Consider the following 72089-nt stretch of genomic DNA (forward strand, 5'->3'; position numbering starts at 1 on the left):
TCACTCCGCCCAGCCCCGCCCCCAAACTCCGCGTAGTGTTTTTCCGGATTTTGTGTCTTAACGCGATATGCCCAGCTGCTTCGCGTAGCGGTGTACAGCAGACGCGGACACGAGTGCAGCAAGACGCTCTGCTGCTTCGCTCTCTTTCGCTTGAAGTAAGTAGAGATTCTTAGAGTCTCGTTTCCCTAGGTTGCCTTTGGCAAACACACGGAGTTACTGACGTGCTCCCACGATTATTTTCAGGTTCGTTTCGTGATTACACGGAGCCGGTATAAGTACCACACTACCGTCTAGGTCCCCAGTCTGCCGGACCAGTTTAAGGTATGGAGATACGTGACTGTTGAGTCCACCTTTCAGACAATCGCATCGCGGTCATGTCTTAACTAAATGTACCGGTTTATTTCACAGTTCATTGAACCCAGCATAATATAACGCCTTATTGAGACTAATGCGAATCCTTTGGCTGTAGCCAAACGTGCCCAGCAGGTCAACTGTTTCAAACAGGCAGCCCACACCCTTGATCTTTCAAGAGTGCGCCCTGTTCCATTTTAACACAGGTAAATTGCGTCTAGTTGGTCTTGTACCATAATATGCAATCAGTCTCCATGATAAACTTCTCATTTATGATTAAATGTCCATCTGTAGCCTGTATCTTTATACGTACTGTTCATGGGTCCTCAATTTCTAGTGGACACCATTTGTTTTTTGGCTAATGTGCCCCTGATGTTTTGCACCAATTAATTTCACAAGCGTGTCTATGAATTAATTACATATTCAGCTTTTCTGATCCCCTAGTCCAGAGGTCCACTGACCCGGACTCCATGGCTTCCATTTTGTTTTTAACTAATGCCACCTTTGGTGCACAGTACTAAGACTGTTTTGGTTATTATCAACTGATACTACATTACCTGACATGGGTTTAATTTTTTAAATAGGACGGCCCCCCTCGTCCCTTTCCCCACTACCACGGTCCTGATGAAGACCCCGGCAAAGGAATAAATTGATCCTAGAAATAGGGGTCGAAACGTCGACGCCTCTTTACCACGGGACATCCGGCACTTTTCCAGTACCCGATTGATTTGTACACGTGACCGTTGAATGGCCCACTTTTTTGTTAAACCTGTCCAATACTTGCCTTAATTGATGTAGGCCGTTTTGGTTTTGTGAAATATTTTGCGAATCCTTGTTGATTGTGTATTCACACTGTATGTCTAAATCTATGTACTATCCTTACAATCTTTCACATACCCTTTGAGCACACCCCTCCTTCCCCTTCCCCCCTTGGGGCCCTTTTCAAATTCTCAATTTCCCGTTTCTATTTATAAGTGATTATAAATTTCGTTCTGAATTGTTTCATGTGTGGTTGTTGAATAAATGACAACATCCATGATTTTTGAGTAATATCTCAGTTCTTTTGAATATCTCTTTACTGTCTGTGTCGAAATAATTCCCCTCCCACGGGGACCCCTCTATACATTTACTTATTGACGCCCAGGTCCCCGTGACTGCTTGGGTCCTACCCCCCCTTTATAATGTCAGTGAGGAATAAGGCTGCGGGTTCCACCGAGACGAGTAGATCAAAGATTTCTCCTAATGATCTACAGTTTAAGCTGATCAGCGTCCGAGTCTGAGGCAGGTCTGTAGCTGTAGGTTTAGGGCGTGATGGAGGAAAGTCAGATGAGGCTATGTTGGTTACGGAGGGGAAGGATGTAAGGGGGAAAAAGCAAACTGGGCAGGTTAAAGGAACACAGTGATGATTCATAGTAGTACAGTGTACACTGTGATGGCCTGAGGCTAAGGAGAGCCTCCCTAGAATAAGTATGAGGTAGACCAGAGAGTGTAAAACCAGTGGTTGTAGCCCCTAGTCCCGGCCCGTCGCGCACGGGCGCAGACGGGCTTGCCTTAGGCGCGCCTTTGGCGCGCAAACGGCGCGCCCGCTGCGCTCGTCTGCTGCGCTTCCTGAAATTACACATTTATATATGTGACGGAGGATGGTTAGGGGGGGCGTGTTAGCATGATGTATCTATATACCCTCTTTGCTTGACATACATATAACATAATTCATATATGCTTCAGCTGGTAGGAAAAGACTTGTTCGTTTCTCTTATTTCTAGCACTAATAGGGTAGGCCAAGTACCATACAGACGCCATCTTCCTTTACTCGATTCAGAATCGAGCTGCGATCACGTGACACTCTCCAGTAGATGTCAAGCCCCAGTTCATTTGAGTTACTGAGAACAGCTGAATGTAAACTGTTTTCCCTATGTCCTGGGATTCAAGGTCACATCTGGCTTTGGGTGCAATAAGCACATTCCTGGAGGTGCCATGCCTACACTCCTGGGCACCAGGACGAAAGGGAGTCACCCCTCCTGACCTTCCCAGTAATAAATACTAAAGCTTTGAACTAATCATGTGTGCCATATATGGTCCTTCCTCGGGGCCCGAGGGCCAACTGGTGTTTTTCCTTTTACAGTGATTTTGTGTGTTGAACTAACAGTATATAGCCTTTGGTTTAAATGTAAGCCAGCAGTCTTCTCTGCACACAAGATGGGTGAGGGTTGGAGAGGCTCCTCTATAGAGTATTTTGCTTAAATAGACGATTGAACCTTCTTCACTGCCAATTGACTGGTTATTTGGTAATGGTAATTATTAGCCCCAATTACCATTACCAAATAACCAGTCAGTTGGTAGGTATAGCCTGTTATGGTTTGTTTATGGTACATCACAACAGGACCTGTCTGAGCCATTCTGGCCTCTGCTAGAGTGAGATCCTGATCCCCAAGAGGTGCTGCTCTAGCTACTGGAACATTGGCTGGCCTCAGAGTGAACACTCTGCAAAATTAGGAGAACGCCAGAAGTTTGGCCCAATTCTAGTTGTGAAGAGGCCCATTTGCACGAGGCACTGCCACCTGCGAATGCGAAGCTCCGTTGAACTCGACTCTTCACGCTACAACAACTGGCAATGCGAGACCAGCATTTCAATAGCAACAACAGCCCATGGTGCCTACTAATGCAAAGCTCCAGCATTGGCCACCTGTGACACCCAATCAGATCTTTACACTACACCCAAAACTGTCCGCAACATCAGGCCTGCTCTTCATACTACAGTAACGATCATGCCACTCTCCTGGCTCCTCGAAGCCTCCTCCACCACAAACAATCCTCTTCATGGTGAACTTTGAGAAGATAAATTTTGCAGTGAGACAAACCGATTCTCTGTGTCCGGCCCATGTTAGATCGCAATTGGCTGAACTTGTGACTTTCCCTTGGTCAAGCACAAGATGCTTTTAGGTGCTAAACTTAACAAAAATGTTGAAATTCAATTTCTCTGGTTCTACTGATTGAATATTTGAGATTTTGGTCTCATGCTATTGATCTAAATTGGTTTGGCATTTTTCTTGTGTTGTCTTTTCACTTTAACACTGTTTCTGTACTCATTGCCTCTAAGTTAAGTGTGACTACTTTCGTGCCAAACTACCAGAGGGTTAGGATCAGGTTAATTTAGTGACTTTTGGGGTTCACTCTGATAAGGATTGTGGTTGTGGCCTGAGTGGTACTTCCACCCCACTGAACCACTAACCAATAACCTGATTCTTACATTTCACTTCAACAATTTATTTTCAGTCGAATTATTGTCACTATTACTTTAATCATATTGGGGTTATGCAGGCAAACAACATTATGCCTTCCAAATGTGCATAGTAATTGTATGTCTATAACTTGGTGCTGGCCAAGTCAGCAGACATGCAATAACGTCGTAAAGAGGTTTCCACACAAACTGCAGTCAGTTTACCTGTTAAATATTCCACCTCACCCCTCCTATTGTTTAGCACTGAGATCTATCCGTTTCAGTTTAAAAGCTAATATACACTCTGTAGCAAAAATTAACCAATTCCATCTGTGTCTTTTCATTTGCTAATTTACTCTTCCAAACCTCTGCAGGTTGATATGACATATATTTACACGACCTGCAAACCAAGTAGTATTTACATTTGTTTGTAAAGAGCTCAGCACCAGAAAAGACTTCATGACGTTAGTGGTGACTTTTAATATGAATTGAAGAATAATAAACACATTCTTGAATAAAAAGCCCTGATTTCCAAAGCTTTTTTAAATATAAATAGTATGAGAATCCTTGCATTTTGACACGCAAGTGCTTTAAGAAATTGCATCTTAAACTTGGGCTCATCATGCCATCCAGATGAACAATTTGTTTGTCTTGCTGCTACAGCAGTCAAATCAACCCAGAAAACAGACTCACCTCCAAATATCAGATGTCCCCCCTACACAGTAGACTGTGCATAATTTTGTTAAGAAATCCCACCCCAAAATACTGTTCATGAACACGACATCCCTATAAAATTGGCATGTCTCCCCTCCTTCACTCCTGGATGGCTATCCGGGAAGTGATTTTTAGATACACACGGTGGCTGAAAAGAAAGATAGAACATTATGTGATCATGTACTCATGATGCCACTCAACACAATTTAATTAGTACTCACAATATGACCCTGACAACTGAACTGCTATATCAGTCTCTATCAGGAGATATAGCCAGCAGCAACTCTTTGATATTAGGAAAGGTGAGTGCAAGGTCTTTAATTGCTGGAAGGGGGGGGGACAAAGGCCTGAAACATATGAATGCCAGGATTGCGTTTTTTGTTTTACTCTATTAACCTGCGCTTTGGACAGGGACTCTAATAGAACACACGTGGGGAACGAGGCCTCTCTAAAATATAAGAAAGACCAGGGGCCTTATTTATGAAGGCCTTGCGCCACCGGTGCGTGTCTTTTTCCCATTTTAAAAGTCACGTAAAAGTGGCGCAAGACCTTCATAAATAAGGCCCCAGTTTCTCAGGCAATTTTCCCAATATAAAGCAAGTACAAACTGCGGTCCATTTAGTAAGCCGGAGACAATAGTGCAAACACACACCTTGTCCTGTTTGCTATTAAACACGCGATCATTAGTAAAACATAAATATCATTTTGAATGCTTCTGCAACGAGATAAACCTGATATTGTATTCTTGACAGAGACTTGGACAGATGCAGGCTCAGACCCTGATTGGAACGGGGTCCTTCCCCCGGGTTACGCAGGACAGGTCAGAGGGCGGACGGGGGGCATTGCCTTGATCTACCGAGACCACCTTAAACTGCAGTATGAGGCCTCGACACTGCTCCCGGCAGGGGCGATACAGTTCTCATTTAAATTAAATGACTGGTCCGCGTTTCAAGGCCTTCTTGTATACCGGCCCCCTGGGACTAGTACTGCTTTCTCACAAGCCCTTCTGAATGTCTTAGAAACATGTTTAGATGCGGATTCTTTCACTATTTTGGGGGATTTGAACTATCATCTTGAGAGCAATCAAGACACTACCAGACTCGTGGATAATTTGGCAGCATATGGGTTTTCCCAATTGGTGTCGGAACCCAAGCACCTGGCAGGCCATACATTAGATGGGATCTTTACAAACGAGCTAGAACTTGCCATAACTAAGACACTTCCACTACCCTGGACTGATCACAGGGCCATATAATTTGAGATAACGAAAGTAATGCCCTACACTTGCTATTAAAGAGAAGGTCCGGAAATGGAATCGAATACAAGGGGGGAATTTGGAAAAGGCTCTGAAAGCAGGATCACCTAGACTAGCTGATGGCAATAACATAGCAGCCGAACAGTTTGATAATTGGATCAGAACTGCAGTAATGATATTGCCCCCAAAATAAATAAAACGATCAAAAGAGCCTCAGCAACCTCTCCTTGGTATAGGCCTGAACTAAAGGCTATAAAAATGACCTGTAGAAGAAGTGAACGGATCTGGAAGACTGATTCCAGCTCTAAGCATAAGTCAGCTAATAATGCAAATTCAGAAAAATACTAGCAGGCAATTATTGAAGCTAAGCGAGCATACTTTACTGCTGAAATTGAGAATTTTCCTCATTCCTCCAAGGAACTTTTTAAAAACTGTTTTACATTAGTCAAGCTACAGCATACAGCTCAGTTTAGACCAGATCAAGCTTTCTGCAGCGAAATGGCTAACTTTTTTCAGAGCAAAGTGCAATTAATATATAATGATCTTTTAAATGTGCCCATGGATACTTCGGTCAGCAACACTACAACCATAGAAGCAAGTGCAGGACACTGTAGGCTCTAGCGTTTCAGGGCACTCACTCACAATGAGGTTCAAAATCTCATGCTATCAACAAAATCGGGCTCCTCAAACGATCCTTGCCCTTCAGCCATATTTCAATTATCCCCCAAGACTATTATTACGCATCATCCTGAACCTAATTTTCGAAACCGGGAAATATACCAACGCTTGGAAAAAGGCCTGTATAAGGCCAATCATTAAGGAACCAGCCCTTGATCCTTTAGAGTCCAAATACTAACGGCCAACTTCCAGGCTGCTAATAACTGCAAAAATACTGGAAAAAGTCATAAATAAGAAGCTGATCCAATATCTGGAAGAAAATACCCTCCCGGACCCGACACAGCATGGTTTCAGGCCTTGTCATTCGATGGAGACAGCCCTAATACAAGCCACTGGGGGGATTCGGAAGATAGTGGATGGAGGGGGTAGAGCGGTCCTCGTCCTCCTAGATCTCTCGGCTGCATTTGATACCGTGAACCACACAGTACTGGGACAGCGGCTGAGAGATGTGGGAATAGAGGGTACCGCTCTGACCCTCCTCTCCTCCTTCCTAGAAAATAGGGAGAAGAACATCCACTGGGAGAATTTACAGTCGGAGGTCTTTCAGCCCCCATGTGGCGTCCCGCAGGGATCTTCCTTGTCACCAACCCTTTTAAACATATATGTGGCCCCACTGGTTAATCTTATTAGGAAAAAAAGGCTTTTCCCTGATCCTGTATGCTGATGACTCTCAGCTTATGATATCAATATCCAAACAACCAGAATTAGTGGCTTATAGCTTTCATGCATGTCTGGGAGACATCATGATCTGGACGAGCTAAAATTTCTTGAAAAAAAACCAGGACAAAACTGAGGTCCTGGAGTTTGGAAAGGGACTTTCCCTATGGAATAACAGCTGGTGGCCAATGGAGGCGGGAGTGTGTCCCTGCCTGGTTACCAAGGTTAGGAACCAGGGCATGATGTTCGATCACCAACTCAATCTCTCGTCCCAAGTCAATCAGTTAACCTCCTCCTGTTTTTTTCTTCTGAAAACCATGAGGAAATCTTCCCTTTCACTGCGCATGAACTTCAAAAGACCATTGTAGTGGCATTATTTCTTTCCAAACTAAACTACTGCAACACGCTCTGTGTGGGAATTGATAACGCTTAAATGTGGAAGTTGCAATCCTTGCAAAATACGGCAGCAAGATTGCTCATTAATATCCCCAAGGGTCGCCACACCTCGGATGCCATTAGAGGGTTACACTGGCCCAGCAAAGAGCCAATTTTAAGTCTCTTTGCCTGGTACACAAAGCGCTCCATAGAGGTATTTTTCAGGGGAGATTCAAAAGCTGTTTTCCAGGTATTCCCCTCCTAGAACACTTAGAATATCTATGCAGGGGTTCATTTGTATCCCGAAGATTTGTAAGGCAAGATGTGGGGCCGCACCCTGTCATACAGTGCAGCCGAGATCTGGAATCACTTGCCCTCCACACTGGGCCTTCAACCAAATCTTCTGATTTTCAGGAAGGAGCTGAAAACCAGTTTTTTTCCCACAATCTAAGGTCTTCCTTTGTTGCTCTCAGCTCCATGTATCACAGTCAGCGCCAAGACGCCGTGGCATTCGTGCGCTTAATAATAATAAGTAACAACTCAACTCAACTCAACTCTTGATCCTATTGCCACTCACTCACTTGTGACACCACCTATTTACTCATCGGAGTTTGTATCATACATCATTCAATTACTTACATCAAAACTCAGCAGCGTCATTCACCCACATACTCACATCAGCACTATAAATGTCAACTCTTACGCCATAGCTTACCCACTGTCCACATTTTACATTCACCCAGTCATCCATGTGGAGCTTTGTTCAGCACCCTACCCTGTGAGTCCCCCAACAGCATTTTTACATCACCACTTACACTTAAGACGGGCATAAGTGTCATTTGTTCTTTGACGGCTTGCTATGCAGTGTGGGGCCTTAACGTGCACGGTGTATGGTGTCTGGGAGCTAACTCTACTGGTAGGTTCATAGCTTTGTTGAAGATTGATTTGCCGTATGACTTCACCAATGATCAGTGGCATGACGCACAATGAAGGAGTCCCTTTCAGAATGTGAAGAGGGCCCCCTTAGTCTCCATTTCTCGCAGATATTCATTGGGCTGGGACTGAATGGGGGTCTCCTGAAGGGATTGGGGGCCCCCTATGGTTGGGGGGCCCCTATGCACTGGCTGTAGGGGCTTCCATTACACCTCTGCCAATAATCACACCAAGAGAGAAAGCTCTGCTATCTGGGAGAAACACTGTTACCTTATTTCCTAAACAGAATCCCCTCTCTGTGGTTCCAGATTGCAAGCCTGAGTTACAGCATACCCTTTTGTCCGAAAGTGCGCCATGTTTGTACATCCACTGGTGTCACACAACATAGCTCGTTTGGAATACAGATCATATTTACCTAATTTAGCCCAAACATATAGTTTGGCCAATCCTTGGTTTCCACAGTGTTTGATATACAAATATATTTGATACTGAGATATATGTGTTATGACTTCCTACCATAGTTTTTTTTATAGTTCATGTATTTTTTCACAAGTTGCATTCATTTGAAATAAAGTGTCCATAAAAGGTCTATTGTACGACTGCACAAACATGTGAATAAAAAAGGTCTGCAGTTGGTCCATAGTTCAATTTTATCTCATTTGAGAATGACCTATGATGCTGTACCACAGCATCCGACAACCTGCAGTGCAGACTGAAAGCATCTTTTAATACCTCACAAATCGTAACAGGCCTCACCTCCGTGCCTGAACCTTTCCATATCCATCTTGTTTCTCATCAGCACCAGAGGGATTTCTCAGGTCCGCTGGCCTCGATAGATGAACTCCTTAAATTTCACTGTTTCCTGAAAAGATTGTCGGGCTGTGATGGGTCAGAAGATAATGAAGGCCTCTCCACCTCTCGTATATTGGTCCCTCCTGGCAGTGAATTCTGCCTGCGGCGCAAACGCAAGCTACAGAACAATTTAGAAGACAAAATGATACAACCATAAACCAATGCTTTTTTTTGCTGACTCCATTTTGTGTGCAATAAATTGTTTTTATGGCTCACAATGCTGCTTAACGAAAACTAGGTAAGCTGTCATATGTGCTGAATAATATCCAAAAAGTGGAAGCAGACACAAATAAAGATACGATGAAAGAAACCCCCCCACAACGATGTAAAGGATGCAGACAAAACAATTTGTTTCTGTACAGTATGATAATGACATTGCTTACTTCCTGGGACACAGCAGTCAGAGGTTAATACTTAATCATGTTGCTGCTTGGTACAGCTTGACAATGTTGCAAACTGCATCATTTTACATTGCTAGTTTTACAATTGCACAGGGACATGTCACTGGATCAGCCAGATTGATTTTCGAACTGTAACCTCAGTTCTGTGCTTGGAAATGTTGAGATAGATTCATATGCCATTATGATGACACTCCAGCCTAAAAGGCAAAAGTACATTCAGTTTACACCTACAAGAAGAGCTGCAATTTCATAAAATCTATTTTTTATTGAAAAGCATTAAAAAAGTATGAATAATTTTAGAAATTGCATTACAGTATTTTTTGCCATGTTTTTGTTTGTTGATTTGCATCATAGATTTATTTACATACTGAAAGTGACGTATAACTTTCAACATTGCTGCATGCAAGCAACATTTTTAAACTGGATTACACAGTGATTTACCAGCATTTTGGGTTGCATAGCTGTCAGTGATTTTGCAGACTGTTCCGCAAAACAGCTTGATGGGGATCCATGACATAACATTATTAAAAACAATATTGACTCACAACAATATCTCCATCCAATAATTAATTAGAAAAACACAAACAATGATGACAAAAATATCGCAGTAACACATATTTATTTTAAACAATATTGGAAACACTCATATCATAAATAAAAGTATAGTAGCATTTACATAATTATATACAATAACACAAATAGCAAAACACACAACATTGACTACAATAATATTGGTAAATATTGGCAGAAAAATAATAAATTAACATACAAACTTGTATTTAAATAATCACGCTACCGCACAGCTCACTAAAGCACTGAGATACTCCAATTTGGGCAGAACATAATGGGACACACAACCAAGGTATCTTCTAGATTGATGAAGTAGGTTGATACACAAACATTGACCACCTAAATAAGACACAATAATGTGAAGGGACTGTCAAAGATATTTCTTTTACAATCCATACAATATTTGTTAGTTATATTTAGAAAATCAACATGACAGCATCTGAATGCAGTGGTCTAGGCTTGTTTTTTTTGTTTAGTAATTTTTAATGTTGAATACAAAAAGATAAAACACAAAGATTGTGAACAGTCAAGTTCAATGTCAATATTGGATAATACCTATTAAAATCAAACAATAAGAATATTTTTCAAATTGAGATAATAGCAGTAAAAGACAATAAATATAGAACAAGTATATTTTATTTAAGGAGAAACTAAAGGAAGAAAAAAAGTTAATTAAGATATAGGTGAGTATGAACAGAAATATGTAGTAAAAGGGAGCCAGAATAGATCGTATTTGTTTTTCTGAGATAATGAGATGATAGAAATAGCAGCTATTCTATGTTAATCAAAAATCAAATTCTACCTTGTTAAAATAGACAATTTAGAAGTGTGTTTCCAATAAAAAGTGTCACTTTAAATGTATTAGCAATAAGGAGATCAAGCAACAAAGGTTTAGGAGAGAAACAGTAAAATTCTGAAGAAGTAGTTCCAAGAAAAACATTTTGAATATTAAATTGAAAAAGTTTTAGTCATTTTGACTCAACTATTTCCCAAAAGGTAAACACATTAGGACAATAGTATAGCAAATTAATTAAAGTTCCTGTGGAAGAAGAACAAGAACAACATAGTGAGTAGGAGTTGGGGGAAAATTTTGAAACACATTTAAGAGAAAGGTGTTTGAGGAGTACATAATACAACATCTGAAGGAAAATGAGTGATTGTTAAATAGAATTGAAAGGAAGATGATATTAAAATCTATTACTATAAAAACGAACTTAGTAACTTATACGTTGCTTGCAATTGGAAATAAGAATTGACAGAATTACATAGTACAAGCTGGTGAATAAAATGTAAATGTAAATATGGGTGTACTTGTAAAGCACACTGCTACTCCATCGGAGTGTCTTGGCGCTGAAGACCGCTGGGGAACCCTTCCTGGTTTGTCCAAGTTGAAATCAGGCATCCCCGGTGTCTGTGGGGGGCCGTTGTAGAGATGAGGCAAGCTTAATGCCCAGAGTTGCCGAGTGTGTTCGCTGGTTAGAGTAGGCACCGAGGCGAGAATTATCCAGTCCGTTGACCCTGGTCCACGACTCTGCCGCGTCAGGAATTGAACCCTGGTCCCAGGCCGTTCTCCGCTTACGGGTCTGCTGCCTCTAACCAGTGAGCCACACCACTCCACAAACATAATACCCTTCTCTTTCCATGTTTATAGTAGAATGATTTGCACTGAAATTTGATGAATTTGTTATACTAAATAGAGGAAGCAAGAAAACAGTGATGCAAATCAAAATCTGAAGAAAATATTGTATTTAGCAGTTTTTTAAAGTATTTTAGATTAGGATTGGTTGATATGAAAGTACCATTAGACATATAAATCACATCATCCAATGAAAAATCCTTCAAAACTAGATGTTGAAACATAATCCATTGAGGTTTAGGAATATCAGAAAAATCCTGAGTTAAGGCAAAGGGATAGAGCCTAAAATCAGGGTATCGTACACCACTCTCTTTCTTAGGACATTTGAGTTTAGCTAAAGCGATCCGGGAATTTGTATTGTTCCAAATATATTTGGTGCAAAAAGAATTAATTTGAGGGAAATAGTAAAAAGGTATCTTAAAAGCCAACATAGACAATGTATAAAGGACATGTGGTAGAATCAGTAGTAGCAGTAGTAATACTTTATTCAATAAAAATTTATCATAAAAGTAAACACAATTTCTTCATAAAAATAATAAAATACATATATCCAAAATGCAGCCAATAAATACAATAAAAAGCCGATATATACAATAATCAAGGGTCATAAAGTGCTGTGGCAATAAAAACTGATACAACTAGTCTCCTTAATCTACGATTTTCTACTTCGGTTTGCTCTGTAACAACTTTGAACGGACTGCCAGGCCTTCCCCACATACTTTGCAACCCCACAAATGATCATCAAGGATGTTGTGTCTGTTGTCAGGATGCGTAAGGCCACCCTATACTGGCTAACTCCCAGTTCTCTACATACTGGTTTTAACCATCTTTTCCAAACGCCCCTGTAAGCACTACAGGCAAACAAAAAGTGCGCTAAGGACTCATTAGGGCTTGCACAACCTGGACAGGACGCTTGATGGGACAAATAATTTTTCCAGCTCTTAGTAAATTCATTCAAAGGAAGTGTTCCATACCTCAGCTTTAAAAAAAGGGTTCTATCGCTGGGTATTTTGATAAAATCTAAGAAAGGTTCAAGCTTCCTGACAGGTTTGTCCTCTAAAAATTTGTCAGTTAAAGATCCCCACTTGATGTCTTTAAGTTCCTCAGCCTGCACACACTCCCAGTAAATGTTCTTAACCATATGTTTGGGTGGGGGGGACTAGGATAACCACAATTCACTCAAACCCAAGTTTATGACCAACTATCTCAACTTGTTCAGCCATACGATCTTCTTTGAGCTGTTCAAATTGATAAGTTCGTCAAACACTGCTGCATAGTTTGCCAATTCTGGTGTCCTTCTCAAGCGTACCCAGTATAATAATGGGTGAAGGCGAACTATGTCTTTTATTGAGCGTTTGCCCAAATCGTGGTAAAGAGGCTTTAGGGGGGTTGAAAGTGGAAGTCCAACAAGGCCTCTCAGGAACTTGTTCTCGGCTTTAACTAGCTCCGCAGTATTGTCGAAACCCTACAATTCCGACCCATAAACTGCGGAAGCCAGTGCCTTCCCGTCATAGACCGCTAAAGCTGGGGCTATTGGTCTACTAATAGAGGCCCGATGATCTCTTAAAATGGCTCCCGACACTTTTTTGTGATTAAGAAGCATTTTAGTCACGTGGGAGTCCCATTTCATTCTACTGTTGACCCTTCCTCCCAAGTAGTCATATGCATTCACCACCTCTAACAAGGACACATTGAGGGTGATACTAATCCTCCTAGATTTTTTTGCTAATGACAGTGCCATCAATTTTGTTTTGGTAGTGTTGATGATTATACCTCGTTCTTCACAGAACAGGCTAAACCTATCCAGCAATTTCTATAGACCAGAGGGGGTTTTAGACATCAGGAGGGTATCATCTGCAAAAAAGAGGGTCGGTGTTTTCTCACCCGCCAGGGCGGGAGCATCCGCTGGGTCCTCTCTCAAATGGTCTGCCACCCCATTTACAAAGAGAGAGAACAAAGTCGGAGCCATCACACAACCCTGGCGGACCCCCCTATTCACTGGAACCCTCCTTGTCAGTTGACCCTGGTTCCCCCATCTGATTCTGGCATAATTACCCTCATGTAGTCTTTTTATAAGCTCAAGGAGATATCGTGGGATGCCCATGTCTTGTAGCACCTGCCAAAGCTTGGCGCGGGGCACAAGATCGAAGGCGGTTTTCAAGTCTATAAAGGCCAGATACAAGCTACCTTTCACGATGGATACAGATTTCCAGTGTACTGCAAAGAATCTGAAAACCTGGTCCATCGTGCCCACCTTCTGTCTGAAACCCACCTGTAAATGCATCAGGATATTTCCCTCCTCCAACCAAGACCCTATTCTAGAGATGATAACCCTCCCAACTACCTTCTGTACCACGTCGATTAAACTAATCGGTCTGTAGTTGGCAGGGTCCTCTCTTGCACCTTTCTTATATATTGTCACTACTTCTGCTCCCTTCCACGTTCAGGGACTGAATGGCCCTGAACCAGCAAGTTCATCAGGAGAGCAATGAAGTTAGCTCACCGCGTAGGGTCATGTAGGAGTAAATCACGCGGCAGACCATCCAGGCCTGTGGCCTTTCCAGGGGCTATTTTTTTAATAGCCAATTGAACCTCTTGGGGAGTGAAGGACTCTACTGGTTCAAGGTTCTCATGATCTAATTCTATTTCTAAATGGACACCTTATGTTTGTTCCAGATCAACCTCATCGCAGTATAAACTTGAAAAATGGGAGTACCTTTGCTGCTCAGTTATATGATTTGGGACAGGGTCTGCTCCTCTTCCATTAAGTTTATTTATCAGTTCCCAAAATAGGGTTGAATCTATTGAATAAGCCGCCATTTTGAGCTCCTGCCAGTGTTCTTCTTCCCAATCCTGCTTAGCTGATTCTAAGGTTTTGTTGTACTCCTTTCTGGCCGCCCTTATGGCTACCGGATCTTTTTTACGGAGGGCTACGGAGATGGCCTCTCTTTTTTTTCTACATACAGCCGTTTACCATATACTGCCACTTTTAACTACTTTGCTTTTGTGCACTCTATGATCCTTAGACATAAAATAAGAACCCACATTTACTATAACATTCTCATAAAATTCGCTCAATTGGAATCCCTGCTCCCTATCCTGGGAAAGGTTGGACAATGAGAGTTCCATACACTTTAATTCTAATAAATCTCCAATGCTAGTTAGGACATTCTCCTGGCAAGCCACCTTATGCCATTTTAATCTGCGGTTGGAGTTAGAAGGAACAATTTCTTTTATAATTAATAGTGGTACATTAGATGTCCTCCTATTGCATTCTCATCTAATTTCCATGCAGAGGGGATTATGATCACTATCCTGTGTTTGTTTAACCTCCATGTCAACTACATTCCCCCATAATCGTGTATCAAGTAGATTGTAGTCAATGCGCGAGGGACCACTAAGTCTAATAAAAGTCAGGGCCCCATTTGGGCCAGAGATCGTCCTACCATTCAATGCTCGGAGTAGTCATGGGCGAATTTTGCGGATCTCGCGTTCGCGGATTTGCGAACTCGCAATCCGCAAAATCCGCGAATTCTCGCGAATTTGCAGATTTTTTTTTTTATGTTCGCACGGGTTTCTGCAAGTTCGCGAGGGTTTTGTACAATTTCGCAAATTGCGAAATTGTACAAAACGCGTGCGAACTTGCAGCAACCCGTGCGAACACGAAGAGAAAGAAGCTCCTGGTCACAGGAACAGCACGGGGATTGCGCTCATGAAAGTCAAGGATGCAAAGGCCTCTACCCAGCATCACAGCTGATTTTCCACGGTAGATTTGGGAAGAGGCCCACCTGTCTAGCCTCGAAGACGCTCATGATTGTTTTTGGGCTAATGAATGAGTCACTGAATTTGAGCATTAACTAGTTCGAGCGACCATGATTTGCGGATTTTGTGGTGGGGGGGGTGCTTCCATGCGAGTTCACATGCCTCTTGTATGTATAAAAGGTCAGAGAAAGATCGGTTCAGCAGATGAAGAAAAAGAAGCTCCTGGTCACAGGAACAGCACGGGTATTGCGCTCGTGAAAGTCAAGGATGCAAAGGCCTCTATCCAGCATCACAGCTGATTTTCCACGGTACATTTGGGAAGAGGCACATGATTGTTTTTGGGCTAATGAATGAGTCACTGAATTTGAGCATTAACTAGTTCGAGCGACCATGTGTGTGTTACTATGCAATCGCCCTGAAGGGCGCAGGGGTCCCTTGAGTGACCTGTAAGGCTGTGCTGCCCTGTAACTATTTTACAATGGCGCCAGCAAGCTACCAGCGCCGTTGTAAAATAGTTACAAAGTTAGCTTGCACAGGAAGCACCTGCTTCGTTTTATCTAGTCTTTCCTGTGCAAGCTAACTTTGTAACTATTTTACAACGGCGCTGGCAGCTTGCTGGCGCCATTGTAAAATAGTTAAATGAGTGTGGGTTCAACTTTTGAACCCGTTACCTTCGCGGATTTTTTTTTGCGGATTTTGAAGGAAATCCTCAAAATTCACGGATTGCGGATTTCCCGAAAATCCGCAAAATCCGCGAGCGTAACGGATTTCACGCTCATGCTTAGCTCGGAGGTTATATTCCAATGTTAAGGCATTGATCTGTATCGCCCTAGCTGACCATTTCCTGATTGGCCTCAGACTCAGTGAAGGGATGAGCTGTCTTATATCTTCTTCATTACTTCCCAAGTGGTCTTCCTCACTTAAGGGTTCATACGTACAGTTCAAGTCTCCTCCCACAATGATATTAGACCGCGGAGGAATACCTACTAGGGCTCTTTCTAATAGTGTTATTGTAGATGAAATTTGACCTCCTGGGGTTCCTCTAGCATATACTTTAAACAGCTCCACTCTATTGCTATTTAAAGGACCTTTAAAGGATAAGTGTAAAATATTCTCAGAAGCTGAATTGTGAACAGTAATGTCCCAATTCAAGGCCACCTTAACCCATATGTGGAGCCCCACCGATGGGCGACCCTTTCCTGTATTTGTTGCAGGGATGAAGTAGGTGGAATACCCCGACTTATACAGGGGGGTCATGCTCAAGGTCTCCTGGAACATGCAAACCTCGTAATTGTTGATGAAGTCATTCCATTCTGGGATTACCAGTTTCTTTTGGAGGCCTGCTATGTTCCAGGAGAGAAATCGAATCGCCCCTGGATTTCCTTCCCCCACCTTATGTAAATTCCGAGTCTCCAGGCTCGACATTTCCCTACCACAGGGACTGGACTGGAAGTTGTGCTTGATATGCGAGGCAAAAATAGTGTTAGATGCTACTACCGAGTGGGTCCTGCAATTATCCTTAGATAGTCAGTCTATTCTGTTTAGATCGGAATCATCCTTATCCCCAACTGTGGACCAAAGGGACAAGCGTCTAATCTGCATATTGGAGTGCTTAGGAGGGGATGTCCGATACTCTAAAGCTACTAAGTTCTCTGCTAATGTTACGTTGCATAGTTGGACTTCGATGCAATCTGTGTGGGAGCTATACAGGGACAATCTCCTAAAGTTAATCATGTCCTCCCTGATAATAGATCTGCACCCCCTCAAATGACGGAGCCAGTGAATTGCTTTATTGCGAATAGATTCACTTGTTTCATGGCCGGAGTTCCTATTGAGTTTTGGAACCCCTGTCATGTAAACTATTGCAGTGGGGTTTCTGGGGGGCTAAGCCTTTTGGTAAATTACTCGTGGGGTCAGCCCCGAGCTTTTCATTTTTACCCACCTGAATGCCATTAGCAACTAATTTACTCGCTTAGTGAACCTTATTTCCAGATGCTATTCCCCGTGATTTCATAATTTCAGCATAAGAACTAGGGGTATGCTGGCCAGTGGAATGATCCCTACCCAATCTTTGATCCGAGAGTCCTTTCTTTACAAACCTCCCTTCTGTCGCTGATTGAGGAGTAGGGGTTCCCTTAAATTTGATGGAGTTACTTCTATGGCAGGTGTTAGAATTTAGGGAGCTTTAGCCCTGTGGGCATCTCCTTTCTGAACTAACTCTTTCAGCATTTTTTTTTATGTAAGTCAGTTCCCTCTCCACATTTTCCAATTTCTTGAGGAGTGCCCTGTTGGAATGTGGACAGCTCAAACACCCCCCAAGGTTTTCACCATATGGCTCTGAATCTCTAGTGACCCTAGTAGTAACTTGTGCTATAACATCAGTTGGGTCCCCTGATTCTCCTTCTAAGACAGCGAATCTATTCAAACAGTTGATATCTATCTCACTTTAATTCTCCTCCGACACCCCCTATTTTATAGATTCAGGGATCTTGCTAGATGGATTAGACCCATTTGGAGCCTCTGTGGAGTCTGCCTTGGAGGGACCCTCTAGGGGATTATGGACTTCACAAATTGGAGCAATATATGGGTTTTTTTTGGTGAAAATAGCAGGAATTATTTTTCCTCGGTGTTGTTTTAAGACCTCAGAGAGTGAATCAAAGTTTTCCACCCGCAAGTTACTAGAATTCCCTGCTAAAACCTCCACACATTCACCAACAATAATTTCAATTCTTGTCAAAATACAGTTAGTGGCTGCATGTTAAGCTTTTTTTGCTTTTTTCCCCTTTTTTGGGTGTGACAATTGTACTCCCCCCTCCATAGACTTTCTTTTTCCCATTATCAATAAGCCAAGATGAAGCAGACACTCCTGGTCAATTTTAAACGCAGGGGGAACTCTTCAAACTCAGATCAACACAGAAAAACAGTTAAACACGCCTTTAGTTATTAGAAATACCCCTTCCTAACCCCACAGTACCTCTCGTCCCTATTGTCCTTGTAATAGGGTCCTTAAAGTCCAGATATTCGGGGGGTAGCCCTGCCCTGCCTCTTCCGGTTGCTGACGGGCGCGCGTCCCGAGCTGCGGGAGGGCTGGGCCGGATTTCAATGCCTCCGGCGCCCACCTGATGACATTAGCAGCGCGCCTCACGCAGCCCCCTGGGGGATGTAGTCACGTAGGCTGCGGGCGCGGAAATGCAGGGTCCGAGACAAAGAACCGGGCAGGCAAGCAGCTAGGTCTGTTCCAAAAAGCCGTTCCCCTCACGGCGGTGAAGGAGGCCACAGGTAGGCGGCAACACTGGTGGCAAGTGTGTCCCACGCTGCGGGAGGGCCGGGCCGGATTTCAATGCCTCCGGAACCCTCCTGATGACGTTAGCAGCGCGCCTCATGCAGCCCCCTGGGGGATGTAGTCACGGAGGCTGCGGGCACGGAAATGCAGGGTCCGAGACAAAGAACCGGGCAGGCAAGCAGCTATGTCTGTTCCCAAAAGCCGTTCCCCTCACGGCGGTGAAGGAGGCCACAGGTAGGCGGCAACACTGGTGGCAAGCGCGTCATATAAAATCATCGTGGTAGAATCATCTTAATGGTATCCAGTCTGCCCCACCACAATAAATGGAGAGGAGAACATGATGAAAGTAATTTCTGCAATTTGAGTTTCAAAACATCACAGGTATAATTGATTGTGTTCCAAATAGTAGAAGAGACCCAGATACCAGGATGTTTTATTATGGCAGGGCACCAAGTAAAATCAGTATTCGCTAACCTATATTGATGACATGAAGAATTTAATGGAGATAATTCAGTTTTAGAAAAATTCTATTTATAACCAGAAACACTAGAGTATAATTGAAGCTCATGCAAAAAAGGAGTTGTGGAGGAAAAGGGATTGAACATGTAAACCAAAATGTCATCCACATAAGCAGACAGTTTGATTTCAGGGAAATTAAATTAAAAACCTTTTATAAGGTTATTGCAACAAATGCGTTCAAGAAATGGTTATAAACAGAGAAAACATAGTAAAGGCTATAGAGGACAGCCTTAACGCGTACCTCTGTGTATATGAAAAAAGGGGAAAAGCGACCATTAACAAAAACACTGGCATGGGGAGAAAGTTATAATAAAGAAAATAAAGTTAGGTCCAAAACCACACCATTTAAGAGTAGTAAACATAAATTGCCAATTAATAGGATTGAAAGTCTTTTCAGCATCGAGGGATAGTGCTGCTAAGGCAGAAGGATATTTTTTACTATATGTGATAATATTTGAGAACATTCTAGCATTATCAGCAGGCTATCGGCCATTAGCAAAACTAGACTGATCAGTTTTGACCAATAAGGGAACAATAGACTTAAGATGAGATGCTAGATTCTTAGCAAATATTTTACAATCACAATTAATTAATGAGATAGGACGATAGTTTTTACAAATGGCATGATCTTTAACAGGTTTGGAATAAGGACAAACAAGGATTCTAGAAAGTTAACCAGTAGCCTTGTAATCTAATCCAAAAGAATTAAAGAGTTCAAGGAGTTTAGTGAGAAAAAGCAGAGAAATATGTGATTGAGAAGCCATCACGTCCCGGAGCCTTGTTTTTTCTTAAGGATTTGATGGTATCTGTTTTTTCCTGTAGAGTTATACTGGCTTCTAACATGTTAAACTTATCAGGTAGAGGAGGAGGACTAGGGAGGGCATGACAAAAGTATGAATATTATGATCTAAAGGGTTCTGTCATCTGAGTAAAGACATTGATAATATTCTTGAAAAATGGTAGAGATATCTGTATCGGAGGACGCAAGTTTGGTGGTAAACTCATTTCGAATTGGGCCAATATTTTACGTTCAGATATAATTTTCCGTCACTGTGATATTTAGATTTTTTAAGGAGAATGTTACAAGCATCAACAGTGAAGTCCTTCTTCTTTGTTAACTTATGTTAAGTAACATAAGTTAACAAAGAAGAAGGACTTCGTCATCGCGTCACCGTTACGAGTGAGGAACACTTCGTAGAGAGACCGAATTACTTTGTAGAGAAGACTGAATCTCTTCCTGCTTCTCCACTACCCCAAACGGGAAAAACACACGCTATTAACAGCGCATCACTGCCTGCAGGTCAACTCAATCAGCTTTATCGTCATCACTACGACAGAAATAACTGCCACCACTGGACATAAAGCTAGATACATCTGGTACACCCGAAAATCCAACATTTTGAATAGAACCCCTGACTAAGGGGCATTTTGCCCCGAAATGCATTGGGTGATTTAATTTCGATTCAAAAAGATTTTGTCATGTATGTTATATATGTTGCATTATCATCAAGATTCATGTCATGTTATGTGAAATGAAAACAATTTGAGAATTGCATTATTGATTTTTTTGAAAAACATGATTAAAATGGTATAAGAGGAATACTGCTCTCTTTGTAGTTGCATGTTAGAGTCCCGGCAGCCACCTGGGGCTGGCCACTTTCAATGTTATCATATCAATGCTAGCAGGCATTAATCTAACATAGCACACATACCAAACCAGCCAGAATTATCTTTAAAAAACAGAGTGCGATCTCCACACACATCCATCGATTCACAAGCATCAACAGTACCAAGTTTATTAAGAGCAGAGTTGACTTTAATCAACTCATGTAAGGTAGAGGCGGACGGACACAAGATCACCTGGAAGGACCGCGTCAACCAGACAGGTGGAGGCATCGCCATCGTACACAAGAACACCATCCGCATCTCAACTCACTCTGACGAAACCTTCACCACTGCCGAACACCTGCACTTCCAGATATACACTGACCCCAAGACCACCCTCCGCGGCACCCTCATCTACAGACCACCGGGACCACGCACACAATTCAGCGAAGACATCGCAGACTTCATCAGCCTGCACGCCTTTCCCTCCGTCGACTACATCCTCCTAGGAGACCTCAACTTTCACCTGGAGAACAACAATGACAGAAACACCACCGCCCTGCTGGACAACCTCGCCAACCTCGGACTCAAGCAACTGGTGAACACCTCCACCCACTATGCTGGCCACGCGCTCGACCCAGTCTTCTCATCCAGCAAGCACATCTCCTTCAGCCACGCCACCGGACTCCACTGGATCGACCACAGCTGGGTCCACTTCAGCTTCTGCAAAACTACGACCCACCACCACCCGCAACAGGTCCCCCGCCGATGCTGGAACAAGATCAACGCCGAGCAGCTCTCCGCCTCCCTCAGCCAGAACACTCCCACCAGCACAACGGACCCCAACGAAGCAGCCAGCAACCTCACCAAGTGGCTGACCGCCTGCGCCGATGACCTCCCACCACTTAAGAACCCTCCCAACAGACACAGCAGCAAGAAAACCCCCTGGTTCACCGACGAACTCAAGGAATCTAAGAAGAACTGCCGCACCCTCGAGAAAGCCTGGCGGCTCGACCACACCACAGACAACAGGACCGCCCTCAAGCACGCCATCCGCAAACACCATCAGCTGATCCGTGCCACCAAGAAGACGGCACTCAAAGAATGACTGGACAACAACACCCACGATAGCAAGGAACTCTTCAGCATCGTCAAAGAGTTCTCCAACCCCAGCGCCGGAAACAACGACATTACTCCCTCGCAAGACCTCTGCAACTCTCTCGCCTCGTTCTTCCACTCCAAGATCGCCGATATACACAACAGCTTCGACGCACAGACCACGCACCCTACCACCGAACCAACGCCCGCCACCACCACCCTCTGCAACTGGACCCAGATCAGCACCAAAGACACCACCCGCACGATGAACTCCATCCACTCCGGATCACCAACCGACCCGTGCCCACACCACGTCTTCAACAAAGCCAATGCCTCCATCGCACCCCATCTCTGAGACACCATCAACTCCTCCTTCCACACGGCCACCTTCCCGGAGAGCTGGAAGCACGCCGAGCTGACCGCCCTCCAGAAGAAACCAACGGCGGACCCACCGACCTCAAGAACTACTGTCCCATCTCGCTCCTTCCTTTTCCGTCCAAAGTCATCGAGAAGATAGTCAACAAACAGCTGGCCGCCTTCCTCGAGACGAACGGATCCCTCGACCCCTCGCAGTCCGGGTTTCGGGCCAATCACAGCACCAAGTCCGCCTTGATCGCGGCCACCGACGACATCAGAACCCTGATCGACAACGGGGAAACAGCGGCCCTCATCCTCCTGGACCTCTCTGCGGTATTCGACACCGTCTGCCACCGAACTCTAGTGAAGCGCCTCAGCAACATCAGAATTCGAGAAAAAGCGCTGGAATGGATCATCTCGTTCCTCACCGGAAGAACCCAGAGAGTCCGCCTCCCTCCGTTCAGATCCGAGGCTACCGAAGTCATCTGCGGCGTACCACAATGATCTTCACTGAGCCCAACCCTCTTTAACGTCTACATGAGCCCCCTCGCAGCCATCGCACGCCAGCACAACCTCAACATCATCTCCTACGCCGACGACACCCAGCTCATCCTCTCCCTCACCAGAGACCCCACCACCGCCAGATCCAACCTACACGAAGGGATGAAAAACGTCGCCGACTGGATGAGGAACAGCCGCCTTAAACTGAACTCGGACAAGACGGAAGTCCTCAGCCTGGGATCATCACGCTCCACCTGGGACGACTCCTGGTGGCCCCGGCCCTGGGCACCGCTCCCAAACCGACGGACCACGCACGCAACCTGGGCTTCATCCTGGACTCCTCCCTGTCAATGACCAGACAAGTCAACGCCGTCTCATCCTCGTGATTCAACACCCTGCGCATGCTCTGCAAGATCTTCAGATGGATCCCCACGGAAACCAGGAAGACCGTCACTCAGGCTCTCGTCACCAGCTGACTTGACTAGGGGAACACCCTTTACGCTGGAACCACAGCGAAACTTCAAAAAAGACTCCAACGCATCCAGAACGCCTCCGCCCGACTCATCGTCGACAATCCCCCGACACAGCCACATCACCGGACACCTGACAGACCTGCACTGGCTCCCCGTCAGCAAGAGAATCACGTTCAGACTCCTCACCCACGCACACAAGGCTCTCGACGACCTGGGCCCCAAGTACCTCAATGACCGAATGACCTTCTACACGCCCACCCGCCAGCTGCGATCGACCGGCCACGCACTCGCCAACGTACCACGCATCCGCAGAGCCCCCGCCGGAGGAAGATCCTTCTCCTACATGGCAGCCAAGACGTGGAACTCCCTCCCCACCCACCTCCGGCGAACCCAAGACCATCTCGCCTCCGGGAAGCAGCTCAAGACCTGGCTGTTCGAGCAATAATTGTCCCCTACCCCAGCGCCTTGAGACCCTCCCGGGTGAGTAGTGCGCTATACAAATGTCGGGATTGATTGATTGATTGATAGAGGTGGATTTAGAAGAAAAATAGGTATGCTCTATTGTTTTGAGTTATTTTAATATTGCAACATATTTGGCAAAAGCTTGTTTTTTCTGTTTAGCTGAATAGACTATGGTAAAGGCACGGAAAGATGCCTTAAAAGCATCCCATGTGTTCGGTATAGAAGTGTCTAAAGGGTTGTTAATGTTAAAAAATTAATTAATAAAGGTAGTAGTCTATGAAAGAAATGGATTATCAGATAGAAAGAAATTATTACATTTCCAAGGACCAGCTTTGGAATTATTTAGAGATAAATCAAAGGAAGAGAAACCGGGCAATGGTCGAAGATAAAAATAGAACCAGTCTCTGAGGATTGGATGGAAGGTAATAGGGATTTAGTTACCAATTGTAGAACAAATGTGATGCACATTGGAGAAAAATGTAAATTCAGAAGTTTCAGGGTTACATGTTTTCCAAACATCAAACAATGGACGAGTGGCAATGGCATATTGAAATGCTTTATGGCATTTGTAAGGATAACATTTGCATTTAGACTTCCTATCAGTGAAGGGATCTAGCCATTGATTGAGATCACCTGCAACAATGATGCTAGGAGTATTAATAGATGTTAGTTATTTTTTTATTGTTCCGGAAATCTGGATCAGGCTTGATGGGACCACAAATATTAAATAAAGAAATGTGTCCATCATTATAACATTGAGTTGACATAGTTTGTACATGTAATGATTTATGAAACAGAAAAGCAACACCTCCTTCATGATTATTAGCAGGGGAATATATTATTTGGCGAACCCATTGCCGTTTAAATAAGCAATTCAACCTCATTACAATGAGTTTCCTGCAAAAAAGAAAAAAGTGAAGCAAATCTAGACAAATGTGAAAGGACCATCTGACTTTTAACAAGATGACATAGAACACGAACACACCATGAGACCATGCCAAACATATGGGGGAGTGGATGGAAGGACACAGGAACACAGGTGACAAGCCGCAAAGACTCTGGGGGAAGCAAAAAAATACCAGTGATTAATAATTATATACCATGTACACAATTGAAATATAGACAAAAATGACACAACAGTGCTTACCAATCATAAGGAATAAAGTGAAGAAAGAAAGATGAAACCGAAGGAATGAGAAAGTAATATAAAGAGAAAGAGATACAGCAAGGAGAAAAATTCAGATCTACAAGGAAAAACAGAGGAAATGAGCATTGGATGTATCAGCATCTAGAGCAAGACGAGCAGCAGGGAGATAAACATGAAAAAAAGAAGAGAATACCGCCATGTATAAAAGTTTTAGAGTGAGAAAGAGGGAAATAAAAGATATGCAAAAGTACAGAATTAGTTAGGAGCACTCCAAATATACAGGAAGGAGCCGAAGAAAGAAAAACTGCTCCGCGCTCGAAGCGTAGCTCAGGGAAATGCTGCCATCTTGCTTGGAGGGTGAACCACGCCCCGTCTATGCTTGTCAATGTCACCTTTATCTGCAACCTACATCCATGTTTGTCTACTTGCATGGAAGGATTGGATTCAATGTTGAAACATTTCATCCACTCTTACTTGTTTTTGTCTGTTGTTGCTAGATAAAATTGAAATGCAATCCTTACATTATGCCTGTTTGTGTTAGGTATTAACTGTGAGGGTGACAAAGGGGAATTCATGTGAAAGGGTGCAGTCATTTTTTTGCTAAAGAGGCAATTGAGAATGTCCTGATTCTTTGTGAATATCTACCGGTATGCACATAGGGAAATAGACAAAGTTCCTGGGGTTATTTTAGAAGATGCGACCTTTGTAGTTAGATATAGGATTGTTTGATAGGACGAACTTAGAAAAACAGTATCATGGAGGGTCTTCTCACAGGCAACAGGTCCTGATGTCTTACTCTAATCAGGCATATACCATGGTAATTGAAGATGAGTTCAATCCAGTTCAGTACAGTTTCTTGGTTGCTTTGTAGTGTAGAGTATTCTCCTTAGATTACAACTACAACAGCATTAAATCAGACCTCCTGCTGCACATGAGGGCAGCAGCATAGTGCCTTTCCTCTTTGTTGGTGTGCAGAGAATGTTTAATTGAATTGTTTAGCTGTGCAAAGGCATCAGTTCATATGTCAAGGTTTTGGCACTATGTCTCAGGTAATTTGGCCTCTCCATTACTTAGTAACAGAGGGGCATATTACCAAGGGCCAATATCGCCGCATTAGCAGGACTTTTTCCCGCTTATGCGGCGATAATTTCATCGCCCTATTACCAAGCTGTCGCTAACACCAGTTAGAGACAGCTTGTGGGTGATAGCGGGCATTTAGGGGCCCACTTTGCATGTCAGCGATAATGACATACAAAGTGGGCATGCCAAGATGTTAGCGACTGAAAACAGTTGCTAACATCGCTATCTCCGATTGCCAACTTTTGGAAATATTTGCGCTAAGCGCGAATATCTCCAAAAGCTAACGCCTGCCCTGAGCAGTTCTTAGCCATGTTATCCAATGGCAGGTGGATAACAGGGCTAAGAGCATTAGCTCGGTAATGCATGAATATCGCTGACTTTTCAGCAATATTCATGCATTTCGGCCGATTTTTATCGCTTAGGAGATAAACCTTGATAATAGCAAGGCTCCTAAGCGATAAAAATCGGCGATGCACGGTGATAAAATTATTGATCTCGCTTATGCTTGGTAATATGCCCCCGAATTTGGAGGAAAATAACTTTTGCAAAGTCATCCTGTGCCCTGGGCAACCCCCAACATTATTTCTGACTGGCAACGGTGGTAACTGAATCTGACTGACCCCAGGCTCTGCCTAACCAGGCCCAGGACCAGTGTCATACAGAAGACATACGTAGAATACAGTGAAAACACCTACATACACTAGGGTACACTATGGGTTAGGGTACCTCAGTGATTGCCATGACCTCCCCTATAAGGCATTAGAACAAATATGGCAGGGGGATTGAAACTACCTTTAAGTCCCTAGTATAGAATAGGGCAGGGCAGTTTACAGGCCAGCAGCCTTGTCGGTGCTGGCATGTGTGCACAACTGCAGCATGAGGTCAGTATAAAATCAGTCCTGTGTTGCAAGACTGCTTTTAAAATGCAAATTGTGCCCACACTCGACTTTGGTCTTTAGGGCACTTAGAAAATGAATAAAATACAATGTCTTGGCATCATAGGTACCCCCTGGGTCTTCCCTATGTGTCAGGTACTTATAAAGAGAATCCTCTTAAAAAGGTTTTTATATGCCCTGGGGTTAGTAAAATTGCACATTTCACTCCCCACATTGTAGTAAAGTACTTCCCAAAATTGACTATTGTGCTGGGAGCTCTGTGAAAGGAGGATCTGCAATATCTTGATATATTCAGAACCCCTAAAGTATTTCCTAGGTGTTCCAGTGGTGGAGGGTCCTGTAGGTATAAGCAGGGTCCTTATAAAACCAATTTTATAGGCTCTGGTATTGGTGAAATTGTCCAGTTCATGTTTCCATTGCAGATCCCCAGCCCATAGGTTAATATTGGAAGTAGTTATTAGTTAATAAGTGGAGAAAGAAAAGCCATACAACTAGGATTAAAGGACTCAGTAGAATGGTAATGATAAATCCAACAATATGGTATTGTTGAATTTATTCTAAAATGTACAGACAGAAGTTATAAGACTTTCTTGTGTGTAAGACAAAATCTATACCTCTATTGCTTTGCCTTGATTTGTCAGAGATAAGTGGGTGAGCCTGGCTGCTTTGAAGAGGTGATAAATGACCCATGAGGTTAGGAATCCTTTCAGGAAGGAGAGGTTGCTGGGCATAGCCAGGCGGAGGGATAGTAAATAATGCTCTTCGAGGGAAGGGGAAGACATGCTAAAGTCATCAGTTTCTTATACAACTCTCCACTTTGAACCAAAGGCAGATGCTAGGCTTAAGAAAGGAATTAGCAGATACAAGGAGGAGAGACTATGGAGATTAGCCATCCATGGGGTGGGTTTAGCAAGCTCTTCTCTCTCTGCTGCAAATTCTGACATATTCAATTTTGGGTGAATCATAGTTTATGGGTTAGCATTTTGCCACATTTTGAAGGAAGTGGCCATGCTTTGGGGGTGTTGCCCTGCACCTCATTGGACAGGAGTGCCCTTCTGCTTTACTCCTGAGAACATTGACAAAGTATCTGAGAGGGGTGGTGCCTATTAGATCTGCTTTTGAAACCTAAGAGAAACAGAAGATCCCACGCTGAAGAGTTTGATGTGCATTCACCAGGCCTGCACTCTGAAGAATGCACCTTTTTGCACCATCTGAAACTACGGCCCTGTGGATCAAACCTGCGTCAATAGGATGAAATAGTAGACTCCCTGCAAGCTACAGGGTTATGTCCATGTGGATTGTGGGAATTGAACTGTCACACTTTCAAAAACCCTCTTGGCGATTCCAGAACCTTGGATTGTGTGTTGGACACTTTGGGACCCACAAGAAGACCTTCAGGAAGGAGTTCTAACAGGATCCAGCCTGCTGGAGGGGGCTGCACAAGACTGGTGAGACATCCTTCAAAACAATTGCTAAATGTGACTGTGTCCCTGTCAAAGGCAACAAAATGATAAAGGTAGCACTGTTGATTTCTAAGCACTAGAAAATTACTTATCTTTAAAAATTCATATCTCTCATTCCCTACAGTGAATTTGTTTTCCTTTTGGTGTCATTTAAAGGATAAAAATATTTCTATTTTTATAAATTGGTGCTGGATTTTTATTGTGTGCTGTGTTTTAATTATTTATTGAATTGGTGTTTTTAAATGCTGTACATACCTGTCTTTGAAGTTAAGGCTGCCTGCTCGCAGCCAAGCCACCAAAGGATGAGCATGGGAATAATTTTCTAAGACCTATTCTGAGGCCTGTACTGTGATAGTGGCCTTGTTGCCAGTGGCAGATATACATTTGACCCTAATAATAATCCACTTTCCAACTTTAGCTAAATATAAAGGTGTCTAGACTCAGTGTCACGTATTTTGGTACCCCTGTACTAGACTCATGGTGATGCATCAAATGTGACCAAGTGGCCAAACACCTTGCCTTTCTTTGTAGACCCTTACGAGGCAGGGGGTCTCTAAACTCCAATCTCTTGGTATATAAATGTATCGGAATCCCCCATTGGTTGTATTGACCATTGATAGTCAACTTGAAGTGATGCGGCAAAGCTAGCATCAGAAGCTATTTGCATTTCAATGAAACTGTTACAATTTAATAATAAGTACAGAAAGGGTAGTGTAAAACCATAAAGGTTTATTTTCAGATTAATAATTCATAACAATCATCCTTGACAGGGGTTAGCAAGAAGCATCAATACAGGTAAGAAATAAAAATTCTTACACACTCTGAGATGAGCTGTTATAAATTACAAAATGCAAATAACCAGTATGCAAGAATGCAAATTATCCAGAATGAGTTTTCCATAAAGAAACTAATTCTAGCTAAACTAAGAAATGAAAGTGTGACGTGTATTTTTAAAGGAGGATAGTAAGAAGGTGTCAGTGTCACATCAAACTCAGTAGACATTCAGAAGATGGAAGGAGTGTTTAGCATAAAGCCTCACATTCGGGGAAATCAGAAAGGTTAGGTAGAGGGATCTGCTGTCTTCAAAGTCAGCAAGTTGGTCTCTAATCTAACTGCTATGGAACACTAATTAAAAGTATAAGTCCCACAGAATCCAAATCTTGCTCCCACAGTTCAGAACCACACCTGTGGCAGTATTTGCAGTGAGTCAGCAACCCCTTAAATTACCATCCTAATACAATTAGGTGCACATCTGCTCGGCCTTGAATGTTGGATCTTCTGGCACACCAGGTACAGGAGACTCCTCTAATCATCATTTCTCCATGCTTGTTGCCAACTTTTCATTGACATGAATTATTATCAATCTCGTACAGACTAATGAGCCTTTCTCAAACTAACAAGGGACTTGATAACACACCTGCAAAGAAATGAACACGGTAGCATACTGACAGTTAAAAAATGTGTAGCATTTGGATAAGGCCTAATTTCAAGCTAAGCTAACTCAGGAATCCAAATGGAAACACGTGATACCTTTATTTAACCATCAGAAAGCAAGCTATCATAATTATAACAAGGACATTCATGTTATTTATTTCACTTCAATACACTACATTGTGATTTCTAAATGCGCCAAGAATAGTATCTATTATACTACATAAATATAAAACACACAAGTTAAAGAGTTGATGCACACACTGATTACTTAGATTACATGCAAAAAGAACAATTGATTGGCAGAATGCAGATCCATGTCATACAATCACCCCAGTACAGAGATCTGGGCATAAATCCATCGTTTTTTTCATGCCATTGCACTTTGGACCCAGAAATATGCAAATTAGTCTTGAACGTGCACCCAATGGGAACAGGTCCTTCCTGGACTGGAAACAAGCATTCTAGGACAGGTTTCACGCTTTCAGCCTTCATCAGCCAGGATAGCTTGACTCCAGTGGCATGGAGAGCATTGGACCCACGTCTGGGCATACCTGTCTCACTTGGGGTGACCAATGCAAAAAGAGCAATGATGGACAGAATGCAGAACAATGTCATACATTCACCCCAGTACAGAGATCTGGTCCTGAATCCATTTTTTGTTGCTCACCATGACATTCCACTTTGGACCCAGCCATATGCAAATCAATCTTGACCCTGCCCTCAGTGGGAACAGTACAGCCCGAACTGCCAGGCCAGGTCCTCCCTGGAGTGGAAACAAGCATCACAGGACAGGTTTTGGGCTTTCAGTGCTCATCAGCCAGGATAGCTGGAATCCAGTGGCATGGGGAGCACGGGGCCCACGTCTGGACATTCTCGTCTCACTCAGGGTGACAAATGCAAAAAGAACAATTGATGAACAGAATGCAGAACAAATTCATACATTCACCCCAGGTCAGAGATCTGGGCCTAAATCCATTGTTTTTTTACTCACTATGCCATTCCACTTTGGGCCCAGCAATTTGCAAATCTCTTGACCCTGCTGCCAATGGGAACAGTCCAACCCGAACTGCCAGACCAGGTCCTCCCTGGAGTGGAAATAAGCATCCTAGGACCGCTTTTGGGCTTTCAGCCGTCATCAGCCAGGATAGCTTGACTCCAGTGGCTTGACTCCAGCTAGCCTGGCTGATGAGGGCTGTTACCCCGAAACTGGTTCCATGATGCTTCTTTCTGGTCCAGGGAAGACATGGCTTGGCAGTTTGGGCAGGACTGTTCCCATGAGGCACAGGGTCAAGACTGATTTGCATATAGTTGTGTCTGAACTGGGGCGGCGAAGTGAGCTACAGAACAATGATGGATTCAACCTAGATTTGTGACTGGGGGTGAGTGTCTGAGAAGTTTCAGCACTCGGTCCATCATCTCCTTGTGTTTGATTTACATGGATTACATACCATAACATAGGTATTCAGCATATATAGAAGGTGGAGCCTAAATTACACTGCTCCAACCCTCTACAGTTGCTCAGGCTAGCTCGTTGAACAGAATAGACTCCCTTTTGCTCCAACTGAATCTTTTGTGGCTCCAACTCAGAAACTCTATTGGCCTCATCTACTTATTTTTGGCATAGGGCATCACCAAAAGACTTTCTGCTGCGCTCCCCTACATCAAAAGAAAAGGGCAGGAATTTGCTATCTCTGAGATATGGTGCATTCCTGTCCTCTTTTAATGAGCTGGTGCACAGATGGGTGCCTAGCGCCACTGCAGGTGCTCTTGCACCATGGCTCAAGTGTGAATGCATTGAAATCAGGTTGTTTCTTGCCCATTACAAAAACAACTGTTACGCCACCCATGACGAGGCGTAGGCTTTTAAAGAATTCCCAGGTTTATAGCATGTTGTAAATCAGTGGATGTGTCAAATGCCATGGGTGTTATGTAGGAACATCTACCGTAATGCCCATGTGACGTCTTCCTTTCACAGTGTGAGGCAACCCAATGACTTGCGCTGTGTTGCCTCACTCCAAATCCATGAGGTCATGAAAAGCCATGCAGGGTAACTTTACGTTACCATCAAAAGTGACATTCTGGCAGCAAATGGGGCTTGTAACTGAGCCCCCTAAATTGTGTGGCTCCATCTATCTGACTAAGGAGCAGAAAGATGCACTAAAGAAATGCCTGCTATGATCGTCAAGTCAGTGAAATCTGCTAAACACTCAGGCGAGAGGAAGAAAGCTTTGCCAGCCAAATAAAAGAGTGCCCTGAAGATAATGCCAGTACTTAGTAGGATGCTGGCAGCTGTGTGGGTTTCACAAACTGAATTGGAAGTGGAGGCGGGAAAAGGTTCACCTGCCAATCCACCTGATAGTATCCCTGTTAGTTCATCAAGCACCACACTGCTCGCAGCAGTGGAGGCCAGTGATATGTTGGAGAAAGAGCAAGAGGTCGGACCCCGGGGAGCTGATAGGTTGCAGGGGTGCTGGGAGATGTGGCGGTGGAGATGCAGGGTTCACCATTACCGGAATTGGCAAATGAATTGTTACAAGAACTGCTGGCACAGGCCGTAGAGGGGTGAGAGGAAGTCAACGAAAATTGTTGCAATATTTCTCAAGAGGGGAGCAGAAAAAGGGGGTCATCCATGGACAGTACAGAAGATGGTGGTTGGTATCACTTATTCCAGATTAGCCATGGTTATGCTAAGAGTGCCAAGGATTGAAGTATCAGGTGGGGGTGCCAGGGTGAAACTCTCCCAAGCTCCCAGAGCCCGGTTCTGATAGGGGAACCTAATGAGAGTCCTACTCAAGTAGAGACGACCATGGGTAGCAATTGTCCAATCAGAGCATGAAGTGCATTAGTTCAGGGCAGTAGGCGGACTCTGTACAAGCTCGAGGAAGCTCTATGGCTAAACAGGAAGGGACGGAAGAGATTCCCAACGGCCTTGTCAATGTGCTTCAGGAAGTTCTAAAAGAGCTGAAAACCATTAAGGGTACAAAAGCAAAGTTGTCAGATGCATTGAGAGAGCAATTAGATTCAGTCTCCACACAGCTGGGGGGACTCTCTAGTCAGATAAAGTGCAACAAAGAGTGTCTGACTCTGAGGACAAGATACATAATTTGAAAAAAGCTAATGAACAGCTGAAGACAATATAGCTTACAGGCACAGATGGTGAAACTATGAAAGAAGATCAAACCGTCGAATTTCGGGTATTACCAAGCATAGTGAATACACTGGAGGATGCATAACATTTGTGGAAAATATGACACAGTCTCTGGTAATTCTGGATTATAAGCACAATTTACCAAGCAAACAGGCCCATGGTGTACCAGCTCACATTGGAGATCATGTCAAACCCAGCACTATGTTTGTGAATTTTGACAATTATAGAGTGTAAGAAATGATACAGCCCAAGGTGATAAGGGAAAAGGCATTCAAGTCTGCAGAAATGTTTAATTTCTTACTTTCTCGGACATGACAGTAAAATCTTCCCAGAGGCGTAAGGAGTTTAAAACTCTGGTTCCAGAATTTCAAACAGCTGAGGAACAGGCCTCGATAATTTAGTTTTCTAAAGTTAAAGTGTTGTTTAATGGCTCTTTACGAGATTTATTAATGTGGCAGAAGCCTCCAAGTTCCTAGAGTCAATGCCTTGATTGCCGCCAGCATCTTGTCTATTGTTTATAAGAGGATTATTTCAGGGTGACGGATGAAGGTGTGAGGGTGTGACCAATGAAAATCTGATATTGAGACAGCACAGTTTTGTAAGAATTGTGAGGAGGAGACCGCAAAAATCTTTGTAATGTGAAAACGTTGATGAAGCTGTGCCGCCCTAATGCTTCCACTGTTAATGTTTAGTTTGAAAAGGAAGGTTGTTTTGCATCTGGATGAGGGGAGGGACTGGAGCCGAATAGCAGGAGGCTCAGGCACTCTGTCATGATGCCAATATTGCTGAGAGTGAAGGTTTGGGATGTGTGCAAGGAGTAGTTAGAAGGTCGGGACTCCCACCATGACATGGGAAGAGTGGGCGGGAGGGCTGGGTGGAGGTATGTGTCGTATCGTCATTGCCTGACCCCTGTCTGCGACAGGACAGGCAAGGCAGGAAGGGTCGTGGGGAGAGGACGAGGTGGCAGGAAACAAGTTAGTTAATGAGCAGACACAGAGAAATAAAGACGTGTTGTAATCTGCTCCTGGCTCCTGTAATTATTGGGAAAGGCAACACTGGCGACGAGGGTGGGAACCCTGCTGGAGTCCCACACGCCTTAAGACCCCTGTCATCCGTGAACGGCCGGAAACAGCGAGCCTGCAGCATGTGTTGGCGCGGTATGCAGAGAGCGCGAAAACAGAAACACTCCACACGCCGCGTCTGAATGCTGCCCCAGAGTGCGACAATCGGCACCAACTCAAAGATTTGCCCGCGCTGCGGGATCGTCGCTCTGAACATCCCTGACTCGGCAAGCTACCCAGAAACTGCCGGATTGAAAAAAAAAGAAATAAAATTGGCACGAAGCAGCACAGACGCCAGAGAGCCCACCCAGAGACGGCCAGCCACGATCAGGAGCGAGAGGGTGAGTCCCAAACGCCTGAAAGCCTGAATAGGAGACTCTGAGAGTGATATTGACAATTGTAAAGCCTGAATAAGAGACTTGGAGAGTGACAATTATAAAATAACAAGGAGACCACGTGTCCCGAATGGCGGCCATCTTAGAGTCAGGCGCTACCCATTGACACCCATTGGAGTTTTGGTGTCAGCCATTTTGGAGTCAGGCGTTTTTGCATTTCACACAAAAAAAAACTGCTGAAAACTCATTGGAACCAAGCAATACTGGTTAATATGGTCACTTTCAGCAAACAATAGTCACTGAGTGACCTGACCAAATCGCAATGTCCGTTCTCAACCAGACTGGCGCTTCAGGAGGAGGAGGCACAGAGGCTCCAGCCACGCCACCTCCGCCGCCTGCACCGTCTCCCCACGTACTCATTGGAGTACCATATCTGCGGCCACCAGACCCTCTAGAGCTGACGTCCGGCAATAGCATGGGGCCCAAGTGGAAGAGCTGGGCTGAAGACTTCGAGGACTACATGACCGGGTCCCAAGTGCAAGATTCGAAGCAAAAATTGATAGCCCTACGAAACTTAGTGGGAAAAGACATCGCGCAAATCATCAAAGAATTGCCTACCACAACTACTGCCTCCTATGATGACGTGAATGGAGCTCTTGACTGGAGGTTTCTACATAAACGCAACTTGGACTATGAACGCTACACGTTTAATTTAGCAAAAAACACAGTTGATGGACAGAATGCAGAACAATGTCTTACATTCACCCCAGTACAAAGATCTGGGCCTAAATCCATCGTTCTTTTGCACTCCACACCACCCTAGGTCAGACAATGGCTATATGCAAATCAGCCTTGACCCTGTGCCTCATGGGAACAGTCCAGCTCGAACTACCAAGCCATGTCTTTCCTAGACCAGAATCAAGCATCCAAGGACCGGTTTCTGGCTATCAGCCTTCTTCAGCCTGGATAGCTTGACTCCAGTGATGTGGAGAGCCTGGGACTCACGCCTGAGCATACCCAGCCCACTTTGGGTGAAAAGTGCAAAAAACACAGTTGATGGACAGAATGCAGAACAATGTCTTACATTCACCCCAGTACAAAGATCTGGGCCTAAATCCATCGTTCTTTTGCACTCCACACCACCCTAGGTCAGACAATGGCTATATGCAAATCAGCCTTGACCCTGTGCCTCATGGGAACAGTCCAGCCCGAACTACCAAGCCATGTCTTTCCTAGACCGGAATCAAGCATCCAAGGACCGGTTTCTGGTTATCAGCCTTCTTCAGCCTGGATAGCTTGACTCCAGTGATGTGGAGAGCCTGGGACTCACGCCTGAGCATACCCAGCCCACTTTGGGTGAAAAGTGCAAAAAACACAGTTGATGGACAGAATGCAGAACAATGTCTTACATTCACCCCAGTACAAAGATCTGGGCCTAAATCCATCGTTCTTTTGCACTCCACACCACCCTTGGTCAGACAATGGCTATATGCAAATCAGCCTTGACCCTGTGCCTCATGGGAACAGTCCAGCCGGAACTACCAAGCCATGTCTTTCCTATACCGGAATCAAGCATCCAAGGACCAGTTTCTGGCTATCAGCCTTCTTCAGCCTGGATAGCTTGACTCCAGACGCCCCAGACATTGTCGCTAAGTTTCCAAACCTCTACAAGGGGCTAGGGAAGTTAAATCAATTCAAGGTAAAACTACACATTGATGAGCGTGTGACTCCAGTGGCGCAGCACAACAGGAAGGTGCCGTTCCACCTACATCAAGCTGTCGATGACGAACTCCAAGATCTGCTAAAGACAGATATCATTGAGCGCACATTAGGGCCAACTCCATGGGTATCGCCCGTAGAAATAGTACCTAAAAAGGGGCAAAACAACAAAGTGCGTCTGTGCGTGGACATGCGTGCACCCAATATGGCTATCGAGAGAGAACGCCACCCAGGGCCACACATTAGCGATATGATCGCTCGCCTCAACGGAGCCATGGTATTCTCGAAACTCGATCTTAATAAGGGGTACCACTAGCTGGAGCTACACGACAAGTCACGCTATATCACCACCTTCACAACCCACCAAGGACTTTTCCGCTACAAACGTTTGAACTTTGGCATCTCTTCGGCCGCCGAAATGTTCCAAGAAGCCATTTGGTGAGTGATCCAAGGGATTCCCAATGCGTTCAACTACAGTGATGATCTACTGGTATTCGGCAAAGACCAGATCGAACATGACACGGCTCTAGATAGAGTATGCCACGCGCTACTGAATGCAAATTTGACCCTGAATGCAGAGAAATGCGAGTTCCACAGGTCGACCCTGAAATTCTATGGCCACATATTCTCCAAAGATGGTATGAAACCGGATCCAGAAACGGTGTCTGCCCTTGCGGACACTCCAACACCGCGAGGCGTCAGTGACCTCCGTTCCTTTCTTGGGATGGCAAGCTATTGTGCACGATATATCCGGGATTTCACTACCATCAGCCATTCCCTTAGAGAGCTCACCCGTCAAGGCCAACCTTTTGCATGGACGGATGCCTGTGAACACTCCTTTCACAGAATCAAACACGCTGTCAGCTCTGCCATCAACCTGGCCTACTTTGATGCCAAGAAACGAACCAAAATTACTGTTGACGCCAGCCCAGTGGCCCTCGGCGCCATTCTAGCGCAATATCAGGAGGACTCAGAACAACACCACATCATCGCGTATGCCAGTCGCAGTCTTACCAGCACTGAGAAAAGGTACTCTCAACCGGACAAGAAGAGTCTTGTGGTGGTGTGGGCCTGCAAGCACTTCCATCTCTTCGTATACGGCAAACACTTTACCATCATCATAGACCACCAAGCACTTTTCACCATCTTTGGTAATCACAAAGCCAAGATGCCTCCACGCATTGAACGATGGGGACTACGACTCTAGGACTATATACACTATTGTCCACAAGCCGGGGAAGTCTGAAAATCCGGCAGGCTACATGTCCCGACACACCCAGACAACCACCAGTGAAGAGTGCTCGCTGACAGAAGAGTATATCCACTTTGTCATTGACTCTGCCTGTCCGCCTACAGTTCCCCTAGCGGCAATCCGAAAAGCATCTGCCCAGGATCTAGTCATACAAGACGTCACGGATCTCAGTAACTTATGGCGACACGTGAAAACATGTCCCAGGAATCTGGCCAGAGTCCCCAAGAACTGACTGTGTTCAAGCACATCCATGAAGAGCTGTCCATCAGCGAAGATGGTATGATCCTGAAAGGGGGGAGGATTGTGATCCCCCAATGACTACGGCAAGGAGTGATCAACCTTGCTCATGAAGGCCACAAAAGGATAAGTGCTACCAAAAAGGCTCTACGAGAGCGTGACTGGTTCCCGACACTTGATCAGATGGTGGAAGCCACACTCAAGGACTGTGTCTCATGCCAGTTGGTAAGCCGTGACGAACCACCAGCTTCTCTACAAATGTCAGAGCTACCAGAAGGAGTTTGGCAGCAGGTCGCCATTGATTTCTTCGGCCCTCTAAAATCAAGCCAATACATTGTCGTCATCATGGACGAATACTCCCGGTTTCCGTTCGCACACCTAGTATCATCCACCAAGGCGACCACAGTGATCCCAGTCCTTGACGAAACCTTTGCAGCATGGGGCATTCCATTGCGAGTCAAGTCGGACAATGGACCACCGTTCAATGGCCACAAATTCACAGAATTCGCAAAACACCTTAACTTTAAGCATCAAAAGATCACACCCCTATGGCCTCAAGCTAACGGCATGGTGAAACGCTTTATGGGGACTTTGAAGAAAGCGGTGTAACAAGCGGAACTGGCTCACCGAGACATCCAACAAGCTCTGAATGAAGTGCTGGGGGCGTATCGCACCACGCCTCACAACACTACCAATCAATGCCCAGCCACTCTGATGCTAGAAAGAGTTCCTCGTACTCGACTGCCCACTCTGGACAGTGCCCTCCACGTTGGTCAAAATAGACTATGACAAAAAACTACAAATGTAGACTCATGCTGATCGGCGCAGACGCGCGAAACACACTGACATCCAAGAAGGAGACTGGGTGATGGTCCGGCGTGACCGAAGAACAAAAGCGGACAACCGTTATCTCGCTCACCCTCTGAAAGTTAGCAGTCAGAAAGGAACTGTGCTCACGGCAGAGGCTGACCACAAATGGATAACTCGCAATGTCTCACACTTCAAAAAATGTAACTCCCACAGACGCAATGAAAGCCAACACCGTGAGCTCCTCACTGACTCGGAGAGCCGAAGTGAAAGCAGCGACCGAAACCATCCTAGCCCAGTAAGACAAGATGACGTCATGAGCCACCGAGCCAGGACACCGGAGCAGCTCAGCCACCCCAGACGACAGACCAGACGGCCAGCGCGCCTCATTGAAGAAATCTAAGAGACAGTAAGACTTTGTACAAAAGGGGGAGGTGTTGTATCGTCGTTGCCTGACCCCTGTCTGCGACAGGACGGGCAAGGCAGGAAGGGGCGTGGGAAGAGGACGAGGTGGCAGGAAACAAGTTAGTTTTGAGCAGACACGGAGAAATAAAGACGTGTTGTAATCTGCTCCTGCTCCTGTAAATATTCGGGAAGGCAACAATATGGGCCAGAGGGGGGGATTAGGGTTGTGTTTAAAAAGAGATTCAGAATGGCGAACATAGGGGAAAAGCACAAGTATAGAGTTAAAAACCCAAAGAGGGTGATATTTGGTGGTACTTACCAAGGAGGTGCCCAGTTCACCTGGTTGACCAATGTTCATGGAACAGTATGGATTTAAATTGAAGGAGGGGTGGGGAACGTTTGTACTTTTTCACATGACACTTTAGGCACTTTGATTAGTCATGCTTAGCGCCGGGGATTGAAGGTGGTTGTGAATTGTAGGAGCATCCTAAAGGTGGCCTCTTTTATTGGTAACGGCTTAACAATAATAAGGAGTTGCATCAAGGAGAAGCCTGGGTGGAGGACGATATTCCCTCTGTAGTGGTGCTGCAGGAGACTCATATACCAGTAGTAAAACATTTAACATTCTCCGTGATTAAGAAAGAATTGGGCAAGCTATAGAGGCTTTTCGTCCGCCTACGTGGCTCACCAGTGCACGGCAATTTTCTTACCAGAAGATTGAATGTCGAAGTGCTGGTTTGTGCTAGTGACACATTGAGTCACTTTGGGTTAATTGCAAAAAAAATTCTAGGCAGCTCCCTTTTCCGAGTTTTTACGCCCCAGTGGAAGATAACCCTAGCTTATATGAGGAGCTGTTTCAACCATTAATGCAAGTTCCAGGGGAGATAATCATAGACATTGATTTTATCTTTTTGCAAAATCCAAGATTAGAATAATTGGTAAATTGTAAAAGACGGCTAAAGCCTAGCGTTGCAAATATCATGCAGAACTATCAAAAAACCCTTTCACTCATCAACCTCAGGAGGGAGGCCTTTTTCAGAAAAAAAAAATGTACATGTTTATCAGAAAAGTTTCATACCTTCTTTGTCTTATTCTCTGAAAACCAGACTTTTAAGGGTCAGTGGGCTCACCCAAATGTATTCTCGGACAATACAATACTTGACCTGGAGATTTTGGTGGAAGGCGGCAGTGTCTGAGTACGAGGGTAGATTTTCAGTAAACAGTATTTACGGGAGGAGGGATGAGTCTGGATATGCAAAGAAGAGATTAAAGAATTTTTGGAACCAAGTGTGGTGTGGGATGCTTCAAAACCATATTTGAAAGGGTTGGTAACAGAAAAAGATGCGGCCAATAAAATACATGCCAAAGAGCAAAAGCAGAACCTGGAGAAGGAAGTGCATTATATATTTTTGAGGCAACCTTCTGAGGCAAACAGAAAAGAGCTTGAGAAAGCTAAACGGGTGCTAAGCGACATCTATTACACTAAGTGCTTTGCATCAAATCGAGCCTATATGCAAAAAGTGCATGAGGAGAGTAATTTTACATGGCGATGTCTAGCATGGAAGATCAGAGAACAAGCTGCGAACAACAGGATCCATGCCTTGAAGTTCCAATTTCTGGGGTTCACTGTAAGGAATAGGGTAAGCTTGGCAAAATTCTGCTAGAACACTATAGACAAATTTATAGCCATAATCAAGTGAATAATATGGGAGCCATAGGGAGTTCTCTGGCGGGTTTGGATTTTCCCACTCATACTGAGGAAGATGCGGAAAACAGAACCCGCCTTTTTCAAAAGAAGAATTGGTCGAGGTGGTTAAAGCTTTCCAAGCTTTAAGGAATGTGTCCCAGACAGTTTTCCGGCTGAATTTTATAAATTATTACTACAGGTTTTAGTGGATTGCCCCATACCCGCCTCATTTAAAATGGGGAATGTGGTTAGTATTTTATGAAAAGGAAAGGATGGTGTAGAACCAACCTCATATTGGCTGATTACATTATTGAAATCAGATTATAAAGTCATAATGACATTTTTAGCCAATAGATTTAATAGCATAGGGACGAAATAACTACACATGGACCGGGGGGGCGGAGCTAGCCGGCGTCGATGGCGGACGCGTGAGCCTTCGGCTCCTCGCAAAGCTCCAGAATTATCCTGCTTAACTATCCTAGATGTGCTCGAATTGGCTATAGCTAGCCTGGAACCATCTGCTGGCACCCCGGGCTGCGATTGAGGATCTTTTTGGCCGGCTGCAGGGCATGAATCCCTGAACACTCCGGGGCATTGTGCCTGGTGGCGCGCCTGTGGCGGACTAGGCCGAAAGCAGCGTGCTATCCTGGAAAAGAGGCCGGGCGACGTCACTGTGCGTGCGGCCACAACTCCGGCGACTGTCGGACAACGCGCATACTGAGGCACGATTGAAACAGACCTTGGATTGCAAAGTCCTCTACCTCCTACTCTACACGGCCCCAGTGGGACGGGGGACTGGAGAAGCAGCGGAGCGGTGGAACACACATAACCGGAGCACCGCGCCACGTGGTGGGGCGACAACGAGCCCGGCGTTGCAGCCTGGCTTTTTTGCAGCGATCGCAGGAGGCTCTGCCAACTGCCCTTATCCTGCTGAGGAACAGATTATCTGGGACTGTTAAGAAGGACCTGGCTCTCTTCGGCACTGGGACGTTCTGGAACTTGCGGACAACGAAGTACTGCCCGCCATTGCTGTCGCCATTTTCGACACACCAGATACCCAACCACTGACGGCGAGGTATCGAGGAACGCAGCAGTCCCTTGCACGGCCTGATCGGCGAGCCTCCTTGCTCAGTGCTGTCACACATCGGAGTATACCATGGGGAAGAACGATGCGACCCAGGGGAAGATCTCCTTTGAACGGCGCCGTTTGAAGGGATCAGAGGTACCGGCGCCGGACACGTCGCCGAAGGGTGCGGCAGCGGCGCCGACCCAGGCGCCGACGGAGCTCCGGGACATGTTAGCAGCCATGGAGAAAGGCATTCAAGATAGTATTGCGGCGGTGGGCACCAAGATAGACGCTTTGTCTTATCGCATGGACCGTATGGCAGAACGTGTGGACAAACATGCGGAGCACCTCGACATGGCGGAGCGCCGGCTCACTGAGGCCGAGGAAGCCCAGATGGAGTGGGACAAGGAACGCAAGCAATTCGACAGACTCCTGACGGTCATCAGGGACAAGACAGAGGACCTGGAAGCACGTTCTCGCAGATCCAACCTCCGTATCACAGGAGTGGCGGAATCCACGCAAACAGGGAAAATGGAACTATACGTGGAGAAACTCCTGAAAATACTCCTGGGAGAGGAAGCTTTTTCCCCCATGTTCATTGTGGAACGCGCCCACCGCACACTGGGCCCGCAGCCTCAACCTGGCTTGCCACCTCGCCCCATAATCGCGAAACTGCTCAACTATCGCGACAGGGACACTGCCCTGAGAGTGGCGAGGGAGAAGGGCAAACTCCAACACGAGGGCATGAACATCTCCCTCTATCCGGACTTCACAGCCAAGGTGCAGGAGGAACGGCGGCAGTTCGCGCCATATAAGAAGCAACTTAGAACACTAGGCCTGGACTATGCAATGATGTATCCAGCCAAACTTCGGATCAACACAGGTGGGAAGTCGTACTATTTCACAGACCCGAAAGAACTGCATAAGTCCCTTAAGACCTGGACTCGGGAAAGGAAGGAGAACCGGAGTGGCCAGGAGGACGAGGAGGGAGTATCTATGGAGGAACAGGACTGAATGGCGACTGAAGAGGGGGCTGATCCCCTACACAATGGTCGGATTACGGACCCGGATGATATGGGTGCTCTGGCCTTGCAGTGGCACCTGCTCCACGGTTTGGGGAAGGACAACTTGACTACACTATGGTGCTGGTAAGGGGATGTGTGCATCGTGGAAGAGTTCATTGAGCACGCGGCGAGAGCCCGGGGGGGCCGGTTAGAGTGGGACTGGGTAACACTTTCTACCAGGCCTTGAGCATTGACTCTCGAATGGAGCTGAGAGGGGAGCGGTACAGACAATCTCTCAGAACAGTTAGTGGTGTACTACATTGGTGCGCTCTGCCCTGGTGCTTTTGGTTGTTTTACTCACTGAGGGGTTGGTGTCGGACTGTTTGACACTACACCTGTTGGGGGTCTATGGGGGGGGTGAGTGGGGTCTGTCTGACCAGGTTGGGGGAGGTCGGCTGTGGGTGGGTTGCTGTAACTGGGGTGGGAGCGAGACTCGGGGAGGAGGGGGGGGTGTTTGGTTGGGGTTTGACTGTGAAGTGTGTGAATTGAAGTGTTCTGCTGTCCCTGTTCGCAAGCGCCGGATGGCGACTATGAGATGGGGTGTCCCACTGTGTCCTGCATTATCCATCCTTACGAACCATGCTCTGAAGCCGCTTAGCAATGGCTGACACCACACCGACTTTGCATGCACATGCCCAGAATGAACTGAATTTACTGACTTGGAATGTACGGGACCTGAACGACTTCCGTAAAGTGAGGAAAGTCCTTAACTATCTTAGCAGACATCACGTTGACATAGCTCTGCTGCAGGAGACACACCTACCACTCTCCAGTAGAATGCTCAAATCCAGGGGTTTGTCAGGGAACACGGTGGCTGCGGGTTACACTACACATGCCCAAGGGGTGTTAATTTGGGCCAATCCAAAATCACAGATGCGGCTCATTCCGGTGCACTCAGACCCGGACGGTAGATATGTCCTGGCGAGATGTGTTGGTAAGGGGATGGACATACTGATAGTGAACGTCTATGGCCCTAACTATGACCACCCTGAATTCTATATGACCCTGTCAGCTATTGCAAGAACGCATGCACAGCCCTGGATGTTGTGGGGCGGGGACTTTAACTTTGTGTTTGACCCATCACTAGACCGCTCTGCGGGCCCTGCCCGGAGACCTGTGGCCTCGGCCACGTACATGGCAGCTGAAATGATCAAATCTGACTTGCTGGATGTCTGGAGGGAAAAGCATCCGAGGGCGGGTGGGTTTACACATTACTCAGCGTTTCACGATGTGTATACCAGGATAGACTACTGGTTGGCACCCCCCCTGGTACTCAACAACATTCGCTCATGCGCTGTTCTCCCACGCACGCTTTCAGATCACTCCCCTATTCTACTCCGCCTCGCAACGTCCAGGAGGGGGATCCCGGCCTTCACTTGGCGGTTCCCGCCTTTTGCACTGCTTGACGAGGCCTTCAGGGGGGAACTTGCAGAGGAAATAGAACAGTACTTTGCAACAAACATAGGCACAGTAGATGACTTCTTTACGGTCTGGGAGGCATTTAAGGTCTACATCAGGGGGATGGCGATGTCGAAACATTCTAGTGTGTTACGATCCATTCGGCGGGACCTAACGACTCTGGAAACTAAGATGGCGGAGCTTGAGGCAGAGCGGCTGCGGCTGGGCGGCGAAGCGGGAGGCGGGGCGCTGTCCCAACTCCTGTCCGAGTTTTCAGCGCTGGCGGACAGAGAGGTCCTTTACATGGGCAAATACGCCACGGCGAGACAATATGGGGAGGGTGAGCGGCCTGGGGCGCTGCTTGCACGCATGGTCCGCAGCACAAGACGCCCGCTGGTCATAGAGGAACTGAGAACTCCGGAGGGAGACACAGTGACGGACGAGGAGCAGATACTTCAGACGTTCAGGAGCTATTATGCGGAGTTAAATTTATTTAAAAAAAAAAAAAAAAAAAACTACACATGGACCAGAACAGTTTCATTGCTGGATGACAGGTAGGGACTAACACACATTATTTAGTTGAGATGCTGGATTATCTCTCCATTAATAATATCCCTGCTGTAGCTCTTTTGCTGCATTTAGGGAAGGCCTTCAACCTCGTGGTCTTGAAGGTGTTTCAGATTATGAGGTTGAGATATAAATGTAGGAGAACGCTGACGCAAAGAATATAGTTAACGCAACCTAGGTCTGTAAAATACAAGTCTGCTGTGTTAACTTGGCAGGGTGGTCCCCTCTTTTTGGTTGTATTTGCTTATTTTTATTGAGCCATTAGTGATTGCACTTAGGAAGAAAAGGGATATTTACCCTCCTATGCAGCAGATGGGGCCAGTCCATTGGTGCTTAGGGGCCTCTCCTTCCCAACCTTTTGCCCCTCACGAAAAGTGTCTGTCAGGTTGAACAAAGGCCATCCTGACAGACACTGTTAATTTTCAGGTCACGTAGCCAGGAGCCAGACATGCACTCAAGGTGCAGGCTCCCGGATGCCTGAGCTGAAATTTATTGGGCTGAGGAAATCCCAGTTCCTGTGGGTGATGGAGCAAGGTTTCATATGTAAAGAAACTTGCTCGAATTAAATCCTCTCGAAATAATATGTAACTTATTAATAAACATGTTTTGTGTATACTAAAACCTGCATTTCATGACATTTTAGTATCTAGGGCAAGCTTTCCTATGTGCTTTCCACTAACACAATCCAAGTGTCTAAAAATGGCCTCCAAAAACGTGGGAACTATTCTGCGCATGTGTCTGCCACATCTATGTGGCGTGACGTATATTTTGCTTTGGTGGGAATTTCTTGCAGCTGCGCACTAGTGCCAAGGTGGCCGCCTCATGTCTCACACATTTATGCACATGCTCCTGCTTAAACTAAATTTTGTATGTCCTGCTTAACTATTAATGCTATAGTGAAAATAAATTAATGGGGTCAGAGTAGAAATAAGTGGTATACAGTGCATTCATTTATTTTCACATTTTAACGTGTCTCTCTTTGACTCTAATAGCTCGTATTTGAGCCTGAAGGGAGACTCGAATCACCATATTTAAAATACTTCTGGGCATGTGCTGGGAGCACTGGGAGACCTCGAGCAGTGTCATTGAATATCTGCCAAAACTCATCTTACCCGTGATGTTCCTGGGAAACTGACCGAATGACCCCACAAAAAGAAGAGATATGAACTGTTCAAATACATTGTAGATGATATTGAAACAATTATTGCTGGGTGGAATAAAATCATGGGAAAGTAAATTATGGGCGGGCACATTGATCAAGTTTATTGAATGAAAATGATTTCATACTGGTATGTTATGATGACCTCTCCTCGCCTTTCTGACCAATCAAAAGAAAGGGAATACACAGATTTGCAATACTGGGGGGGTGGTACATAGTCCTGGAAAATAGTATAGCTAAGATAGGTATAGTCAGTTAGATTGTACGACTTATCACAGACCTGTCACTGACCCAGCATATGCTGAAGGAGAATCGAGAGCAGAGGACTGGACGGGATTTTTACTGAGGGAGAAGATCCGTTCACCCATTCGGGGTCCGAGTGTTAGCCGCAGAGAGTGGTGTGACGCTGGTGTTGCACTTAGCTGAGGATACCTGTTGTGACCTGCACCTGTCCTGTTGGCACCTGATTAGTCGGGAGCCCTTTTTCTGGTCCCAGCCCGTGGCCAGGGTTGGTCCTCGCACTATTCTAAGTAAATATAATCTGTGTGGTATGTCGTTGTTCTGTTTCCCTTTCTAACCTTTCCCAGGCACCAATGTCTAAAATTATAACTTTAAAGTCTTGCAATATTATTATTTTCTTACTCGAAAAGTCTTTAGTTTCTCTATTGTGGCTGTCGACTCACAAAATATCACATAGATAAAAGTGTTTAAAACAAACCCGAGTCTGTGGTTATTTCATTACGGTAAATGTCAAATTGATACCTATTATTCTAACTCCCTGATCCTTAGATTTAGGATTTAAAGCACAAGTGACAAGGATTTGGTAAGTCATGGTGTATAGGTGTATGTCCTACGGTGAATAAAATTCTGATAGGAAGGATGTTACGTTTGGATTACAGGTTCAATGTGTGAATGTTTATGGGCCCAGGTGAGTATGGTAAATTGAATTGGTAATCCTGCGCGCCATCATGGGCGTGAATTCCTAAGCTCAGAATAGGCCCCTGAGGCCCTCCCCTCAGTGATGTAGGGTAAAGACACTGATTGGCTCGCATCTGGGCGCTTAAGTTTTAAACCCTGAAGCACTCAGGGTCTGGTGTCAATCAGTGACACTTTATCACAGAGTGGGGTGAGGTCAGCAGTCTTACTGACCTCATCCCAGTCTGTAATGAGGTTGGAACTGCTGCTTTGCAGCCAATGAGGGATGGCAACAGTATCATGCCTCCTGGGGCCTCCAAGGCAGAGCTGCTGGTAAGTGTGTGTTTTTCTTTGTAATTAATGTTAAATGCATGTGATCGTGCATACGTGTATGAATGAATGTTTGGTAATGAGCCTTGTGAATGGATGTGTTTGTGCATGTGTGTGTGTGCACGTGTGAATGCATGGCTGTGAGTCTCTATGTGTATGTGTGTATGTATGTCTGTGTCCCATCCATCCCCTCCCTCCTAAACTTACCAGCTACCACTGGATGGGGAAGATAAAACTTTGTGTGGATGACATAATGCTGCTTCTCAATACTAATAATTGTTCACAGGAAAAGGCGTTTGCTGTCTTCTCTTTGTACGAGGTGTACAAGTATTTGCAAAGCAATTAGTCTCGCCTTTAGGACCTTAAAATTATTTATCCATACAACACATTATCTTGGGAGCTGCACCCACCAGCATAAATTAAGCAGAGGGAAAGGGGAGCAATGAGGGAGGTACGAGAAGCCTGGAGGGAGAGTTGAGCAATGAAGGAAGGGACTACAATCCTGGAGGTAAAAAGACAAGAGGCCTGGAGGGAGAGGGGAGCAGCAGAGGAGGGGCGAGAGGCCTGGTGGGAGAATAGAGGAGCATGGGAGGGATGGGAAGCCCTGAGGGAGAGTGGAACAATGAGGGAGGGAGGGACGAGAAGCCTTGAGGAACAGGGAAGTAACAAAGGAATTAACAAGAGACATGGATGGAGAGGGGAGGGATTAGAGGCCTGGAGGAAGAGGAGAGCTGCAGAGGAGGAACAAGAGGCCTGGCGGGAGGACGAGGAGCCTTGGGGGAGAGTGGAATATTGAGGCAGGGAGGGAGGGAAGAGAAGCCTGGAAAGAGTGGGGAAGGATGCCGGACTGGAGGGAGAGGAGAGCAGCAGAGGAGGAACAAGAGGCCTGGCGGGAGGACGAGGAGCCTTGGGGGAGAGTGGAATATTGAGGCAGGGAGGGAGGGAAGAGAAGCCTGGAAAGAGTGGGGAAGGATGCCGGACTGGAGGGAGAGGAGAGCAGCAGAGGAGGAACAAGAGGCCTGGCGGGAGGACGAGGAGCCTTGGGGGAGAGTGGAATATTGAGGTAGGGAGGGAAGAGAAGCCTAGAGGGAGTGGGGGCGGATGCCGGGACTGGAGGGAGAGGAGAGCAGCAGCGGAAGAGATGCCTGAGGGAGAGGGGAGGAATGAGGGAGGCACAAGAAATAACATTGTTTTGACTTTCAGGAGTGAGAAGCACAACGTCAGCCACTTGAAATCCAGAGCATTCTTGACTCGTGCAGCTGCAACCCCCTTTGAGTCAGCTTTGGCAACGCAGGTCACAAAACACATAATGACAAATAAGTAAATGAATACAACACAGGTAGTTTGACGTTAGTTTGGGGTGGGTGTATGAAACCCTCTGTGCCTAGTGAGGTCTGCCTTGACCGTATCTCTGAGAATGGCTGATAGCTGGAGGGGTGGAGGGAGCACCGAGCCCTAGCAATGCATGTGCTGCTAAGGGACATGCCAATGCCGCTGCCACCCTAGGCTCGGCCAACTAACACCTGCATTTCTCAGAGTATGGGCGATCAATTCTGAGTGCAAATGGAGGGAGAGGGGAGTGCAAATGGAGGGAGAAGGGAGCAACGAGGGAGGGACGAGAGGCCTGGACGGATGGGGGAGCAACGATGGAAAGAAGAGAGCCCTGGAGGGAGAGGGGAGTAGGGAAGGGGGTAGGAGAAGAAGGTGCTACCGAGCAAGCATGTGTGAATGTATCAGGCATTGGGCTAATACAGCAAAATGCTAAATTAAAAGTGACGGCGAGGGGTGCTGAAGGACTAAACATCACAAGCCGTGATGGAGGGTGGGGCACAGGGTAATTTCTCCTCAGAAGAATTAAAGGCTTCAGACCAAACTATGACGTACATCCTTTTTACGCATGTTAACGACTGGTTCACACAAGGCGATGTGGAAATCTATCACCAAATCCCGTTCCAGTTTGTTATTGTTTAGGTGGTGCCACATATGCTCGGGTGCAGGGAAGGCGGTGAGAACTCACAGACTGTCTTAATAAATCCCAGTGCTCTGCATCACAAGGTTGTGGTGGGGGGAGGGGACTGCACTGCCCAATGAGCGCCTGTACACTGTACTGTAATAATGACACAGCATTAAAGAGTACAATCAATCAATCAATCAGTCATTAGTTAAGCGCACTCATACCAGTGAGGGTCTCGAGGCGCCATAGGGGGGCCCTACTGATCGAACAGCCAGGTCTTTAGTGTCCTCCTGAAGGTCAGCAGGTCTTGGGTCTGTCATAGGCTCAGTGGGAGGTTGTTCCATGTCTTAAAGTGGAGAAGGATCTCCCGTCAGTGGTTGTTATTTGGATGCGCGGGACGGTGGCGAGTGAGAGGTCGGCGGAGCATAGCTGGCGGTTGGGGGTGTAGAAGGAGAGCCGTCTGTTGAGGTAGGCTGGGCCGGTCTTGTGGAGTGCCTTGTGTGTGTGGATGAAGAGCTTGAAGGATATCCTCTTGTTGACGGGGAGCCAGTGCAGGTTTCTCAGATGGGGGTTATGTGGCTGTGTCGTGGTACATCGAGGATCAGTCGTGCCGAGGCGCTTTGTATGCGCTGTAGTCGATTGATGAGCTTGGTCACACACCATGGAAAAACAATCCAGTTTGTGCTGTCCTGCAAGGAAGCAGGCACATTAAAACTATACTGTAGTGGAGGTGGGGGAGGGGACTGCACGGGGATATTAAGTGACAGCGAGGGGCAATGAGAAGGATTCACAAGCAAAAGTAAAACAGGAGGAAGGAGAGAGAGAGACTGTGGTGTAACCTCTGGAACTGCCGATGACCTGGGGAACCGGGTTCGAGTCTCTGCAGTTGTAAAACTGTGCATTTAAAAATAAAAAAATACATGGAATCATCATTAAAACGAATTAGGAATACCAATGAACAAAAAAAAGATATATATCCAGCAGAAACTGCGACGTTGAGACGGCAGAGGGGAGTAGCGAGGGGTGACTCAGGGGAAGTACCAAAAATAAAACTAGGCACGGCATCCTCCTGCGGGACAATTAAAAGAAACAATTAGTGAAATTGCCATGGGAGGAAGGAGCCACACAAATTAGGGACAATTGAAGTAATAGACCAATAAGAAGCCAGCATTTATGGATACTGCAGCTAACAGCCAATGGCAATGAGTGGGTTTGCCAAAGCCCCACAAAGAGAAACAACAGGTCAGTGCTAATATTTGACCCAAAAAGTCCTCTTACAATGCTAGACTTCTCACAAAACACAGTGTTATTGTTTCTGAACACTTCTTTTTAAGGGATGTATTTAGAAACAAAATGGTCTAGTAACATTGTGCTAATAAGGACAGCATGTTAAGAGATCCCTTAACAGGGGTTATCAACAACATTATCAACAGAAACAATTTTAGGATAGAGGCAATGTGTGCATCCTAGGGAACATCAATTTGCTCCAACAGTCAACTGCTCTAGTCAGCTGCCTCTGGTCTTACAAGTCACATGAGCTAACCTTGAAGATACCAGCCTGCCTTGGCCACAACAACAACTCACACTGGCAGACAAATATCAGCCCCCACTTACCGTTAAAATCCAGAATCAAAACAGCTCACACTGACAGACAGAAAAAGCAGGAGGCAAAAACCAGTTCAAATTAGCAAACAAAAACAAGCTCACACATGTCTTTTGGATGAGCCATTTTGGTCTGGCTTTGCTTTCGGATAAACCAGATTACCTTTATGTTCCTACCAGCCATCCACCTAATGGAGAGCAAAGAATAAGAATTAACACCTTTCTTTTTTCATTTGCATTTCTCACATTTCTAAGTCTGGTCAAGGTTTAGCAGTAAAGCCCTTTGGTAAGAATCTTACTAAATGTAGGCATAGGGGTTACATTTCCCTTTGGCTTCCGAATTGAGCCAGGAACTAGGAAAAGGGAAATCTGATATTCACTCAACTCAGAAACTACATAAATTGCCTCTTATAAATTTGCCACTTCTTTCTCTTTTATTTTTATGTTGTAATTCCTTTTCAAAGAAAATCAATTTTGTATTCTACTGAAGAATGAAGTTACACAAAATTATTAAGATTGAATATGATGTGTACATTTATAATCAGAGGATTTGTTTGGGTGTGCTGTTTGTGAATCATTCCTTTTAAATGTATGTTAAAAGCTGTGGGCAATCACAAGTAAAAGGAAAAAGTGAAAAAGCTTATTTACTGCTGCAGGATCACTTGAAACTGTGATTGGTTTTACGCCCATTTCAAGCCATTCTGCTGCCCTCGTTTGAGATTTGCATTCCAAATCCACCTTCCAGACCTTCGGTTTTTTGTTTAGAGTTTCACATAGCGAGAACAAGGGGCCTATTAGCAACAACTTGCGATAATTATCGCAAACCTTGCTTAGCATGAATTTTTTTATTGTCTATCGCTGTATTTTATCGCAGAGATAACGCAGTATTACCAATGTTTATCTCCAATGCGATATAAAATCCAGTGATAGCGGCAAAATCCATTTTTAACGTGAGATTTCCAGCGATAAAAATCCTATCACTAAGGAAAATCTCACTAATAGGCAGGTGGGGACTTAGCCGTAGAATCCACCTCCCATTGACTAATATGGCTAAGTCAGGTTTTTACCAGGTGTAAAATCCTGGCGCTAATCGCAGTTAGTGCGTGTTTTTTTATTGCGTCGCGGGTATTGCTAATAGGCGATAGCTGTGTTAGCAACGGCTTTCAGTCGCTAACAGGTTGGGTACGCCCACTTTGCATGTCATTAGCGATACATTTCGCTGACATGCAAAGCGGGCCCCAAACCAGTCGCTATCGCCTAACACCTGTCGCTAACTTCTGTTAGAGACAGCTTGCTGATAGGGCGATAAGAATATCTCCGTTTTAGCAGGAAAAAGTCCAGCTAAAGTGGCGATATTGCCCTTGCTAATATGCCCCTAGATCCAAACATGTCAGGTATCAGAGCGAGTGATGAGTGAGTTAGAGATCGGAGGCTTATTGGACTGTAGCCTACCATTACATGCTGCCGGTTGGAGGTGAACCCAGAGTGGAGCTGTGCAACCTGCAGCAGAAGAGACATGCCTGTGTCGCTGGGAGAAGCTTGTGGAGATGCAGCTGTTGTAGTCCCATAGAGTCCTGCCCGGTTTGAACCCTGCCAGGCCCTGAGTGGCGGTACCAAGGACGAGGGTGGTGAGTGGGCTTGTGGCTGGGCCAGGATGTGTGTTTGCAGAGTTGGGTGTGGGCTTGGGATGGGGCCGTGGCCTTAAGGAACCGCTGGAGTGCCTGGGCGGCGGGGCTGGAGGCGGAGCGTACAGGGGTGTACAACTGCAGCACTGCTGAGACGCACATGTGAGTTCCCTCCACGGTAACTGACAGAGAGAAAATTGTGAACTCAGGGGTTCTCCGGCTCAAAGACGTGGACAGGTATTGCAGGGAGGCCTATTCTTGAGCACTGTATGCGCTCACCGAAAGCTCCGGGTGAATTAGTTGACATTCTTTCCTCCAGACTAGCGAGCACGGCAAGATAAGTACAGTCCAGTGTTGAAATACAGCACAAAGAGAGCTAAGTCGACAGAAAAAGGAATTTCAGGGGTGAAGTATAGGAATAAAAAATGTACATTAAGAGACCTCTGCTTATTCAGAAACCAAGACTGGCACAGGAAAAACGACTATACCCAGGAATTTTTGCTAGAGTATAAGGTGGCCAGGGAGCAAAGCCTATGTATCCAAAAATTGAAAAAATTATATGTTATCCCTCATAACTCAAAAACCAAATTCAATAGCAACCATATATCCAAAGGTACAAATACCAGTATGATAAAGTCAAAAATAAAAAATTGTACAATTTATTACATACAAAGCATTATATAATATAAAAATACAGTGCCATACAGTAAGATTAAAAATTGTGCCGATTCACATCTGGAACAATAAAGTACAAATTGTATAAAAATGTGTCAATTCACATAAAGAACAATAAAATCTAGGTTGTTGACGCAGTGTTTCGTTTTTTTGTTATAACACCTTCAACAGGACACAGTTCTATTTAAAGAGAAACATACAATTAGATACATACATCATGTTGTTATTTACAACACTTTTTCTTAAACTACAACATTAAGGTGTCCATTTTTTCTAGAACATAGTCAAAACATTTTTTTGTTGGAGGCACTTTTGCTTCTTTTGTTATATGGGTTTGAGTTATATGGGGCCATATTACTTCTAAAGAAACTGTCTATAAACACATATAACAAAAGAAGCAAAAGTGCCTACAACAAAAACATTTTTTGACTATGTTCTAGAAAAAATGGACACCTTAATGTTGTAGTTTAAGAAAAAGTGTTGTAAATAACAACATGATGTATGTATCTAATTGTATGTTTCTCTTTAAATAGAACTGTGTCCTGATGAAGGTGTTATAACAAAAAAACGAAACGCTGCGTCGACAACCTAGATTTTATTGTTCTTTATGTGAATTGACACATTTTTATACAATTTGTACTTTATTGTTCAAGATGTGAATCGGCACAGTTTTTAATCTTACTGTATGGCACTGTATTTTTATATCATATAATGCTTTGTATGTAATAAATTGTACAATTTTAAATTTTTGAATTTATCATACTGTTATTTGTACCTTTGGATATATGGTTGCTATTAAATTGGCTTTTTGAGTTATGAGGGGTAACATATGATTTTTTCCATTTTTGGATACACAGGGACTTTACCTTTGTTTTGACATATTTCTCCTTTTCCCAAACTGGAATATTAAGGAGACCTCCCTTCCTTTTTGATAACAGGGAGCAAAGCCTAACATATAGGAAAAGCTGTAAATAGAGGGGCGGGGGGCCTACAACATATTGAATGCACTGTGCGAGATATAGATTAAATTGGCCTGTGAGACTGACGCATAGTGTGCAGCAACATTTGAAAATAGGAAACTCAGTGTGTTACAATAGTTTGGCATATAAGCATGGCTAACTTTAAAATAAATGGGGAAAACTGAAGTCTCAACCACGCCTCACATTTGAGATGAGGAAACCCAGCAGGGCAGAGTCCCAGGCTGCGTCAGACTCAGAGGCCGATACCCAATGGGAAGCTGCCCCCTCCCTGGAAGCAACGCTCTTAGCGATACAGCGTAGTTTACAGTCCATAGATTAGGAAGATTGATGCTTTAAGTTTGCGAATGGACCACATGTCAGCTAAACTAGAAAAACAAAATACCAGAATTGGGGAGGTTGAGCAGAGGGTCTCTTATACTGAGGACGAACTAAATTTACTCTCCGTTCAATACTTAAACATGAAAAAAGTCCTGGCGCTAATTTGAAGACTCGAGAAGGTACAACCTCAGAATTACTGGGCCGCCCGAATCCACCAATACCAGCAAAAGGGAGACCTTTGTAGAGACATTGCTTAGAGACATCTTCGGCGCTGAGAGTCTGTCCTCAGTCCTGACTATAGATCGAGCACACCGCTCATTGGCCCCGCAGCTGATCCCAGGAGCAATGCCACGTCCCATTATCACCATACTATTGAATTACAGGGACCGTGACACCATTTTATGTGTGGCGTGAGAAAAAGGTACCATGCAATTCCAGGGCAACACACTGGCCCAGACTTTGAGGTGGCAGTACAGGCCGCAAGGAGAGAATTTGGAGCTGTAAAGAAACTCGCTACAGGCAGAAGGCATTCCATATGCCACGTTGTATCCAGACCGCCTTAGAATCACCCATTAGGGTGCCTTTAAGATATTAACCACCCCAAAGGCTGCTCTCGATCAGACCAACACACTGAAAAGGCAGCGGCGTGAATCTCATAAAGACCCAGACGATGAAGAGCAGTAATTTGTAACCATAGGGCCCACTCTATGAAAGAAGTGTGACGTGACATATGGGGATGTTTGGGTGGGATGCCTGTTGAGACGCTATTCTCAGTTGTGCTGCATAGACATAAAATGTGCTGTCAATTCCATAGCTGAGCTTGAGTCCTAGAAAGATAAATATGATAATATAACATTTAATATAAGACTGATCGGCCACCTCCTGGTCCATTGGGAGGCAAGTTGCACTCTGGCGCTCACCAATGGGAGTAACCTGTATGTTCATTAGGTCATTCTGTTTCTTGGGGGGGATTGTTCTTGTTAATAAGGGATGTCTTTAGCAAGTTGGGGGTGCTGAGGTGGGTGGTGCGATGTAGGGGCGGGAAAGGAAGTGTAAAGGCAAAAACTCTGTAAAGACATTTTTTTTTCAGTGTTAGGCAATTGGCATGTGTGGAATGGTCAGGCAACGTATACTGTGATATTGATGTGCTTCAGGTCTGGGAAGTACTATAAAGTTTCTTAACTGGAACCTACGTGGGCTCAACAGCCCCAGGAAGATTTGCTCAGTTTTGGCTTATCTAGATAGGTTGGATGTACAAATCGCTTTTTTGCAGGAAACACACTTAACCAAAAGTCACTGAAAAAAAATGTAGGGGCTTGGTGGGCTGGTGTGAGGGTAGCTGCCTCATATTCCTCATATTTCAGAGTGTGTTCATCCTGGTAAAAAAAGGTGTACCATTTACCATGATAAGCTCTGATGTGGATGATCAAGGCAGGGTGGTGTTGACCTACATTGATGAGCTAGCACCTACATTACTGGATGTTTATGCCGAAGCGTATGAAAAGGGAAAACTGCCTCCATCACTAAAATAAGCACTTATTATCACCCTGTTAAATCCTGAGAAAAAGGCCAATAAATCTGATTCCTATAGGCCTCTGTCCCTTATAAACATAGATGTTAAAATTCTAGCGAAAATGATTGCTATTAGGCTGCAGCTGCTGGTGCCGAAGTTCGTACTTCCTGATCAGTCGGGGTTTGTGCCCCAGAGGTCCACGGCCAACAACTTACAAAGTATATTTGCAGCATTGCATTATTTGGAGTCCGACTTTCAGGTGGTTGCAGTGCTGTTAGATGCAGCAAAAGCCTTTGACTCTTTACCATGGGGATATATGTTTACTGTTTTGCAAAGGATGGGCATGCCGCCATTTTTACTTAAACGGGTCAAACTTCTATATTCTGAGCCTGTGACTAGATTCCAAGTCAATGGGTGGATATCGGAGGCTTTTCCAATGAAAAGGGGCACTAGAAAGGGATGTCCCCTATCCCCGATGCTATTTTTTCTGGCACTCGAGCCCTTAGCCTGCAAAATCCAGAAAAAACTTGCCAAGGCTTCGTTGCAGTTCAGGCAGAGACCTTTAGTGGTCTCACTGTATGTCACTGTATGAGGACGATATTGATGGAGCAAGGTCCCAGAAAGAGACTTGTTTGGAGCAATCCGCTAGTTTAACTCACCAACAAGTTAATAATAAAGTTTTATGAATAGTAATACGCATTTAAATAAACACTGTTGGGTTAGCGAAGCTTGCGTATGGATGTACTAATCAGATAACAGTGAAGATGGACTAATACCACTTTAAATGGGAAAACTGTTTACGCATCCGTCAACTACATCTATGTAGTATAACGAGGTTACGCTTGAAGGGAAATTCTGGCACATGAGCAGAAGCTATTAACATGGTGGCTTGAAGACTTGCATGTACAGCACCTGCATACTTAAAATTAGAGCAAGTTATTAAATAAATTGGGATAGAGTAGAGGTGGGTGGTATACAACGCAACCACTTATTTTGAGAAATTAACATCTGTCTTTTGACTTTTATCATTTGTGTGTATTTGGGCCTCTCTCGCATAACTGAATGAGCTGAATGACGCAAAGTCCGCGCATACCCACTAGGTGAATCCATTATCAGTGACACAGCATTGAAAGGGAGCAAAGATTGAATGCTACAGCCTGGGAACGGATGGTGCAGAGTTCAACAATGAAATGTTCTATTCATCGTAGTTTCATTAATGTTTAAACCTTGATGAAATGTATGAGAATAAAGTGTATGAATAAAAAGTAAAGGGTTGGGTTTATGAACAATGGTTTAACTAAATTTAGCAAAATATAAGCATGGTGTGATGAAGACCACCCTTTGCCGGACCAATCAGATTTCGTATTTTACAATATTGAAACATTAATGGGTGGAACATGCAGAACGAAAGGTATAATTAAGAAAGCTTTAGTTAATTAGTCAGTTCAGAGAGTGCAGAGCTGAGGAGAGCTGCTGCTGGTGACGTGCTGAATGCTGGGAGAGAAGCTGATGCTGTGAGATGCTGATGAAGAACTGATTGCGGAAGCTGAAGCAGAAATTTATATACTAATTTAATTGGGTTAGATTCGAAGATTGTGGGAGAATCTCGGGGAGGCACGGAGTGTCAGACAGGGGTGCGGCGCAACCGTTGGTATCTTAGAGAGGGTAATTATCCTGTCCTGATTCCTGTCCTGAAGTCTTGGTCTCCTGAATCTATGACAGGGGACCCCCACCAGCCCTTTGACCAGGGGGTTGGTCTTCCACATCATCCTTGGTAAATATAATTTTCTGTTTTTGCTAATGTTTGACCTTTTCTCTCTGTCCTCTTCCTTTCCCACATCAGTTATTGCATGAGTCAGAGATAAATGCATTGCGTTTGTTAATTTAATTTTTCTCTCCTATGAATGATGGTGACTGCACTGTATTGACACTTTTCAAATTTAGATAAACATTTGAAAACTTCTTAAGTCCGTAGTGATTTACTTAAAGTATAGAAAAGTTAGGTTATGTTAATTAACACAATCAACTAGTTCAACTAATGGGGAGGATATAACTTTCTGATCTGTGATGGGTTAGTTCAAAGAAATGAGCAAAGGTATTAAATTAACTAATCCTAAACAGTTTGTGAAACGTTATAAAACTTGCACCACCACACCAGTGGTTTCAAACACTTGGCAATTTGTTTAGGCCCAGGTGAGCATGTGGTATTGGAGTATCTGGTGTTGGTGGACCGCTGTATCAATATGATTCTCTATATTCGTGAACCCGCCACTCATCTTCAAGCGCTGCTTAAAGAATATGTGGTATTTCAGAGATATTCCAGTCTGGGAATCAATTGGGTGAAATCCACTGTATTCCGCTGACGGATGGGACTAGAGAGGTTCAGTCGGAATTCCCTCTATTATGGTCCACTGACCCAGTGAAATATCTCGGGATATGGCTACATAGGGACGTGGAAGTGATAATATCAACAAATTAAGGATGAACAATCTCCCAAATTACTGAACAAATTGCGTGGAAGACTGGCCTGCTCCTCTCGCTGACAGATAGAATTGCAGTGGTAAAAAAAATGACAATACTGCCCAAACTCATATACCTATTCAGCAAAATCCCCATGCGGCTCAACATGGCACTATTCAACACGCTTCAGTCGGCCTTGCTCTCATTGGTGTGGATGGGCAAGAGGCCAAGATGCAGTTGGAGCATGCTGACGCAGCAATTTGACCGGGGAGGCTTAGAGGCGCCTGATTTGCGTTTGTACTACTTGTGCACCCAGGTGCAGTTTGTGCATTATTGCTATTTCCCACAGCAGTACCTTGCACATGCTTCAAAAGAAGCGGATACTGTATTTCCCACTCCACTTACCACGATGGCGCCATGGGCAGGGGCAAACATGAAAAATTAAATCAATTCAGTTCTATGCACTGCTTGGACATGGAAGGCTCTTGCCAAGCAAACTCGATTGGATTATATGTACGCCCGGAAAACACTAAAGGCACTACAATCTGTACTAGCGGGGGAGGATAGAAGGGGACTGATCACATGGTTATATAAAGCCTCTCTAAGAGAGAAAGAACCACTTGAATCCCCTTTGTTCAAAAAATTTAATGAAATGCTAATGACCCCAATAGCGCCGGAGCAGTGGGAATTTTGCTGCAAAATGACTGGTAGATTAACTGCAAACTGCAATCTCTGCATTATCCATTTAAATACTTACACCAATTGTACTACACAGCAAGTCAGTTGAAGAAATTTGGGCTGAGAGAAAGTGCAAGATGTGTACGTGCGGGCAGGATGAGGCAGATTTCTTACATCTTGCATGGGACAGCTCTAAAATACATGCCTTCTGGAGGAGTGTTGCAGAGGTGATCACTGAGGTGGTTCTTGAGAAAGTGCATGCATCCCAGAAGTATGTCTGCTGAGCATGGTGAAGAAGCTTAAACCCTGTAACAGGAGTAATGTCGCAATATCAACTCTGTTTGCTAACCGTGCGGTCGCACACTGGGGCGCCAGAGCTGGCACCACTATTCAAAAATGGATTCGAGACTTAGGGGCTTATTTACAATGCCCTTGCACCACTTTTGCGTCACTTTTCCCATGTTAAAAATGACACAGAAGTGGCGCAAGGGCCTTGTAAATCTGCCCCTTAGTCTATTGTCAGGAGCAAATGGGGATTTGTGCAGAGGAACTGCCTGAGGCCTCCAGGCCCAAAGATTTCTGGCCTCCGCTCTCCATGTATCTGCTTGGGAACCCGGACTTGCATTATTAAATAAAAGCAATGAATATGTATTTGGGAAGATACAAAATGTACTTTGTAATATTCTGACATACTGTCAAGACTACACTATGTTAGTTGCAAATATGTCTGACAAAAAGAAATTGCCATGTGGGAACTGTCGGGGGTGGGGAGGGTGATGTGATATTGTTTGTAGTTAGGAAATTGCTTGCGCCAAGATGGATAATCAGTAACTGCTGGGTTTGCTGTTTGTAACTCTGTATATTGTGATTTGCAAGCTCATAAATGAAATAAAAAAAAAAAGATTGGGGTCAATTCATTTACAGAAATCCCTGGGTATGGTAAAAATTTAGATTGTTCTTTTTATATTCCATTTTTGTCTTTTTAAATTAATGAATTGTGAAATTCAAGGATAACCTGAAATTTGTTCTGAACATGTATGTGGGAGCTGGTATGTAATATCTATCTATCTATCTATCTATCTATCTATCTATCTATCTATCTATCTATCTATCTATCTATCTATCTATCTATCTATCTATCTAAATATTCACTGAAAAAACCATAGGTTTCACACCAGTTATAGTTAGGAATCAGCATTTAAAAAACCTATTAAATTCACTGAAAAAACATAGGTTTCACACCAGTTATAGTTAGCTGGAAATTTTACTGACATAAAACCATTGAAATTCCCACATTTTAGTTAGTTGGACTCACTATAACTATAAATAAGCGCGCCTGCAATGCACTGCTGATGACGTCACATATCACATCACTCATGATATGGTCAGTGACATCACTCATGACATTACTGATCGGGGCGCGGCCATGGATATATATATTTTTTTGAACCTACATTACTCAAAAACCACTGGAGCACATTTCTTGAGACATAGCAAAGGCACATCGGGCTACCAGTCCCTACAATTTTGCCAAGTTTGGTGGAAATCCATTCAGCCGTTCGGGCTAAAAGTGAGGTCGACCGCCCTATGGAAATTAACATGGGGAAAACGCGTTTAGGGACCCCCCTTTTATCTCGGCCCCACTTGACGAATCCCCCCCAAACTTTCAAGGAAGGACCGGAGCTTCGCGAGGCAAATTTGAGGGAATTTTCAAGCAGATTCGTCAACCGGCGCCAAAGTTATTCACAATAGAATTTTGAGATTTTGCATTGAAAAAAATCCTAACTATAACTACCTACTGGCGACCGCCAGTAGGTAATATATATATATATTTATATATATATCCTGTACTCCGTTTGTCTCCTAGCTCGCGCGCTCGCACCGCCAGCAAGCAGACTCCGGACACGGACCTCGAGGTGCATAAAAGTTCTTTATTTAGCAGAAAGAGTCGGCGACGTTTCGGCTCAACGGAGCCTTGATCACATCGATATATATATATATATATATATATATATATATCTATAGATATATATATGTTGCTTTTGTATTTCTCTTCGCTATGATAGATTTAAAAAAAATATTATAATAATAAGCGGCACACCAGATAGTGTATAAACATAGAAATGTAATTCTGTGGATGTTGTGGCTGCTACAGTCACTAATTTGAAAGCACCTTGGGAGAGATAAGGCAAATAAAGCAAAAAAATAATTGGAAAAATATGCATGCAGTTATGGAAGGCATTTTACAGAAGATGTACTTTATATATGTGTTCATTTCACTGTCTCATTTTCAGATTTAATTTTCATATTTCTATGTAAACGGGACTTAATGAGAATATATTGTTGCTTCTGTAAAGCAGTTTCAAGTCATTACTTTCAAATTGCCTCTGTTTTATTGTTTACCAAAATATAATTACTGTGATATTAATTCACTACCTCCACTATTCGTATGATGTATTTTCTGATGCCAGGTGAGCATGTATTTTATTGTAGTTTGTATTCAAATTAGGATGTAACATAATTGGTTGTTTGCAATAAACAGATAGGAAGCGTGTTTTGTTGAGGTTCCCTGGCATCTTGTGCTAACTTTATAACTGAATTATCTGCCCGACGAGTGCAATTACTACTGATTGATAAAAAATATTTCTACAAAAAAATGTTCTACAGAATGCCTTATAAATAATCAAACACAAACATTGGCTGGCTAGGTGTGCTTAATTGCCAGTGGTATTAACATGGGACTTACCGAGATCCCAAAACTTGCACTACTAACCTGCACGGAAGGCATAGGGGGAAACAGATATAAAAGACACCTTTTATTTTAAGCCACACATTTGCAAAAGGAGACATTACCAGACAACGGAAGGCAGAAACTTCACCCCGAATATCACTCTGGAAAACAGGCATGGACTATATTATGGAACTGGAACTCCTGGGTCCATATTATCGCGAACGGCGATAACATTATTGCCAATTTAGCGGCAGGAAACTGCTGCTTAAAGCAGCAATAAGGGGCTTGATAATATGCCCTAGAAAATTCCAATAAAAGCCCAGGTTCTGGTGTGAAGGACCACAAACCTGGGCTTCTATTAAGCAACAATCCCTAGACCCTGACTGACCCTAGGGGTTTTCCAATGGAAAAGAGTATAGGCCTGCCCATTTTATGTCAAAAGTCGCAAGCCTGGAAATGGCTGCCAAACATATTTGTTGATGTTAGGCAGCCAATCATATCTTATCTTTTGATCTGCTGGTTCTGGGGTACTCCTGCATCTGAAGATATCCATAAATGGTTACCTTTAATTTCTCAAAAACTACTGACTAGATATACCCTAAATAACAAAAAACTCAATGGGAAAATATCTCGCTTTCTGCCAAATTTAGCGTAATGAAATTCGTCATGGGTGAACACAGATCATGCAGGCACACCATGACATAGGATTGCATAATGTTACCTTACCTTAATATTCAGGCAATCTTGTAAGACTGGAAGGGGTACACAAACAATACCCGTATAGTGATAGAGGGATACTACTCTTGCCAGGAGTTAAGTGAGACAATTGTTGTGGTGACTGTTTTGAGTTTCATGAGAGTAAATAATATTGTGAACAGGCCTTTTTACCTGTGTCAGTTAAGTGGCACTTACAGGCCCACTCATGTAAAGTTATGCCGCTGTGAACTTAAATCAACTGATATATATTCCTTAGCCTCCATTTTTAAATAACCGTTGCATTATCTTTTCCACTGTGAGCCTCAAACAAGCTGTCTTCACACTTCAAAATACAGTTTGCAGAATCTCATCTTCTAGTTTGATTATCAGTGGCATAGGAGACATGAGAATGACCAAAATTTCACAAATATCTTATTCCCAGGATCACCTGGTACTTACACTGAGATATAGAGGTGGTATGTGAACAAGAGGTGATGCATGTTAAGAATACTGGTTTCAGCTGGATTGTTCCACAGCATTTCTGCCTTACTTTTTATTCACAATGAGCTAGGTTACTCATTCGTCATTTTGTAATATTAAACATTAAGATTTAATGATTCAGGTTAGGGAGGCCTTCGTACCAGAGCTGTCCAGAAAGAAGCCCGATTCCAGATTAATGGCTGCTGTCCCATTCTTGACTGAGGTTGGACACACAGAGCCAAAGCCAAGTTCAGCTGGAATCTACTGACAGAGAGATTCCTCCTCATCCTGCTCATCCAGCTGAGAAGTTGATAAGGCATGCTATGTTCATGTATGCTCAGTGACAATTTTCCCATTTTTCCCATTTAGGCACAATTAGTTTACTTATTTCTCTCAGAGCAGTGCTATAAATAGGTTGTAGGATTTAGGAGACGTATTTCCTTGAGACACAGTATACATTTTGTAGTATTTACATTCATAGTAACCCTAATACCAGCAATACATACATTGTGTCATTATTAGCACAGATCCTTGAGTTTGACGTTCTAAGCACAAAAGGTAGGCTTCCCAATCACCACTGCATCCCTGGGGACAAACGGACTGTTTTGTTAACCAGAAAGCACTTCTCCCCTGCGAAATAGGGCATAGTGCTTATTGGAAAATGACCTTCTCTGAATGGTCACCCCAAATGATTTGCCTTCCTCCTCATGTATTTCTGACCTTGCTTCTGTTGGCTTTAAGACTTTGAGCATGTTACAACTGCTAATCTTAGCTAAAGTATGTGTGCTCTCCCCTCTAAACATGGTAACATTGGTACATACCCAATGTGCATACTTAATTTACCTATAAGTCCCTAGTAAAGTGCACTACATATGACTAGGGGCTATTCATTAAATGCTACTCATGGGAATGCAAAAGATTCACAATTGATGGACGGAATGCAGAACAAATCAAAACATTCACAACCAGTCAAGAGATCTGGGTTAAATCCATAATTATTTTGCTCACAATCCCACCCCAATTTAGACCTGGCCGTATGCAAATCAGTCTTGACCCTGTGCATCATGGGAACAGTCCACCCCGAACTGCCAAGCCAGGTCCTTTCTTGACCAGAAACAAGCATCCTAGGACCGGTTTAGGGGTTTCACCCCTCATCAGCCATGATAGCTTGAATAGTGAGCCTGGAACCCACGTCTGGGCACACTTAGGGTGAGAAAGCAAAATACACACAATTGATGGACGGAATGCAGAAAAAATCAAAATATTCACCCCCAGTCTAGAGATCTGGGTTAAATCCATCATTCTTTTGCTCACCATGCCACCCCAATTTAGACCTGGCCTCATGGCACGCCAGCACTGGTTGTGCCACCCACTTAAGTAGGTCCTTAACTATGTCTCAGGCCTGCCACTGCTTGGCCTGTGTGTGCAATTAACTGCCACTTTCACTTGGCATTTAAAACTACTTGCCAACTTTCCAAGTTTTAAACTCCCATTTTATTATATGTATGTCACATCTAAGGTAGATCCTAGGCAGCCAAACAGGATGCCGTGTAAGTGAAAGGTTGGGCATGTACTTTTATATTTTGCCTGTCCTTGTAGTGATCAACAGCTAAATTAATTTTTCACTACTGTAAGGCCTATTCCTCCTATTAGTTAGCACTAGGAATTCCCTTATACATTTTTAAGTGGTAATTTCCAAATAGAAGGGAATAGCTTTTTCATGTTTCATATGTTTGGAATGTTAATGATATATCATCCATACTGGTGAAGTTGGATTTTACATTACTATTTTAGAAATGCCACTTTCAGGAAGTGATATGAAGAAGAGGGTGTTTGGCCCTTAACAGCAAGCTAGACTGGTCCTCCCAGGAACAATGTAAACAAGCAAAATGTCTAGTTGCCAAATTTTTTGTACCAATTGAAACATAAAGGACCAAAAACTCTAATTTTCAATGTCTCTTGCAAATTATTTCACTTTTGTTCTATGTTAATTCCAAACTTTATGGAACATTTCTGCACATGTCTTTTTGAAGGGCAAACATTTTTTTTAAGAAAGGCTCAAAAATACATTTCAAACACATTTTGACAATTCAACAATAAAAACAGAAATAATGACAAAAAACAATAACGTTTTGTTTCTTCAATTAGAAAAAAGCAGTGAAATTGACATTTCTTAGAGCAGTCCTTCATTGAAAGAAAGTCACACCCGGAGTAAATGTCATAACACAGTATGTCCTTCAGGTGTGGGCTACCAGGGGTCGCTAACTCTGGATTTTTATACAAAAGGAATAGGCATATTGCCATAGCTCCCAAACAATATTGGTTTGTTGTGAGTATTCTTTCCCTGGAGACTGGGTTAATGGGTTTCAACTCTCTGTGGTTAAAGGGGTTCTCCTCAGGACTGGGACTTGGTCAGTTCTTGATTCCTCCTCATATTAAATCAAGTGGCAATGGCAAATTCTTATTCTGAAAAGCTTGAAGCTAGATCACAGGCATCTGTATTTCCTGTAATGGATTTTCAAAGGTTTACCATGTCAAACGTGAAGAGGTTCAGTTAGCTTACCTTTCTCTTTGTGTGCACAATATGTGTTATCTTTCATTGTTCAGCTTAGTTCTGCATCATTCGTTTCCATTTGCTCTTCGTCTCATGATCTGGGGTCAGTCTCTGAGCTGTGTGGACATTTATCCATGCTTAGAACTTTGTGTGCTTTTCAGTCTGTCTCCAATACACGCCTGGGCTGGGTGACAGCTACACTTTGTGTATTCCCTCTAGTCAACTACAACAGAGGAAGGATAGGTAGATCTGAGCACCAAGTACATACATCTGCATTCTAATAAAAGGGAATGGCTAACATTTCACGTGAATCAGCAGTACCCTGCCCCCACACAAAGGAATGAATACCTCAACAGATAGCCTGTCAGACAGGACTGGTTTGAAAGGGATAAATGTGCACTTCAGAGAGCTGTTTTCAAGTCACCTCCACATCAAAGGCACTTTTGGGTATAAGCCTCTGACCCCCAAAAATCAGACAGTACTAGACTTGTAACTGAAGCTCCATCAGCAGAACTGCTATGCTTCTTACAGGTCCCATCCTAACTGGATGGCCTGCTTTTTTCTGTTGGCCTGCTGCCTGCTGCTTTCTGACTCTGCTGAAGGAAAGCTGTACTCTGCCTTCCCTCCAAGTGAGTGAAGGCTTGTTGGTTTGTTGGTCTGCTGATTTGCCTCCTGTTGCTTGAGACTCATGGATATCAAAGTCTCTACCCCTGCTCCTGTGCGTGGCTCAATGGATGTAGCCCAGATACCTTCAACAGGGATTTCGTACCATTTCCTGTCTGAGAGTAACAGAACCAGCGCATAGACCCGGTTGCAGGAGTAAAATTGGTGCACTGCATCGTAACCACTGCTTTACTTTCAGAGAGCAACACATTGGACAGTGTATCACCACCACAGCAGCTTGGTGAGATTGGCGCATCCCCTCGATTGCATGGCAGAACCCGCTGCATCGCTCAACGCATTTTGACTCTGGCACTTGTCTTTAAAACGGACCCAACGCCTTCACTGTATGAAGAAAATGGACGCATCTCACTGTTTGTGACCAGGTAAGGTACCTTGTTAACTGGGGCCTGCATGGGCCCTGTAGATGGCTGGTGCTCCATTCTGGTAGGCCCAACCTAAATTAAGCTTTTTAGCACTGCTTGCTTCTTAGCGCTTTACTGTATTTATTCCTCCAACATTTATTATCTCAACTTCTATCGATTGGATTTTTGTCATTTTGTTCTTGTTTTGTTTAGAATATAATAATTCATGTTTCTAAACATGTGTAGAGTGTTTTGGTGGTGTAGTAATTGTTTTACTGTGTGTGTTTTGCACAAAAACTTTACACATTACCTCTTTCGATAAGCCTGACTACCCTGTGCTAAGCTACCAGCGGGTGAGCACATGCTATGTTTTAGTGTATACTTAGCTTACCCTGACAACAGTGGTGGTTCCTGCCTATCCCAATTCTAACAGTTCAGGTCTGCAGCAGAGCAGAGATTCCTTCCTCATATGTAGCTCATTGAACTAAGTCCTTGTGTTATATTGTTAGAGTGTCTAAACCTGTACACTTAGGGTATACCCTTAAAATACAATGCACACCTTTGGCCTACAAGATGACTGCATGCAGCGCCAGGCCACTCAAAATAATTGCGTGTGCATACTGTGGTGCGCGTGGTACATAATGGAGGACTGTGTGTTCCATTTTTTAAGCCTAGGGCCTATAAAGTCCAGTAGGAGATGAGGACTGTAACTCCAGATAGGAGATGTATATTGCAAACATTCCTGGGGTGGAAAGCCCACACTGGAGGAAGGGGCGTGGAGGATCCTCTTTGTTCATCAGTAGTCTCTTTGAATCAAGGAAGAGTTACTGTTCAGTTGGGCCTGGGCTAATTTTCAGGAGAGGTGGCGGGTTTAATGAGGTAAGCACTGCAGGATCAGGGAATCATAATAGAAGGATGGATTAGGCATTTGAATCTTTGGGAGGCTGACCACCAGGTGTGATCCACTGTTTCTCACTTGGTCTGTTTTATGGATTTGAAGGGACCCCTGCTGTGGGAGACTAACCCTCTGACACAGGATGGGATAGAAGAGAGGGTACTCCAAACGGGGTTGACCCCTACAGCCCAAATTTCAAAGGCATAAATGGGCTCGTTATGAGTTTGGTGGTCCTCCGACACTGCAAGACACTTGGAGCTGAAGGACAGCCAAACAAGTGGTGCAACCACCTGCCAAATTAATACTTCAATCCAGGTCTGTTGGGTGGTCGTGTGGCGGTCTGAAAGCGGTGGTCTGTTATGCTCATAGAAGAGATTAACATGCAGACTGCTGCTCCCAGAGTGTGGACTGCACCTTCCTGCACTGTGTAGCATACATGCCACTCTGTGGAGGAACTGGGTACAAATACAGGGAAGGCACTACATGTGCCCCCCACATGCATACCCTAAGCCCTGAGCCGGGCCCTTAGTTGCCTCACTGCCGCCCTTTTAATGGCAGGCGCATGCCATAAAAATTCTAGTAGTTAGGCAACTCGAAATATGCTCCGTGGTGCTGCCAGCATAGCGCTGCCTATGACCGCTGCATGAACACCACAGGATCCTGGATCCCTGGTGGTCGCAGCAGTCCGACCGTCACAGTCTTAAGAATGCGGGCGGTCCTTCTGTGCGGCAGCCACCACGGGTTCAGTATTACTATGGACCAACAAACTCGTATTCCGGCCCTAAATCAGGAATAAGGACAACCGCAGAAACTGTAATGACTTTCCTTATCTAAAGCATGATTACGCTCTCTTTGTACAAACTTGCAAAACAGCTGTATTTATTACATCAAACTCAACTCTTTATGATAACAATAATGTATTGAAACACTTAAAGAATATTAGGACACTTATTCCTGAAATAAATTACTGGTTTCAGGTACAGCCTCTGTCTTTCTCAAATTATCTCGTCCATTACTTGGTTGAAATTAGGGGTGTATCCACCTGATGGGCTGTCCAACTTTGGATCACTTAAAAATTGTCCTCTTTCATTTACATGAAAACTACTCAGCCTCTCCTATACTACATCGAAACTATGATTCCTAATGTGGCCAGTAACCCTACTGTAGTGGGCCTACCCCAAAACTAAATTGTGATACACCTTTTATTAGTTATTCTTCAGTTAGATGCAGAGTGCAATTTCATCTGTGATTGGGTTGAGGGGGGATAAACGTGAGTGCAGGCCCTATGGTAAATGTTGACGCTTCGACCCTGATGAAAAAGGGTGAATGGACTCCTCTGCTGTGGGTCTTCCTCAGGACAGGGGGATAGAAACCTAGGTTAATTGTGTCATGTACGGAAGACACTGACGGATGCGGATGGACTCCGCTTAAGATCACAAAAAGAATCAATCTAAACCAGGTTGCAATTTAATTGGAGGTCTCACGCTGTGTTGCTCAACAACGGAGCATAAGGGATGATTTCCACCTTGTCTCTGTATGGCTTAACTGGGAGCAGAATCTTTGATTCCATTGCACTACAACCATTCCTGGATTGTCCACCACTCGGGAGCATCGTACAAGACACGATTATTGAAACGTGTATTGCAATTTAATTTTGAGGCTGGCCCACTACAGTAGGGTTACTGGCCACATTAGGAATTAATGCCAAATCCCTCATATATCAGTGGTTTAGAACTGCTCTTTTCCAAATGTTTTTGATGATCTTCATCTTTCCTTTCCCTCTCACATGAGCACCAACTTTCACTTCCTTCTCCTTCCTTGAAAGTCACCTTCTGAACATTACATGCTGAACACTATGCCCCTTTGTTTATGTTTTTCCTTTCATGCATATGAATTATCATTAAATAAACCAGTGTTTAATAACTAAGTTGCCTCTTAGGTGCCTTTCCCTAAAAAGAGTTACCATTGTGGAATGTGCATACTCTTCCAATCAGTTGACTTAATCACTTACCACAGCCATGCGCATTTTTCTCATTTACTGAAGAAAAAATGTGTCTAGGACCAACTGTTTGCCTGCAAAGACCAGCACACACTTTGAGGAGGAGAGCGCCTGGAGGGAATGAAGGGTCCTGTTGAGGTATCCTGGAAAACTAAATGTGAGAAGTACTGTTAGGACCATTTTCAGAGTATGAGATGTCTGTCCTTCTTGTGGGAAGTTGGAGCCCCGTGGAGACACGGTGAGGGCCACTGTGCACTTTAGTGATGTTGGGCTTATTGTTGAGAATTAGTGACCCCATATGCCGGAGGCCACAACTAAAAGCTAAAGTTAGAGCAGAGAATAAGCCTGACACTGCTGTGGGCCGTATGGATACTATGGTGGCCCCAACGCGTCATCTAGAGAGGGCAACACGAAGCTGCATCCATCCCACATAGCATGGCCAGAGCCTTAGATCGCATGTCTTTTTTTTTCTCTGAAGTCAAGTAAGACTGTTCTAGGCTGTCAGGTCTTCCTGTGACATGCACAAACCTATTGTGTAGCGCTACTCTCATTAGTTCTGAAAGTCACCTCCATTATAGTATGGGAACAACCAGCCCCAGTAGAAGTGAAGATTGGGCTCAGGACACTGCCCAGGAGACTGTGGGTAGTACTTAGTGTGCTGTTAATTTACTTTGTTTGCGTGTATTAAATATTGTATCACAAAAGCAAGTATTTGAAAAGCCAATCAGCCTATTGGGGTTACTATTCATAGTTTATGTCTCACGTCTGTGTAAGTCATGCACCTACCTCCCTTCCCCCAAGAAGCCAGAGAATGCTTGACCTATGCTACCCCTGAGAATCAAGTGCTGGAGGGGTAGCACTTGGTCCTGCTGTTCGTAACCAATATTAGGTAAGACCCCTGGACATCAGAAGTAAAAGACCACAACCCCCACAGTTGGGCTCAGTAACCCTCTGCCTGCCCCATGGCCTTTTGTAAGGCGTTCTGACAATTGGTGACAGGCGGTAGGAGGCCTAACAATTGGGAGTACACAGTGCAAATACTGCAGAGGCTATTTCTAATTAAACAAGTGGCACAATAAATCCAGCTTTTTGCATGAAATCTAAACATGTAGCTAAATGAAGTACACAGGAATAGGAAAAGACCTTAGCACCATGTACGTAGATTGTTAATTTGTTATTGTTAATTTAATGTATAATGTGCACAAATCACCCCGTGAGGGGTATCTTGGTGAAGTACAGCAAATAAGCAGAGGAGAAGTCTGATTAGGCCTGAAAAAACGCAGTTTTGATAAGCTTCCTAAAAGTGAAATTATCTGGGCATTGGCGTATATGAATTGGGAGCTTGGTCTATAAAAAGGGAGCCAGGTACGAGAAGAATCTGCCTCAGAACAAATTTAGTTATACATGGATCCGCAAGCAGGTCTTTATCACTAGATCTCAAAACTCTACAAGGACGATAGTGAAAAAGCTAGATCACTGACAGAATATCGACAACAGAAATATCGACCTACACAAATATTGTGACAAAAATATCGTTGTCAAAAATATTGAACTCCTATCTTCATAATGGTAAGAACAAAAATATCGAGAGAAAAAAATATTGTTGTTAAAAATCTCGTTGTTAAAAATATCATTTTTAAAAATGTTTAAAAAATATTGTAAAATAAATAAAATAATACATACAATTGAAAAAACATATAGGGGCTCATTACGATGACGCCATCCGTCCGCCATTGTTTTGGAATTGCCCTTGACCAAGTCCCTGGGATCAAGAGCAACCAAAAACAGGCACGCAAATCCATTTCCGCCATTTGTTTTGCTGCGGTTTGTCCGCTGCAAAACTAATGGATGAAAGGGATATCATAATCCAGGCACAGCCGCAATGTTGGGCTATGTTTCTATTCTGACAGTCGGTCGGAAAAGGACCACCTGTCAGAACCATGGCGGACGGTCTTTACATCCGCCATGCATACCCAATAATTCCTAACGCTATTATAATAAAGCAGGGAAAAACAGAAATATGACAGCGGAAGACCAGCCACTGACCTGCTGTCGGTGGCAGGCCTTCTGCCTTTGCAATGAGCCCCTTAGTTAGAATTATAAAAACATTTTTTAAATTATAAGTAATAAATATAATGTAAGCATCAATTAAACATATATATATATATATATATATATAAAATGTAATATATATACATATGTGTACTTAATCATATTAATACATATTTATTTTAATACATTATAAAGTGTTAAAAACATATTAAAATGTATATATACATATATATACATAAACCTGTAACATCAACACATAATAATATATATATATATATATATATATAATAAATTAAAATATAAAAATATTTTTTAATCTTTTTAAAATACATTTACACTACATTAACTGCAACAATTGGTAAAATGTTGAATAGCACAGGGGATAAAATTACTGTTCCCACTACAGAGAGTGCAACAGTAGGAAAAGTGTTGGATAGTGAAGGGGTACAAATTACTATTCCTACTCCAGAAAGTGCAAGAGTAGAGAAAGTGTTGGATAGCATAGGGGTAAATATTACTATTGCCACTCAGGGATAGCAATAGTAGGGAAAGTTTGGGACAGCGTAGGAGTAAACACTTACTATTCCCACTCCAGAGAGTGCAACAGTAGGGCAAGTGATGGATAGCGGAGGCGATAAAATTACTGTTCCCTATCCATCAAGTGCTACAGTAAGCAAAGTGTTGGATAGCGGAGGAGTAAAAATTACTATTCCTTGTCCAGAGAGTGCAAGAGTAGGGAAAGTGTTGGATAGCGTAGGGGTAAAAATTATTATTCCCACTCCAACAAAAATGCGTAAAGTGTTGGATAGCGATGGGTATTAATTTACTATACCCACTCCAGCAAGTGCAACAGTAGGGAAAGTTTTGTATGGTGAAGGGGAATAATTTACTATTCCCACTCCAGGGAGTGCAACAGTAGGGAAAGTGTTGGAAAGCGAAGGGGGCAAAATTACTATTCACACTCTAGGGATAGCAACAGTAGG

The sequence above is a fragment of the Lissotriton vulgaris genome, chromosome 3_1, assembly GCF_964263255.1.
Source record: "Lissotriton vulgaris chromosome 3_1, aLisVul1.2, whole genome shotgun sequence".
Classification (NCBI taxonomy): Eukaryota; Metazoa; Chordata; class Amphibia; order Caudata; family Salamandridae; genus Lissotriton; species Lissotriton vulgaris.